The sequence below is a fragment of the Cibotium barometz genome, chromosome 9 (genome assembly GCF_041138505.1).
Source record: "Cibotium barometz isolate CiBa-2024 chromosome 9, ASM4113850v1, whole genome shotgun sequence".
Classification (NCBI taxonomy): Eukaryota; Viridiplantae; Streptophyta; class Polypodiopsida; order Cyatheales; family Cibotiaceae; genus Cibotium; species Cibotium barometz.
The window spans coordinates 3,102,312-3,174,400 of NC_141054.1; the positions used below are offsets into that span (position 1 = coordinate 3,102,312).

General features: G+C 44.6%; 1 protein-coding gene across 1 annotated transcript; it reads right to left on the reverse strand.

Annotated features, from left to right (window-relative positions):
• Positions 1 to 6,114: 6,114 nt before the first annotated feature.
• Positions 6,115 to 42,769, reverse strand: LOC147635168 (kish-A-like protein). The gene is made up of 4 exons (XM_086802354.1): positions 42,550 to 42,769; positions 25,979 to 26,085; positions 25,828 to 25,862; positions 6,115 to 6,341 (listed from the first exon to the last, which is right to left on the reverse strand). Exons 1-4 carry the CDS (start codon positions 42,550 to 42,552, stop codon positions 6,274 to 6,276), a joined length of 213 nt encoding a protein of 70 aa, XP_086658480.1. The 5' UTR covers positions 42,553 to 42,769; the 3' UTR covers positions 6,115 to 6,273.
• Between the last annotated feature and the right edge of the window lie 29,320 nt (positions 42,770 to 72,089).

Consider the following 72,089-nt stretch of genomic DNA (forward strand, 5'->3'; position numbering starts at 1 on the left):
AGAACCATCCTTCTTCTGCACTAAGAGCACAGGTGAGCAAAAGGGTGATGAGCTAGGCTGTATCAACCCTTTATTCAAAAGCTCCTGCACCTGACTCATAATCTCTTCCTGTTGGGCTGCACTAACACGGTACGGCGGTCTATTCGGTGGAGTACTACCAGGAATCAGATCTATGGCATGATCTTCTGGCCTCTCAGGAGGTAATTCTCCTGGCAATGACTCGGAAAAACAATCTTGAAACCCACTTAAGAAATCAGTCCTGTCCTTATCTAACATAGACAAATTAGACTTAGACTCATCATCCTGTGCATCCTTTACATAAATCAAGTACGCGGAAAGATGCTTTTTCATTACTGATGAAATCGCCGAAGCGGATACAATAGGAACAGATTCCCCTTTGAGTTTTACATCCAATACATGCTCTTTCCCTCTATGAGTCACAGTGATTTTCCTATTGTAAGTATCCACCACCGCATGTACTCTGTGGCACCATGGCATCCCCAACAAAACATCACAACCATCCAAAGGCATGATGAAGAACTCTTCGCTGTCCACATAACCCTGCAAATGAAGCCGAAGCTTCCCAATGATAGGAGTAACGGGTTCTGCTTACCCTGGACAAGCCATATTTGCCTCATGTAACGGCCCCATCTCCTCTGCGCGAATCCCCAATCGGCCAGCCAAATCTGGTGAAATGAAGTTGGCTCTAGCACCTGTGTCAAAGAAGATCAAAGCATTCTGATCTCTCACTTTGCCCCATGCCCTGCACAACTCTGTAGCTTCACCACCTAGCTGCTCCCCCACAAGATCAGGAACTAAGCCTGCAGAAGGCTTTGGTTTCTTTGGCTTGGGCTCTCCTTTATTGTCAGGGTCCTTTTGGGACTTTCTTTTGGGACAATTGAATGACATATACCCCTCTTCAGTACAGTAAAAACACTTTTGAGCATCTCTCAAAGCCTGTCTTTCCTCAGAAGTCCTCTTGGGCATTGGCAACTTCTTAGACTTTGTCTCTGAAGACCCTTTAGCATCACGAGAAGCATGCCCAAATTTTTCAGCTTTCTTGCTCAATTTCTTACTGCTTTAAACCCAGATGAACCACCACTGAGTAACGCATTAGCTGTCATAGCATTTTCAATCATCTGTGACATGTTCGTTACTCTTGTCTTTATACAATAATCTCATACCTCTTTGGGCAGCCCACAACAATACTTCTCTACCTGCTCAAATAATGGCACGGCACGGTAAGAAGTCACTGGGAGTAGAGCTTCCCAAAACTTCTTGTTATAATCCTCCAAACTATCACACTTTGAAGCATCCAGCTTGTGCCATGCGGTCATAACATCCACCTCAAATGTAGATGTGAGCCATACGGAAGAGAAAACCTGTTTGAATTGGACCCATGTGGTGGGTGCTATGCCTTGCAAAAGAAGAGTAGACCACCACTGCAAAGCATTGCCCTTGAGAAAAGTGGCGGCTTTCCTCACCTTAGAGGACTCTGAGTAATTCCCACCAGAAAAAGCAGCATCAAACTGCTGTAAAAAGGTAAGTGCTTTCAATTTATCTTTGGCCCCACTGAAAGTGTCAAACTTCACTGCAGCTCCCCCTTCCTTGTAATCCTTCGCCTTTCCCATAGGCGTTAGATTGTCATATGGAAGTGGTTTCGTAAGATTGCTGCCCCCAACATTCATACCCATCATTGGGTCAACATTTCCCATTCCCACACCAGGCATACCATAAATTCCAGCCATGTTTCCAAACATTCCATTATGCATACCTGGCTGCATACCACCAAACATATTGCCTTGCATCCCAGGTTGCATGCCTCCAAACATATTTCCTTGCATACCGGACTGCATACCACCATACATATTCCCTTGCATGCCAGGCTGAAAATTGGCTCCAAAAGGCCCATACATACCCATGCCTCCCTGAGGGTAACCCCCAGTCATGGATTGGAACACCGAACCACCACCAAAATAACCTGGATGCATATTCTGCTGAGGAATAGGTGGCTGTCCATAGAAGGAACTCTGAGAGTTTGCACCATAAGCATGCTGTATGTTCGGAAACTGGCCAAAAGATGGTTCCTGTGGGATGGCACCACTATGACCCTGAGGAAGATTCTTTGAACGAACCTCCTTCTTCTTTTTCTCAGGCTTTGTGCGGGGCTCTATGCGAGATCTCATAAATTCAGCAAATCTCTCACTCTGTGTGAGCTGCATAAAAGTATCCATAACACTAGCCAAGCGATCTTTGAACCGAGCATCATCATCCTCTTTACCATGCACATCTTCTGGCTGTGTTACATCCTCATAAGGCTCAACATCTGCAGCCTGTTCTCCTGCAAAAATATCCTCAGATACATCTCTCTCAGGAGAAGTCTCTTGCTCTTCTTCTTCATGATAGAAGTACTCATCCTCTGTATCAGACATGTTTGCTGAATTTTCAGCGATGGCTTTCTTCAAAGCAACCACCAGCTCACCCCCTTCAAAAAGTTGATGATTGGTCCCGGCAACGGAACCTTGAAACCGGCCTTTGATAGAAACCAGAGTGCGGTAGACTAGCAGTCACCCGTCCACTTGTAGTCTAGATGTGAAAACAAAACAGATTGGAGCTAGAGTGCCCAAATCTGAAAACAAGGCGACACCTGTTGGCCCCAAAGCTTGGCGCCCCTTGCGGTATTTCTTTATTCAATTAAAATAATATGAATGGCTGAGTACAACAAAAATCAGCCAAGAGTTTACACCTGTATGTCCAGTCTGACGGCCCACAATTCCTTCTTAGCACAGAGGATCTATGCACACAGATCTGTGTCTCCAAATAACACATTGTGCCTCCCTCTGATCAGCCAAGACCACTAAGCAGGGCAGCCATGAGCATACATCTAGCATAACTCAAGTGCATGATACATCTCAGCTCATACATACATATGCTGTCCAAACTCTGTCTCAACCCTTGTCAATCTGCCATACCCCTCCTCTCACAAGGGGCCAGATAACTCATATCTGCAACAGACATCAAGCAGTAGAAAGAGAGAGAGATGAACAGAAACGGAGCTTACCAAATTCAGCTCGTGAAACAGCACTGGAGGAAGCAACGGTACCAAACTGTACTTGCAGGCACTTGTTTCCACAACCCTGCTTCACACATGTGCATGTACTTGCCTGTACCTTCCTCCTTGTGTTCACCTCTATGCTGTCTTTGAAAGTACAGATCTGAAAAACAGCCTCGTACCCGTCTGCACTACCTCGAGATACGTGCCAAGAGTTGTACTTGCACATGCAGCCTGCTGTCCACACTTGTACTCGCTGGAACCTGCGTATTCAGTTCTGTCCAGCACCTGTCCTGCGCCGCCTGCAGCAGTACTTGCTGTACCTGACTGTCCGTACATTGTACGGCAGTCGTACAATGCTGTACTTGCTGTGTACTTGTCTGCACAGCCTGTACAGAGCCTGTGCGCAGCCTGTCCAGCAGAGGAAAGACCTGCAGCAGCTCCTGCGTGTAGCGTGGACCAAGAAAGAACCTGCAGCCTGTCCGTACAAGGCTGTACGGCTGGTTTGCACAGAGAAAACAGCAGCAAACAGTCTTCAGCAGCTGCCTTCCTCCTCCTCAGCTTTTCCCCGCTTGAGTACATGCGCATGAAGGCTCCTCCACGACTCCTTTTCCCAAAAGCTAGAGAGAGGGGGAGGAGAGAGAAGCACTCACTCCAAAAGTGGAGTGGCCTCCTCCCCATAAAAATCCTAGGGCCCCCATACTTTAAAAGTTCCCTAGGGCCACTAAGGCCTAGGGGCAACTTTGATAAACATTAAAAGTTTAATGTTCTAGTTCCCCCCTTCACACCTAGGGATGTCCACACATCATAAACTCTGTCCGGGCACCCCCCATGTGAATCATGAAATATTCTGACTCTGCAACCACCATGCCCACACTTGTGCTATTCCATTTTCACAGGGCCATGACAACCAACCTGGCGAGCGCGCTTGGTTCTGGTGGTCGTCTGGCCGCCCGGGCATGGGCTAACCGTCTGCCACTCGCCGTCGACTGAGTCACTTGAAGTCGGTGCCTGGTGCTCTGTTGCCTAAGGGCCTGCCTCTCTCTCTACACCCTGGTGAGGGTCAACACGAGAACTAGGGGAGGAACCACTAGAGGCAGTCTCCCGGACTGCCGCCGAGGGCAAACTCTAGCTAAATGACCCATTTGTCTACAAATGAAGCATTGGCCTGGAAGGCCACAATACTCCACGCATTGCTGTATGGGGTCACCTCGGAGGCTAACAATAGATATACAATGCGGTACAGACACAGACAAGGCCACACAAATGCGGAGGGATGGAATCCCGACTGCCATCCCAAGGGCCAAGGCAACGGTGGGGGGGACTCCATCACTCTCCCGATGGCACTACCAATCATTGGGAGAAGAGGAAGGTACTCCTTCCTAAGGACTGGGAAGTAAACTGTCACTGGGAAGCCGAAACGCCAGCCTATGGGTCAGACGTTGGATCAAAGCCATGCTGCCACCATGCAAAGAAGGCCTGCGCCGTACGCAATGCAAGGGGACTCAGCTACATGACTCGGTTTGACGCCAATGGTGAGTCGAACTCCACCTGATAGTATCTAAGCCCCAGAGGATGTATATCGATGATCTTTGCAGGTTCGCCGATGAGATTGGCCTGAAAAAGATCCTTGTTCTGCCCGCGCGCAAGGCGGCTACCAACAATTTTGCAGACCAAGGTGGAGGCCTCAAGTGAGGCAACAATCATGGCTAGAATCTGCAAAGCCGCTTCCGAGAAGGAAATGCAAGCAACAACGGCTTCGGTCGGGGACGACAGAGCGACTGCCATGGAGTCCTCCTTGAGGGTGAAGGCCAAAACAGGCCGAAGCTTGCCGAATAAAGCTGAAAACCCCATAAGCCAAGAATCACCAACTTGCACGGGAGGGGAGAGAAGAGAGGGGCAGAGAAACGAAGAGGACGACGGAAAGAAAAAAAAGGTGGCGGCTCCGAGAAAAAAAGGGGGGGAAGCTTGCGCACGACCAATTCTTCCATGATCCTTGCGGAATAATGGTTGGTTAATCGAAAATAGCTCATGGAAGAATCCATTTACCATTGTCCCTTACATGGTATACAAACCAAGGGTGTGAAGAGCAAAGATGCACATGTCTGGAAAGCAAGCACCCCTCACACACACACACCACTCTTTACCCACACATAACACACATTCACACAAACCTTTCTTTCAATTTCTCAAAAATGCTGCTAGGTTGGTGTGAGCATGGCTAGCTCATGTTTGTCCAAAATAGAACCTACCTCTCTTTTGGTCTTATTGTATCACCATACCACAATTTTTCAGTTAGATGTGTCAGCACAACTTCCAAATGACTACATACTTGAAAAGAAATGATTGCTTTGTTGTGTCCACGTTAGCTGTCAGGGGCCTTGAAGAAAATACCTTGAGAAGGGTGAATGCCAATCTTGGGGGGGGGAAATAGAGGAGAGGAAGGGGAGGGGGGGGTGTGGATTGGTAATGTTATGTTCCAAACTGACTTATAGAATGTGGTGCATCCTCCAAAGATAACCCTTTATTTATTTTTAGTACTGTTAGCGTGTGAAGGTTCTTTCACTCTCTACTAAGAAACCACGCTGGCAAACCTGTGTGTCAAACACATTAGCTGTATACATGAGTAGAGAGAGAGACTAATCTTGGGAACTTTCTCATGCCAGCTTGCCTCTTTAAAGTTTCTTAGAATGCTTCCTAACAGGTAAAAACATTATGTTCCTCAAAATGCTTGCACTGGGTAGCAAGGAAACTACAATCAGAAAATGGATTTGTCGAATCTATTTGAATGCTGAATAGCTTCTGCTGAAGCATGCTAAATATTTGAGTCATGTAGTTCTCCTTAATGTCCCTTGGGCTATCGATACATCACCCTTGTTGCATTCAGCTTCTTAGGGTGTGCCAGCTCCACTATTCCCTGGACCATCTACTATGGGCTCCTAGGTCATTTTGGCCTTTCGTAGATGTTAATTGGCCTTTCGTAGACGTTAATAGAACTCTCTCTCTCTCTCTCTCTCTCTCTCTCTCTCTCATACACGCACGCACAGACACACACACATCCAGAAAACATAAAGTATGAACTGCATTGCGAAGTGAATGAGCATTGTTTCCATTGGATCTAAAAATGGTATACAAAGATACAAATTCGAGTTTCAAATTTTTTGGTAGTACCCCAGATAAAAGATGAAGAGTATGGTCGTTTTTATCTCACTCTGAAGACTTCAAAAAAACATGATTTGCAATCCCATGATGAAGCAACCTAGTGCAACCCAAGGGCTCAAGCGCTCTCCTGCAATAAAGAATCTTGATAAGGACTCTCTCTCTCTCTCTCTCTCTCTCTCTCTCTCTCTCTCTCTCTCTGTGCAGTCCATTGGCTGTGGGAAGTTTTGCAAAAAGTCATGGCCAAGACCGGAGTTAAAGAGGAGCTCGTGAAGGTGGAGGACAAGCTCGGCACAATTATCAAAGAAAACAAGAAGATGGTCGACTCTTCTGTTACCGCAATCATAAACCGCCTCTCCAAACTCGAGAAGGGATTTGACAAAATCCAAGAGCTCGAAGAGAGAACATCCAAACAAGAGGCTGAGATTTCAGCCTTAAAGGAGGAACTAGTGGAGGCCGAATTGCATGCTAAAAGTCAAGCGGCTGAAATCTCAGCCCTCAAAAAGGAGTTGGAAGCCACTTCAAAAGGCAAGCTTGAGGATGGAAAATTTCAGCCCTCCTTTATTGAAGAGCTGAATACCATCAAGGAACAAATGAGGATCATTCAAGAGGAGGAGGAGCAACATAAAGAAGACATCTTCATGGGTGGAGGTGATCACAAAGACACAAAAGAAGATGGACGAGGCGGAGAAATGGATCGAGGTCGCCAAGAAAGGGAAAGGTAAAGAATTGCCACCCATCCCCACTCCCACCATCATCAACATCACCCTTGAAGAGGAGCAAAGGAGGAAGACCCGGGCCTTACATGTACGAGTGTCCGGTCTAAGAGACCATGATGATGCGGAAGGGGAAACCAAGGAGCTCTTCTCTATGATGGGCATTGAAGCCACGCACACAAAGGCATGGAGAGTGGGAAAGAAGAGAGAAGGTAGTGGCGAATCTTCTAAGAAGAGAGCACTTATCATTCGTTTCCCCTCCATGGAAGCGAAGGAGGACTTCTTGAAGAGACGTCCTACACTCAAGAAGACAGGAATATTTCTTGGAGATGACCTCACACTCTCGCAACTTGCCCACATGAAAGAAGTTATGCCCGAGATAAGGGCAGCCCGAGAGAAAGGGAAAGTGGCCTTCTATAGAGATGGTAGAAAGGTGATTATGGAGAGGCGCTCTTCATGACGGCGCGAGCCCTATGGGACTACACTCAAAGTTGCTACTTGGAATTGTAATGGATCTCTACGCCTTGATGTAGGGGCTTTTGAGGATAGTTTCACTGGGAGGGACATCATCTTCTACTGTGAGACGCATCAGGCTCCTGGACAGTCCATGCCACATGTTAGTGGATACCGATGGGAGACAGCTTGTAGACAGGAGATTCGTTCAGAGCATAGAGGACGGGGCTCAAGAGGAGTGGCAGTATTGTTTAGAGAGGAGCTACAGCCACTGATACATATAGTCCGCAGAGATGAGCAGGCTAGGTACATGTGGGTTAGACTGAGGGCAGAGACGGGCAGATATCTCTACATTGCTATATGCTATTTTGCTCCTAGTACATCAGTGTATGCATCACCTAGCGGGCAGTCTCCCTTTTCTATTTTGGATGATGACATTTGGGAGTTCTCCAGGGATGGTGACATCATTCTCCTAGGGGACTTCAATGCCAGGACCACCCATAACCAGACAGTATTTTATGATACCTCAGAGGAGATGTTGAGGGAGCTTGATGTTAGGGATATGGGCCCATCTAGACTCTCACAGGATGAGGAACATACAGTGTATGGACGGTATTTGATAGACATGGGGACTGCACATGGATTGGCCATCCTGAATGGCCTACAGAGATTCCCGACATCGGGCGGTTTCACTAGCTTTCCACATCGGCATGGTGCTTGTACAGTGGACTATGTTATGGCTCAGCCCAGTCTCATTCCCTCTTTTCAGGATTTTATGGTAGGCACTAGGCCGGTTGGAATAGCAGTGGATCATGGTATCTTGTCCTTCACTCTCACATTTCAGTTCAGCACCGCTCCATTGGGACAAGTCTCCACACACACTTGTTATACCTTTACAAGGGAGACTGACACCGTGTACACAGATGAGATATACAGACGCTTAACTATGCATATGACATACTCCAAGAGCTCACTAAAAAGCCAAGGTAGTCCCTCTAAAGGGTAGTCAATGTCTCCCATGTAGCGTCCTCCTCAACACGATCCTTCCACCTGATCTTGTATTCCGTGATAAGTGTATTACACAATCGTCTTTCACGAAATCCAAGAATCTTTTCACGTTCGCGTGGAACAAATGTCATATCCTCGACATCTATAATATCTTGAGGAGTAACTGACTGGTCTGTTCCACCCAGTACTTCCTTAAATCTACTGACATGAAAAACAGGATGAACTTTCACATGAGAAGGCAAATCCAATTCATATGCGACTGAACCAATCCGTCGTGTAATACGAAATGGTCCACAATATCTAGGGGATAATTTCGGAGATTGACCTGTCCACAAAGTCTCGGAATCTTTCGGAACTCACAAATACACCATCGTTCCTTCAGAGAACTCTCTGGATGAACGATGTCTATTAGAATAAAATATGTCTTTGTCTTAAACACTTCTAATAGATTCCTTCGCAACTTGTAATATTTCTTGCATATCTTGCAAAAATTTACGTGCTACATCATGCTAAAGTCCTGAAAATCCCACTGTATCAGGTGATCTTGGTTGAAAACCATACATAAGCATGAAAGGACTGAAACCTGTACTCGTATGCCTGGTGCAAATTCTAACATAGGAAGATAATCCTCCCATGAACTCTGTCTTTTGGAGACATATGCTCGAAGCATATCCTCCAAAATCTGATTAACTCTTTCAGTCTGGCCATTAGGTCTGAGGAACTGTGCCCAATCATTGGTTTAGAGTTAAGTTCTTTCCACCAAAGCAAAGCTTTGTCTAAGAGGAAACCTGCTGCTAACTGGATCTTTTTGCCATCGTCATATGGATGAAACTGAAAATGGACTTGCCACTTATGTAGCCAAGTGTCCACTATCTCTTTGGTACACTGCTTTTGCTCGCCCCCAAACTATTCCGAAGTAATATTGGGACCTAAAGCAGATGCCCATACCCGAAAGAGTAGATAGGGTAGTGGTCAACAAAGAGATTGAGTTCTATACAGCTTGCATCTGCACGGCGATTTGTGCTTGACGTTCCGAGGAAGAAGCTTCGAAAGCAACTTTAAACTCTTGGAAATCTGATTTTCAAACAAAATCATCGAAAAGATAGCTATCGGTGGCTTCCGTAGCCGGCAGATCTTCACGTTCGGGAATGGGCTCCAACTCAAATTCTTGGGTCGACATCTTGAAGAGGGCAAGATGAGAAAGAAAGAAAGAAAGAAAGAAAGTTATATTAACGTCCACGGGAGGCCGAATCCGACCTATGGGACAGATTAGATACATCCATTTACATTCCACTCTGGGTATCGATGCCAAAGAGGCATAAAACTGAAAAAAAAAATAACTCAAAATGAACTCTTAAGACTCTTAAGAGTTTAAATTACAATGGGTTCTATTGCATCTAGTTCGAAATTGAGGTTCAAAATAAAAATAGCTATATTTCATACATGGATGGATTTGCTCTTGAGGGGGGTGGGGTACGGAATTCTTTAATGATTGCTTGTCCTCCTTTGTATATTGCCCATTTGCCATTCTTTCTTGCTTCTTTAACTTTATTCAGCTCTGCCGATCTGTTCTTGAGTTGTAGCGGGGTGAGTTCATCAACTATCCATACCTTTGTCCCTTGGAGAGACCTTGTTTGCTTCATCACTGCTATTTTCTCATTGTTGTCCATATAGGAGACTTTTGCCTGTGTACCCTTTACTATAATAGAGATAGGGTCTCCTAAGTCCACGAAGGGGACTACTTTGCTCAGTTGTGCTGTAAGTACATCTGTATCTAATATGTAGTCTTCTCGAAGCTCTTGAGCTATGTCTGCCCTATCCCAGCCTTGAGGAAGACCACCGACTCTGATTACCTTTTTGTTACTTTCCATTCGTTCCTTTTCTTTGACTGCTGATATGACTTCGTTAACAAAATCTTGTGAGTTAACTGAATTTACCTTTGAAACATGGTTTGTCGTTTCTGTTTGTAGTGTTGTAGGTATGGGTCCTTCTCGTGCTTCCTCTTGCTTCGTCTTCATGGCTTGCACTTGCACTTTCAGTTCGTTGATTTGTTCATCTTTCTTGATAGTCTCGTGTTCCAGTGCTGCTAATTCTCCCTGAAGTTTCTTCAGTTCTTGCATGAGGTAGGCTTCCCATGGTGTCGGCTTGCTCACAGGTGGAGGAATGGGCGGTAATCGTGAAGCGGTTACTGAGACAAAAGACTTCTTACTTCCCATGTGTTGCTGCTGATGAAGGAGAGGGCTGTTGGTGGAACGAGTCTCCCCTCAAGGGTACCCTCTCCCCTTTGGGGGAGACTCAGAAAATGCGACCTACAAGATGCTCAGCTATAGGTTCAGGGGAGAGTTATGTTGTTGCCTTGGGGGCCTGAGCAAGGGTGGTTGGGGAAAGGGGCGGCGACCAGATAACGAACAAGCGGGCAGGGGCGAAAGGGGCGCAAAGACTAAGGGCGGCGACCAGATACGAACAGGCGGGCAAGGGCGAAAGGGGCGCAGAGACTAAGGGCGGCGACCAGATACGAACAGGCGGGCAGGGGCGAAAGGGGCGCAGAGACTAACGGCAGCGACCAGATACGAACAAGCGGGCAAGGGCGAAAGGGGCGCACAGAGAGAGAGAGAGAGAGAGAGAGAGAGAGAGAGAGAGAGAGAGAGAGAGAGAGAGAGAGAGAGAGAGAGAGAGAGAAGTTTTATCTTGCACAAAGAAGACTGCTAGAGAGCTTGAGAGCTTGAGAGATGTGTGGCAAGAAGCCTGATGAGGGAAATCTATAGGCTTATAATATATACATACATACATACATACATACATACATACATACATACATATATATATATATATATATATATATATATATATATATACATATGTATATGTATGTACATACATATACATATGTATATGTATACATATACATATACATATGTATATGTATACATATGTATACATATGCATATGTATACATATGCATATGTATACATATATATATATATATATATATATATATATATATTCTTTAAAAAAACAACAAAAAAGCAAAGCATACGTTTTTTAAACCCCTTTCTAAGGTGTGGGTTTATTAAAACCCTTGAGCACATGTTGAGACACCGAAAGCAGAGTGTGGCGGTTTTTTTTTTTAACAAAAGCTTTAAAAAACCCCCACCCGGCAACCTGCTTTCTGCTATTTCTTGTGCCATCTTCATGCCACCCGTCCGCCTCCCTACGTGCGCCGCCTGCAACGATGCTTTACATGTCTGCACACGACTGGTACCCGCTTGCCTGCATGTACCCGCCTACGTGCACAAACACGCTCGACTGCCTGCGTGCGCCTGCGATCACTGCCTGGCATTGCCGCCTGCACATACACTTGGCCGCCTGCGCTTACCAGCCCACGTGCGCTTGTCTACTCGCCTGCCTACGTGTACAACCTACTTTCGTACACATGCCTGCCTTCTTCGCTTACGTGGACTGTGCAGCCACTCAGGCGCCACTTCTCTCTCTACATTGCTATATGCTATTTTGCTCCTAGTACATCAGTGTATGCATCACCTAGCGGGCAGTCTCCCTTTTCTATTTTGGATGATGACATTTGGGAGTTCTCCAGGGATGGTGACATCATTCTCCTGGGGGACTTCAATGCCATGACCGCCCATAACCAAACAGTATTTTATGATACCTCAGAGGAGATGTTGAGGGAGCTTGATGTTAGGGATATGGGCCTATCTAGACTCTCACAGGATGAGGAACATACAGTGTATGGGCGGTATTTGATAGACATGGGGACTGCACATGGATTGGCCATCCTGAATGGCCTACAGAGATTCCCGACATCGGGCGGTTTCACTAGCTTTCCACATCGGCATGGTGCTAGTACAGTGGACTATGTTATGGCTCAGCCCAATCTCATTCCCTCTTTTCAGGATTTTATGGTAGGCAATAGGCCGGTTGGAATAGCAGTGGATCATGCTATCTTGTCCTTCACTCTCACATTTCAGTTCAGCACCGCTCCATTGGGACAGGCCTCCACACACACTCGTTATACCTTTACGAGGGAGACTGACACCGTGTACACGGATGAGATATACAGACGCTTATGTGCCGAGGAGCTGGGACGGCCATTAGATGAGCTCACTCAGATATTGATAGAGACGCTTCATGCTGCAGCATCAGAGGCATATCCCCATAGTCAGCCTACACGGAGAAGATCTGGGAACATGCCCCAGAACAGTTGGTATGATGAGAAGTGCAGAGAGATGAGGATCAGATTACAGAGAGAGGTGCTCATGGGTGTTACCACTCACAGACAGTCACGGATTACCTTCCGGCACCTAGTGCGACGGAAGAAGAGGGCTTATCTTGCTCAGTTAGAGAGGGAGTATCAGTTATTTATGAAACAGGACTCGGGCGAGACATGGAGACTATTCCATGAGCATTCACCATCACCAGCCATTACCTCCACAAAGATTTGGGGTGAGTATGCAGCATCCCTGTACACATCAATAGGACAACCGCCCCTGCCAAACCCATCGGCCGGAGCCATGCCCAGAGACATGTGCTTTCTTTACTACTGAGATGGTAAGGAAAGCTATTGACAGGATGAGGACTGGGAAAGCATATGATCATGATGGTTTGGTAGCAGAACACTTTATTCATGCGAGAGATATGCTTGCAGAGCTTATTGCTATGATGTTTAACCGAGCCAGAGATATGCTTGCAGAGCTTATTGCTATGATGTTTAACCGAGCCATGTGTGAGGGTTTTCTTGAGACTTGGAATATGTCCACGATTGTGCCTATCTTCAAGTCAGGGGATCCCATGCTTCCTGGGAATTATCGTACCATCATGATTGGTAACACGTTGGCTAGATTATATGCATCTATTCTTGAGCAGGAGTTGAGTAGATGGGCAGAGAGAGAGGGCATACGTGCATCAGGGCAGGCAGGGTTCAGGAGAGGTTTCTCCACTCTTGACCATATCTTCACACTCAGAGCTATTATTGAGGAGGGCAGATTATATGGCAGGAGGATTTATTGTTGCTTTGTGGATTTCCGCAAAGCTTTTGACACAGTATCGAGAGCCAGACTGATGCGCAAACTACAGGAGATGGGAGTGCCCACAGAGCTGATTTGGGGAATCATGGCTTTATACAGGACAGTTGTGGGGCAGGTACGTACTACTCACGGTATATCTGAGATGGTTCACTCCACTATTGGGGTGAAACAAGGCTGCCCCCTTTCTCCCACCTTATTTGGGATGTATGTGGATGAGGTTTCGGACTATGTAGAGCAGGAGGGTGACAGAGGAGCATAGCTAGCAGGGACATGGATTCCGTTGTTATTGTATGCTTATGATATTGTGCTGATCTCAGATTCTCCAGAGGGGATGCAGCGTCATTTGGATGCATTGCACACGTTTGCACAGGACAGTGGATGGTCTATTAACCTTGGTAAAACCAAGGTGATAGTAACACCACAGCACAATCGGTTAGGAGGTCAGTACCCACCTTTACATATGGTCAGGAGACAGTGGAGTATACAGATGCATATACTTACCTTGGTGTGGTTTTTAGTGGCCCACTATTTTCCTTGAGGAGAGCGGCGGAGACCAGATTGACCAGAGCTTATGCAGCATTGGGGAGACTAGAGAGGATGTGTTCGCAGGTTCAATTTCAGGAACCTCGAACAAAGCTCTGGCTCTTTGACACTTTGGTCCATGTTGTATGGAGTGGAGATATGGGGTCCCTCAATGGATCACCACAGCCGAGCTGGTAGCACTGATGGATGGAGATGTATGGAGAGGCCCTTGGTTTCTATGATTTCCCGTATGATTAGGGCCAAGGCCTCCGTACCACATGATATTATCTATGCAAAGATGGCTGCCCCCCCATTGGTAGTAGAGGCACTCACTCGATCAATCTCCTTTATACATAGCACTTGGGCTCTCCCTAGAGACAAATATGCTCGCTTAGCCCTGGAGTCTTCACGACAGTTGGCATCACAGGGAGACGGATCATGTTGGTATGCACAGATGACAGCTTGGTTCCAACTGCATGGCTTTAGTATGGATAGGCTACCTCCATTTCAGTACTCCCTGGATGCACCCTCCCTCTCTCTCATACGGGCAAAGATTACCAGACTTATCAGGCAGGACTTGACTCAACTGGACACTAGGAGGACATGGATACAGCCAACACATGAGCTTGGTACGAAGATGGCTTTCTATAGAGATCATCTTCTCCAGCTCACGGAGGATGGGTTTGTGATTAGACCCAGCTACATGGATACTCATCTTTCTCGTGGGGTACGGTGTGTTATTGGTCAGATGCGCACATCCTCACACCAGCTAGAGATTGAGACTGGCAGATTCAGAGGAGTACCAGCTGAGGCTAGGATTTGTCAGCTATGCCAGATGGAGCCAGAGACAGAGTTACATTACATATGTCACTGTCCAGTATATTATGAGATACGAGGCCGTTTTCACTGCCTGTTCAGAGAGGGTTTCGGACCACTTTCTAGAGTCATGAAATACCAGGATCAGAGATGCCTCGGATTATACTTGCTGGAGCTGCGTAGACATAGAAGGGTCTCTTGAGAGGGAGGGAATCAGAGAGGGAAAGACACCTACAGAGGCAGATTACAGACTTCTTTCGACCAGAGATTGAGCAGTCAGGCCAGCAGGCATTGCAGCTAGCCCCAGAGTATAGCCGCACCACAGGTACAGTGATTGATCGGGCTATAGAGCTGGGGCGGTCAAGGCGCCCCAAGATGAGAGGCCCATCTCGACACCAGCGGAGACTACAACAGAGGATCAGGACCATACTAGCACAGCATGGGAGATGTCCAGTCAGAATACTCACCATGGAGGACATTGAGGATATCCGCCATCGACCGATGAGAGACATCTTTGGATAGTGATGTATATGATGCTTACCTTTGTTACTAGAGTTTTCCTCCCAGATGTTATCCATTAGGAGCTCCTAGTACCTTACTTTTTCTCATAGTTGTTTCGGTTTTAGTTAGTTGTTTTTAGTTTTTCTTACACAGACATTGTATCAGATCCACCAATTGTTGTAGCCTTTTTGGTCTCATAGGTCATTTTGGCCTTCTAAAGACGTTAATATATCATTTCATTTCATTTCTCTCTCTCTCTCTCTCTCTCTCTCTCTCTCTCTCTCTCTCATACAACCGACATGCTTTTACCACTTCTCCCTCTGTCTCAACTATTCATACAATTAAAAAACACACAGCCCCTCTTCTTGCAAAGCAAACAACCCTTACAAGACCAAAATCCCCATCATGGGTTCTTATGATGCAAAAAAACATACTGAATCTGAAAAAACAGCAGTATGAACACAAAAACAGCAATCTTCTCGAACTCAATGTTTCTTTGACCTCTCTCTCTCTCTCTACCTACCGACTTGCTTGTTCTCGAGGCTTGCTCTAATACCACTGTCAAATCCCCATAGGATCACCTCATAGAACGCTCTTGGTACAAGACTCGAAACCTGCAAACAAACCAAGCAAACGTGAAGGGGGTGCAGGCCTAACTCACCTCCCAACCTTGACAGCCGTGGGCAAGCCCACAAGTCTTGGTTGTCCCCACCAGCCACAAGCTGAGCTAACTAGATGGACGTACTGACCAATCTCTACCTCGTGACATCCCATACCGCCACGAAGCTACCCTTGCGGGCCTCAAGCCTACTGCCAGCCTCAACTGCATAAAGCAGGTGCACGTCTTCACTAGATCCAGGCTCCTGACCATAGAGCTCTCACAAAGACACGCGAGACTATGAACTAATGACTTACCTTGGCCACCCTTTTATAGACTCTTGGCTGGTCATCGGGCGTCCACACTTCGGCGCCCGCCCGTCCATACTTGGGTGCCCGCCCGTCCATACTTGGGTGCCCGCCCGTTAGTCTATCCCTAACTCAGCTCGCCAATCAGCCTGCCTAGCTCCAAGCTTCCCCAAACCTCGAAGCTAGTCTTGTGTGCATGTAGCACACGGTAGATACACACTGTGCACATAACGACCCCCGCCCCCCTCATCCCGTTCAGATCCTCACCAAGGGGTAGAGAGAGAGGCAGGTTCTTTTTCAGCTGAGCACCAGGTCCCGGCCACAGATGACACAGTTGCCAAAGAGTGATGGACGGTTGGCCTACGCCCAGGACGTCAGCCGACCACTAGGGTTGAGCACCATCAACGTGCGCCCCAAGCTAGCAGAGAGCACAAGAGGATTCAGCTCTGTTAGAGAACTGTTATAAGCATTTATCACAGCACCCACTAGTTGGCGATGGGCCCCCTCCAATCACTGAGTGGGCCCCACCGTCCCCTCCGATTTGGCAATCGATTCCCTGTCGAGAGCCCTCCCCTGACCCTTAGCGCCCAATGAGGCTGGTAGACCCCACAGAGCCCTCGGTGAGCTTCTCCGAGCAACCTTCCTCTCCAATGGATCTTGCCCAGCAGCACCCCCCTACGGTCTCTCTGCCCCCCCTCCCCCTCCTCCTCCATCCTCACCCCCATCTTTACCCACACCAGTTTCTTCATCCTCGTCCTCTTCATGAGAGCCCGCTCTCCCCCCCCCCCCCCCCGCCTCTCCAAAGCACTCATGTCGCCCCCCAGCAACCCCCGACCTGGAGCGGAGGGAACCGGTGAGTTCCGTTTGCCGATTGATTCACCGTTTCTTTGAGCCACTTGAGATGACCATCGTTGCCTCCTTGGTGAGGGCTCTCCCGCCATAGTCCCTAGGTGGGCCCCCAAGATCTTAGGGCAGCCGGTGGATTATACTTTCTTCCATTATCTTCCGACGAAAGGGGCAGATATGTTTGAGGAGAGAGCAACCCCTCTTCGGATATGTGTGGTTTTCCGCCGCTCCAACCCCTCTACGCCAGAGAATGGCGCGATGATCTTCTCTTTCCCTTTGAGTGCAGCCCCAAGGACGGAGTGGGACTCACAGTCAATCACTACCGCCATCTAGGGTCAGGCAGTTGAGCTATCTCATCATCTTCATGATCTTCGCATCACAGACATACTCACCCATCTATGGCCATTGGCTAGGATGGAACTTGGAGGCTCAGCTCACAGAGACCAGGACGGGGAGATGGTGGCCTCCAACCTGGAGATGTTGCTCTTTGTGTTCATGCATACTTCTGTTGTAGTACCCCACCCCCCCCCTACCCCTCCCCCACTTATAGGTACCTCCATTGTGATCAATGGAGTCCGGAGTACGCATACTCTCGTGCTCGGAAAGAGTGGCGTCACTTGGAGGACAGGATCCGCACCCACTTGGCAAGCCTTCGCCTCAAGACAGATTGTGATTATTCCCCATCTAAACCCTCCCCCAAGACTCTTCAAGTGGAGAGCAATTCCGCTAGTTCCGCCTCACACAGAGATTGATATGCGAATAGTCTCGTGGAACATATAGGATTTAGGGGGGCCTCCGTGCTTTCATAGATGAGGTGTCCTCAGAGGAGAGCTTCAAAGAGCCCTAGAGGGGGACCTATTGACATTCTTTTCCTTCATGAGCATCACCTCTCAGAGGCGTACCCGCCGATGCAGGAAGCAGGAGTCATACTTTCTGGTCTCCATCCTTCGGCCCTTTACGGACGCAAGGAGGAGTTTGCATCTTTGTCAGTAAGCAACTTTTACCGACCGTGAGTCATTGTCCCAAAGGGAGCACAGTGGGTCACCATTTTGATTGGAGAGAATAGTGTTGGCTTCATCAATGTTGATGCCCCGAACGCCACTGCAAGTAGAGCCCTCTTTTGGAGCACAGCTCTGCAGGCCCTTCTCCAGGTGGACTTTTGGTGCATGGGTGGAGACTTCAACATGATAGAGGCAACACCGGACAGACTTGGAGGACGTACGGCCACAGTCTCAGGAGCAGAGTACTCTGTCTTGGAGGAGTTAATACTGGTACTTGGGGACAAGACCCTTCGCACCTCCCAAAGTTTGGGCGTAACCCTGGGAGCCTCAACTTCTCAAGATCAAATAGGAGGCAACCTCTCTAGACTTGACAGGTTTTACATTGATAAGTGGGCTCAGCCATGGGGGCATGATAAGTATCTTGGCAAGCACTTCTTTTCAGATCACGCCAGGTTATTCTATCCCTAGAGGACTCCTGGAGGCATGACAAGCATAGTAGTTAGGGGTTGTTTGAAACGGGTTTCCTAAAAGTTGCAAACGGGTTTCGTAAAATCAGCCCAAAGTTTCCTACAATATTCCTACCTACAAGTTTTTGCATGTACAAAATTTCAAATATATACTCTATAAAATATGTAAAAATAACACTAAATGCATAGAACACATGCAAACATCAATTTGAAGCCTACAATCTTTGAATCACAAATAACAAAAACCATATAATCATCCATCATGAATGTCAAATGATCATGATTCATAGACCATGGTCCACTATCCATGATCCATGATCCAATCATCCATAATTCCATGCCACAAAAAAAAAAAACATACATGACACCACATAAAAAACTTTATCAAAAGAGTTGCACATATTTCAACGTTAGATTTGGGGCAAAAAAAAAAGTCAAAAAATTCGCTTGAAAAAAATGCATTTCCATTTCGGAAACGTTTCCGAGTTTCCTTCCCTGTGACACACGAGAGAGGTGGTGCCCCCCTCTCTTAGGTCCTTTGTAGTGACTCCATTCACAAAGGAGGCGGTGATGGCACTACCTAGGGGCAAATGCTCGGGGGCGTCATGTGCAGAGTGTGTATCTACCGTGTGCTACACGCACACAAGACTAGCTTCGAGGTTTGGGGAAGCTTGGAGCTAGGCAGGCTGATTGGCGAACTGAGTTAGGGATAGGCTCTTGGCCGGTCATCGGGCGTCCACACTTGGGCGCCCGCCCGTCCATACTTGGGTGCCCGCCCGTTAGTCTATCCACGTCGCGAGGAGGAGATTGGTCGGTATGTCAACCTAGTTAGCTCAGCTCGTGGCTCGGTGGGGACAGCCAAGACTATGGGCTTGCCCACGGCTGTCATGGTTGGGAGGTGAGTCAGGCCTGCACCCCCTTGTTGTTTGTTTGTTTGTTTGCAGGATTCGAGTCTCGTACCAGGAACGATCACGAGGAGATCCGGTGGGGATTTGACAGGGCGGACGGGTTTCCGGTCACTTTCTTTCTTCGTCACTAGGACCTCATGAAAGGCGGCCTTCGAGCTGCCTTCAACGAGATTATGATCACACGTGCCATGCCAGAGAGGCTCTCAGAGGGTCTGATACACTTGATTCCTAAAGAGGGTGGTGACACATAGGAGATCCGGCAATGGAGACCCATCACTCTTCTTGGGACGGCCTATAAGATCTTGGCCAAGGCCATTAGCAAGAGACTTCAGCGCTTTCTCCCGGACTTGATTCATGACACTCAAACCAGCTTTGTTCAAGATCGGAGCATCCTGGACAACATTTTCACCTTCTAGGAGGCGACTGCTTCAACCAGGATGCGGCAGCATGACCTCATAGTGCTACTCCTAGACTTTGAGAAAGCTTATGATAGGGTGGATTGGAGTTTTCTAGAGGGCACGATGAGCCGGATGGTATTCCCCATGGAGTGGATTCGTGGAGTCTCAAGACTTTACTCAGGCTCACACAACTAGGTTCTCATACAAAGAGCCCGTGGCGACAGATTTCCCCTTTCCCGCTCAGTATGGCAATGATGTCCTTTGGCACCTTACCTCTTCCTATTCGTCGTCGAGGCCATGAGTAGTTTTCTCTCAGCCCAGGAGACCCTCATCAAAGATAGGGACAAAACGTGAGTTCTACACAGAAAATTGTTTGAGACTCACCGGGGATGTATTCTTTGAGATCCCAAGGTACATCTAGATCCACATGTTACATGCAAGCCGAGAACATCCAAAGACAGGAGCAGATATGCAAAGTATGCACCAAAGGGGAGGTAGAGGACGAGGCCCACTATATGTTCAAATGCCTAGCATATTATGAGCTACGGGGGAGATTTTGCCTCTTCCGGGAGGGGTCCGGGCCACTGGCACGGGTGATGCAATATGAGGACCAGAGATGTCTCGGGATACTTGATAGAGCTCAGACGACATAGGAACGGAGTATTGAGAGGACATGATGCGAGACAAGACCAGCCCATACAACACATTGCCTAGAGATCCATCACTGATTTCTTCACGGCACGAGCATCCATATCAGCCGCCCATGCCGACATCACTGCATAGACATCATCAGCTCATACAGCCGCACACAAGGGCCATATTTGCATCCCAGATGAGTCCAAAGTGGGCAGGCCTACTCCATCGTACGTGCCAAGCGCCCCCAACCCGCAGCTCCAAGGATCTCCACCACACATAGGCAAATCCATGAGATTCTCTGACGACATGGCATGCCCTCACCATAGCCACATCTGCCACCAGAAGGCTTATAGTTGTGTCAGTTTTCAGTTTTCACATTCTTCTTTTAGTATTTCTATGGCATTGTACACCCATCCATGGTAACTTGTACTATTGATGGTCTCATAGGCCCTTCAGGTCTTTCATAGGTGCGGAGCGACTGGCTCGCTTCAGGGCACACCCAGGCATGTTCTTCAGGGAGCTGTGGACACCCCCTTCACTGATGTATACCATTTTATCCAGTATGGTACAGGATGGAGCTAGCTAGGTTGCATATCATGATTGTATACTCCATGCATATAGCTTTGCATTCTCCTAGTAGTAGAGCTCCATCCCCTGCACGCCCAGATTCAGCTTTTTTGTTCAGTACTTTTTCATTTTGTTGGGATGACAAAGGATACCCCATACAGGTACTCCGATTTGTCTCATAGGCCGAGTTCGGTCTTTTGGAAGACGTTAATAAAATCTTTCTTTCTTTCTCTCTCTCTCCCCGAGATTTTCAGTACCACACGTACATGGCAGGCCCGCGTAGTACGTGGAACTTCCTTTCATTTCATTTTTGGTACTTTTTGTTTCCATGTTCACAGTCTACACATGGAAATTTTGTAACACATGTTGGTCTCATAGACCCATTGGGTCTTATGTACATTGTACACGACAATAAACTCTCTCTTTTTTTCGTAACAAAAGATATATTACCAAAATTACTTTACAAATGGCCACATGACCGCCATGTGATGTACTAGCTTTCCCTGACTAATTACTCCGAACCACAACTGTAGCTCGGAGTACCCTCATCCAATATATAGCTGTGCATTCTCCACCAAATGAGCTGACCGCAATGAAGAGACTTGCCACAATAGTAGCTACTAGCCCTTTTATACGACCTATGTGAGCTGTAATACCCACTTTTGCATCAAATACGACAATAAAGTCTCTCTCTCTCTCTCTCTCTCTCTCTCTCTCTCTCTCTCTCTCGGGGGCTTGCTTCGAGTTCTCCCTGCTGGTCTCGACTCCCTAACCCCCAGTTTTTTTTCCCAGCCCAAGGGGGAGATTGTTTTGTTTCAGATTTCAGCCTTGGGTAAGAACATGAAGGAAATGTCGATCACCACATCCAGCTACTATCTTCATGGCTGACCACTTTTGGAAAGAAAGTCATGATCGTCCTTGTGCAGGACATTTAGGGGTCAAGAAGACCATTGGGCATCTCACTCTGAAATATTCAAAAAAACATGATTTGCAATCTGATAATGAAGCAAAAGGAATGGGGGCTGATGACTGCTTGCTGGTCACGGCATAGTGGCCAGCCCCCACTCCACCAACAGCTCAATGAGCTGTAAGCCAGAAAAAGTAGAATGTTCCGGGGGTAAAAGCTGCTCCAGAGGTGCCCATGGAGCTCCATCACTGAAGGAGAAGCAGAGGTGGGGCCAAAGCTACTCCCCTAGGTCAGAATGCAAATGGGCCAGGGGTCGGTTCTCCAGAACCTGCAAGCACCAAGATCTAAATGATGGAGCAGCACCCACGTGCCAGCAGCCCATAAGATATAGAAGTACATGCCCAGCTGATGACCAGAGTGTAGGCCAAATCGCTCAGAGGGGCTGCCGCAGATGCTCTTCCTTGCTGTTGGGTGATCTGGAAGCATAGTTACCACGGAACGGGAACGTTCCGGGAACGTCGGATGCTGGAACAGGAGCGGGAACGGGAACGGGAGCGGATCGGGAACGTCGCGGAACGCCACGTCATATGACACGTCGGCATTTAGGACTAAAATGACAAAACATTTAAAATATCCAAGATTAAACTTTAAAGTCTTAAACATTAAAAATTTGAAGAGTCCAGACTCCAAATAGAAACTGAAAAGAAAGTACATCGCATGTGGAATCTGGATATATAGAAACTGAAAAAGAAAGTACATCGCATGACAAGTACAAAACTAGCCTCAAGGGCCAAGGTAACTGGTGAGTCAAAGACTAGTCATCAGCAAGTGGGATCTCATCCTCCTGTCCAGGCTGTCCCTCAATCTGCTCATCCTCATGCTGCTCCACATCATCCTCTCCCTCTGGCTGATCCTCACCATCATTGTCATCAAGATCAAGGCAAAATCCAATAAATGGCTCTGGAGTACACTCAGCCCTGAACTTGTTAAGCAAACGCAAGTTTGCATTAACAAATACAAGGTCATTTGCCTTCTGGACACCAAGCCTGTTCCTCTTCTTGCTTGCAATGTTTCCAAAACTGCTCCATAAGCGCTCACATGGCGAGGAGCTAGCACCCTGGCTAAGCACTCGAATGGCCAATCTTTGCAGCAATGGTGTATCTGCCCCATAATCCTCCCACCACCGTGCACTGGATATCTTGAACCTATCATTCTGTGCATCCTGCAAAGCGAAGAGGCCTCTCTTTTGTCGATAGAAGGAAAGGTCTTCACGAACCCTCCTCCTATCATCTGCACTGGGTACAAGCTTCCTCAAGATATCCTCCCAACCCTGCACAACCTCTGCATCTGTCTCTTGTCCTTTGCCTTGAAATTTTGGATCCACCACAAATGCAACAGCCTCTAATGCAGAGTGATACTCTGTCCACCTGCTTGTCGCAAGACGAGATAGCTCCTGTCTCCTACCCCCATCCAAAGTCTGTAGAGATAGGATTCTCTCAATCATCCTGTCCATCCCCTCATACACCTTGCCAATGCAAGGCTCATCTCCATCAAGAAGCCTCAACATAAGAATGATTGGCCGCACAACCTGCAACAATACCTCAACAGTGTCCCAAAAAGTGTCATCAAGCACAATGGACCTGCATCGAATACCTGCCACTGAGGTACGCTCTCGCCATGCATCCCACTCCTCACAAACTACAAGCTGCCTCAAATGATTCTTCACTTCAAAAAGACGCTTTAGCATAAGGAAATTATATGCAAAGCATGTATCTGAATACTTTAAGAGATCCTTTGGGGATCTCTGTCGATATACAGCCAAAATGTAGTGGTGGCGAGTGATAAATGAAACAATGTGATTGCCCATTTCAATAGAAGGCTCCACCCACTGCATCTTACCAATATCTTTGAGGAGATTGTTGAGCCCATGTGACATGCAAGGAGTGAAGCAAATATGTGGGTACCTATCCTCAATGATCCTCCCTGCTGCCCTGTTTGAGTTCTCTCCATCAGAAACAAACTGGATGACATTATTGGGACCCACGTACTCAATGGCTTCACTCCAAATATTTGCCAATCTCTCTGCAGTTTTGCCCGCCTCTGAATTGTCAATAGCTTTAATAAAAAAGCTACATCCTATGGAGTAGGCAATGATACCCTGAATGGAGCGGCTCCTGGTGTCACTCCAACCATCACCCATGATAGTGACGCCACATCTACGCCATACATCCTGAATGGGTCCCAAGGCATCCTCTATGGCCGTCCTCTCTGTAGCTAGAAGTGTAGTGCGCAATGCCTCGGATGAAGGTGGAGCATAGCCAGGTCCGAAAGAAGCAATCTCCTTCACCATATCTGCAAAGTATGGGTTGCGGGCCTTTACCAAAGGAACATCTGCAGCATAAAAAAACCGTGCCACTGATGCATCTACTTGTGCCCTCCTCCCAGGGTGCCATGATGCCACAAGACTAGCCTGCACTGGACCTCGTGAAGCCTGGGTCTGGGAAGCATTTGTTCCATGTGCGGGTGGCTGTGGAGCAGCCCCAAATAATGGAGTAGATGCACTCGCTGAAGATGCCACGCCTGCAGGTGTAGCTGATGATGATGTACCTCGAGGATCAAGAACAGAGGGCCGACTCCCTGCTGCATCAAGTCTATCTGCAAGTGCCTGCAATCGTATGATATCTGCTCCTGACACTGTAGGGCAAACAGAAATGCCTTTGCCTCTAACCCCCAACAAATGGGCTCGCACACGATCCGTGCCTCCAGTCTTAATGGATCCACAAAAGTGGCACTTCCACTTGCGTGACCCTCCTCCTCTTGCACTATCATATCTGGACACAAGATCCACCTCATTCCACCAAGGGGATCTGTTTTCTGCATCTATGCCACGAGGAGGTGCCATTGAAATTGATAAATGGCTGAAAATTAAAAAAACATGCAAAATGCCCTTGCATGAGACATAAACACAAAGTGGAAAAAAACGCAGCAAACTAGAATCTCCAAAATCCAATGTTCATTGCGTAAATTTTAAATCTTACCTGCTGAGTGCTCAAGACTCGAGTCACGAGTGCCACCCGAGCAAAAGAAGGGGCCAAGAGGAGGTAGGGAGAGTGACAAGTGTGCACTGTGCAGTCTGGGGCAGCCAACTTGCCAAGGCTCGGTAGGGAGAGTGTGGGGCAGCCTGCAGGCCCGGGCAGCCAAGAGGAAGGTGGAATGGAGAGTGTGCCTGTAGGCTGTGGGGCAGCCAAGGGGGGCCGGGGCAGCCAAGGTTGAAGGGGGCAGCGTGGAGTGGTATGGAGAGCAGCCAACGTTGCAGGCGCAGCCAACGAAGCAGGCGCAGCCAACGAAGCAAGCGAAAAAAGCGAAAAACCGCCGTACGCTGGGAAAAAAAGGCCGCCGGCGACTAGCGAAAAGACACTTTTTCCGGAACGCCCGGAACGTGCGTTCCGCCCTAGCGTTCCGGCGTTCCGACTCGCGTTCCGCCACGCTCCCCGGCAACTGGCCCGTTCCGGCTCCCGTTTCCACGTTCCGGGCACGCCATGCGATTCGGAGCGGCGTTCCGGCGTTCCAGGAAGGCGGAACGCCGTTCCGCGGTAACTATGTCTGGAAGAGCTAGCCACAAGTTTTTTGTGAGCTCTCAAGAGCTTGTGTTGCTTGTTGGATCTCCATCAGAACCAATACATGCAGGAAATCCTATAATAAAACTCACAATTCATTTCAGGACTGTGGAGGCTTGAAATGAAATCTAAAAGACGACCTACAGCATTGTGCTATTCAAATATCGAACACGAAGGTGAGAGTAAACTCCAGCCATATAGCTATCAAGAAATATTTAAAACTTTAAGAAAGGCTTCTAGAACTATAAAACGTAACGAGTACATGAAATTTTGCAATTAATTTAGAAAAAAGACTCAGAACAAACCTATTCGAGCAGCTTTCCAAAAGAAGCCCCGAAACCTGTAAACCCAGACACAACCCCGCAAAGAAAACTTCAGTAGGAGATGTAAAAATTCTAACCCATTTGTTAGATGACAAGAAGTACAGATCATACCCGGTTCGATGTTCAAGCATACCCGGTTCGATGTTCAAGAATGGTTGGAAAGTGCATTTTCACATACGTGCATGTACAAATCCCCAACAAGACCACCGTAAGAAACGACTGAAAATTGAAAAGTGCCGACTGCAAAAGTACAAGCCCTTGTTATTAATAAAAGCCTACCTGTATTGAAAAATTTGTAAAGGCTAGTTGAAAAGAATGAATGTCATATCGTTCCAAATCCAAATAGATTGTCAAGCAAGCACTCCATGTATGGTGTACCCTCCAGGGCTATCGAGTTCCCTTAGCTAGAGTAGAGGCAAATAGACAGACTACAGATGAAGCTGTTATTGCACCTCGTATGCAATAAACTCATTAACCCGCATCACATTACTCTACCCAGTTTGCAAGCCTCACAATGCACATGATACGTCATTTCACTTGATTACATATATTCAAACAATTCATCACACGGAAGAGACTGCTGCATACAAACAGAGGCCTGACTTGGCTACGCTAAAGTGAGAGCATTCCATGGATGATAAAACTCCAAACAAGAAAAACCACCCAAGCCTCCACAATGTCAGGAGAGACATTGTTAACTGTTGGGGTAAAGGCGTTATGCCCACCCTTATAGTGTGTACAAGCCCATAAGTTATAGTACATAGTACACTTAGTACTTTTAATGTACTAAGTGCACTATGTGTACTAGTGCAATATACATGTGTGATAGGGGAGTCACACACTCATGCTTTTCATGAGTTGACTTATCCCCACAACTCTCTCTCTCTCTCCCTTGCTTCTCTGTGTATATCTCCCATGAATGAACTCTAAACCCTAATTCTAGTTTCTCCCCATCAACTGGTATCAGAGCCCTGGAGCAGTTGTACTGTTATGCTGAATTTTGGTCGTGCTGAATTCTGATCTGAAGATTGCCTTGTCCTTTTTTTTGGTCGCCTGGTCTCTGCCCAGCTAGTAGGCGTGGGCTGGCTCAACTGCTGTCCAGCCTGCAGCGTGGGCTGCCCCAGCTGCCCAGCAGCCAAGCGAGGACAGCAGCCAGGCGTGCTGCCCAGCAGACACGAGCGAGAAGTCAGCACACGGCGCAGGCAAACGCACAGGCAAACACGAGCGAGGAGGCTAGCGCTGGATCCGACGTGATCGAAGAAGCGCACAGCAGTCGGGCGTCCATCGACGAACACGCCTACGAGCTATTGTGAAGAGCGAAAGGCAGGACACGTTCTCTGGCGAGCAACCCACAACTCGTCACCCAACGTCTTCTGCGCCCGTGGAGTCCAGTCGCCCACTTGGAGAGCTACGCGTGTCACAGCTTGTGGTCGTCTCCCTTAGCTGCTCTTCTTCGCAGCTTGGACTACTCGTTCGCAAGTCACAGCTTCGTGGTGTCCGCTGCAGTGTTGCGGAGGGACTGTGTTGAACACAACCAAGAGAGCAAAATAGCAGCAGTCCTGGTGGCGGCAGCAGCAGCACCTCCTCGTCTGAAAACGAAGAAAGCCAGCCCAAGCCCCCAACTACTAATCAGCAGCAGCATCAACACCAAAATCGACGCTCTCCTTTCCTGCAAGAAAAATCAGAATTTCATAGGTATTTGCCTTCAATTTTTTGCGAATTTCTTATCAATTAAATCAATTGAGCAAATACAGGTGCCCAATTGCTCAATTTTTGAGCAAAATTGGCAAAATTGGGTGACATTGGTCACAATCAGGATAAATTTGCAGGAAATTGGTCAAATCAGGATCAATTTGCAGGAAATTGGATGTCGAAATTTGGGGCTTTTGATGTAATTGTGCAATTAAGCACTCATACATGCTGTATGATGTGAGAAATTGCACATTTGGGCAAAATCGCAGCAAATTGCAGCAAATTGCAGTGCAAATCAAGGGGCTTTTGTGCCGATTTGGTTGATTTGCATGCAGGCAATCGCATTTGATGCTGTGGTTAATGTGCTGATGCCTTACAAGCACTCAATGTGCCTGTAAATCAAGGGGCTTTCATGTATTTGATGTATATGTGGCCAGGGGGAAGCATCGTGAACACTCTGGATGCCTTCATGTGCGCCAATGTACCATGCATGATCAGAAATTGATCTCAAATCAAGGGGCTTTTCAAGTTTGTATGCTTGTTGAGCTTGGCAAAGCAGCAGGCGAGACTTTTATGCCTTGAATCCTCAAAAATCAGCTTGCAGTCAAGGGGCTTTTGCCCAATTTCTGTTCGGGACTGTTTTATGCAGTGTTCGTGACTGTAAAAATCTGATTTTCACTCATTTGGACAGCCAGGAGAGCATTTATTGCTATTGTACCTGCTGGTACAGATTTGGCACAGCTTTGTGCATGTTTGGGCATGGCTGTACACTGTTTTGAGTGATCAAAAGGTTCAAATTCAGCTGCTGAAATTGCCGGTACAGGTTTGGTACATCATTGGAGAGCGCTTAGTACTGCTGTACAGTACTTTGGAAGGGCAAAAGAGCACATTTAAGGTGCTGTCCAAAATCTGCAGCAACCAGATTTTGGTGTTTTCATCACAAAAAGTGGGAGAAAAGTTGCATTCTTGCTTCCGCAGTGGGAGATAAAGCTTGGGAGAACATTTGTGAGCACTTTCACATCTTTTGGTGCAGTGTTTGCACATTTGCAGGGAGTCAGGCATTGACAGGTTGCATTTTGCTATGGCAACCACAGGTGAGAGCTCTTCATTGCTTCACATCAAGAAGCTTGAAGGCTCGCATAACTATGATATTTGGCAAACCCAGTGCTACAATGTGTTGCTCCAGAAAAAGCAGCACAAGCCTATCAAAGAAAGGGGTGTAATGCCCGCTTCTCTTACAGCTGAAGAGTGGGAAGATATGGATGAGCTGGCAAGATCTACTATCATGTTGTCTGTGTCAGACTCATTACTTTTCAGCATTCGTGAAGAGAAGACAGCTTGGGGAATGTGGCAGAGATTGCAGGACTTGTATGCCCAACAAAGTGCCTCAAGCAAAGTGTATTGGTTGAAGAAACTCATAGGCCTTCAGATGAAGGAAGGGGCTTCTATGACAGCCCATCTCAATGAGTTTAATGGTATTGTCAGCCAGGTTATAAATCAAAAGTTGGCAATGGACGATGAGTTCAAAGCCACTTTTTTGTTATGCACTTTGCCAGAGAGTTGGGACACATTCAGGACAGCCACTAGCAATTCGAATGCTATGCTGTCATATGCAGATGTTGAGGGTGCTCTTCTTCAAGAAGAGATGAACAGGAAGAACAACTCTGTTGGAAAGTCCAATGCAATGAATGCACGTGGGAGATCCCAGCAAAGGGGTAAAAGCCAAGAAAGGGGAAGGAGCAAGTCTCGCTCCAAAAAGGATTTGGAATGCCATTATTGTGGCAAGAAGGGACACATCAAAAAGCAATGCTACAAATGGAAAAATGATCAAAAAGAAAAGGGAAAAGGCAAAGACAAAGAGAAAGACGAAGCCAAAGATGTAAAGCCAAAGGGCAAAAGTGGAGTCAAGATCGAAGAAATCAATGTGTCACATGCAGGTGGCAGTGAGGATGAGGTCCTATTTACTTCTTCACTTGATGCCCATTCACTTCTTACAGGTGGTCATGGTATGCACTCATGGATCATTGATTCAGGTGCCTCCTTTCATGTCACAGGTTGCAGAGACTTGTTTGTCAGGTACACTGCTGGCAATGAAGGAGTGGTTTATTTGGGTGATAACCATGCATGCAAGATACTTGGCAGAGGTGATGTGAGACTTGTGTTTTCAGATGGCTCACAGCTTATGCTCCATGATGTCAGGCATGTGCCTGAGATCAAGAAGAATCTGCTTTCTACTGGACAGCTTGATGATGCTGATTATGTTACCACATTTGGTAGTGGAAAGTGGAAGATTAGTAAGGGCTCACTGGTTGTTGCCAGAGGCTCTAAGGTGGACACTCTTTATTTCATGCATGCAGGTGTTTGTCACCATGCTAATGTAAATGCAACCGAGCTGCCGGAAATTTCTATGTGGCATAGCCGGTTGGGACACATGAGTGTCAAAGGAATGGAGCAATTGTCTCGTTTGGGTTACTTGCCTTCTTTAAAGTTTTCAAGTTTTCAGTTTTGTGAGCATTGTATATATGGTAGGCAACTACAGTGCCCCCACAAGAAAGCTCTTGGACAGAAAGATGCTCAGTTAGAGCTTGTGCATACAGATGTATGTGAGATGCCTCAGCTTTCTTTGGGAGGGGCAAAATACTTTGTGTCTTTCATTGATGATGCCACACGCAAGGTGTGGGTTTATCCTCTTCGTTTGAAGAGTGATACATTCTCAGTGTTTCAGAAGTTTGTTGCTCATGTTGAGAATCAAACTGGCAAAACACTGAAGGCTTTGCGTTCCGACAATGGTGGAGAGTACATGTCCAAACAGTTTCAGGACTTTTGTGATGCTAAAGGCATCAAGAGGGAGCTCTCTACTCCTTATGATCCTCCACAAAACGGGACAGCAGAGAGGATGAACAGGACCATACAGGAGAAGGTCCGTTCTATGTTGTCACATGCTGCATTACCTCATGGTTTTTGGGCTGAAGCTGTTATGACAGCCGTTCACCTTATAAACAGGTCACCTAACACGAGGCTTGGTGGGAAAGTGCCAGAAGAAGTATGGACAGGGAAGCCTCCGTCATACAAGCACTTGAGAGTGTTTGGTTGCGTTGCGTACGTGCACATACGCAGGGAAATGCGCACCAAACTTGATCCCAAGTCTCACAAATGCATATTCCTAGGATATGGTGACAGAGGTGAAATGGGGTATAGACTTTGGGATCCCATAAATAGAAAGATCATACGCAGCAATGATGTCATTTTTGATGAAACATGCATGTATAAAGAGCCTGCAAGGCAACAGGAGCCTGGCAGAGTCATCTTTGATGATGATGGACATCATGGACAACAACAAAGGGCTGTAAATCAGCCATTACAGCAGGAAAACCAGCCCTTAAATGGTGCTGAAAATGGTCCAAATGGACAGCCAGAGATGGCAGAAGATATCCCTATGGATATACCACAGTTGGAGGATATACCGGGCATGATTTTTCAGCCTTATGGCATGGAACAGGAGCCACCAATGGGTGATATGCAGGCTGGACAGCAACCTGCAAATGATGGTCATTGGGTACGGAGGTCCACTAGACCCTCCAGAGCCCCTGACAGGTTTGTTCCAGGGGTTGACTATTTGATGCTTACTGACTGTGGGGAGCCCTCATGTTACAAAGAGGCTTTACAGAGGGCAGACAAGGCTCTATGGGAGCGTGCCATGAAGTCAGAGATGGATTCTCTGCACAAAAATGGAACTTGGAAGTTGGTGCCTTTGCCTGCAGGCAAGAAGGTTTTGCCATGCAAGTGGGTATACAGGCTCAAAGTTGCATCAGATGCTAAGCCAAGATACAAAGCCAGGTTAGTGGCTAAGGGCTTCAAGCAAGAATATGGTGTGGACTTTGATGAGATCTTCTCTCCAGTGGTCAAAATGACCACACTTAGAGCTGTGTTGGCTTTGGTTGCGCATGATGATCTGGACTTGATTCAGATGGATGTGAAGACTGCTTTTCTTCACGGTGATCTCCATGAGGAGATATATATGCAGCAGCCAGAGGGTTATGCAGTGAGTGGAAAGGAGAAGCTTGTATGCAAGCTGAAAAAGAGTCTTTATGGGCTCAAACAGGCACCAAGAGAATGGTATCATAAATTTGATACATTCATGAAATCTCAGAAATTCAGGAGAAGTGACATAGATCACTGCTTGTACACCAAGAAAGCTTTGGATGGCAGTCTCTTGATTCTCATTTTGTATGTTGATGATATGTTGATTGCCGGGAAATCTCGTAAAGAGATGGATGCATTGAAAAAGAGGCTGCATGAGACCTTTGACATGAAGGATCTGGGTGATGCAAATCACATTTTGGGTATGCGGATACTTCGGGACAGAAATCAGCATGTGTTGTATTTGTCTCAGAAGGAATACATTGGCAAAGTCTTGCAGAGGTTCAATGTGGACGGGGGGAAGAAGGCTAGTACTCCTTTGCCTCCATATGTGAAACTCAGTGCTATGGACAGCCCACAGTCAGATAGAGACAGGGCTGATATGGCCAAGATTCCGTATGCTTCAGCTTGTGGCAGTCTCATGTATGCCATGGTTGCTACTAGGCCTGACATTGCATTTGCAGTGGGAGTGGTTTCTAGATACATGGCCAACCCTGGCAAGAAGCATTGGGAAGCAGTGAAAGGTGTCATGAGATACCTGAAGGGCACACAGGATTTGTGCATTTGCTTTGGCAAACAGGATGCATTAGTGCATGGTTACACGGATTCGGATTATGCCGGTCATCCAGATAACCGGAAGTCTACTACTGGTTATGTCTTTACATTCACAGGAGGTGCTGTGTCATGGATATCCAGGATGCAGAAGTGCACAGCCTTATCTACTACAGAGGCCGAGTATATTGCAGCCACAGAGGCTTGCAAGGAGGCATTATGGCTATCTCGGTTAGTGGTTGATTTGGGTTATACAGGGGATATTCCATTGTTGCATTGTGACAGTCAGAGTGCCATCCAGTTGGCAAAGAACCCTGTCTTTCATGCAAAGACGAAGCATGTGGATGTGAAGTATCACTTCATCAGAGAGGTGATAGAGAACAAGCAAATTCAGCTTGTTAAGATTCACACGGATGACAACCCGGCTGATCTGTTGACGAAGAGTTTGCCTTCGGAGCGGTTTGCTCATTGCAGACACTTGATGGGCATTGGATGAGGCCATTTTCAGCCTTGATATGGCCTTGTATATTATCATGTACATGCTGATTTTTCTTTTCCTTTACTTAAGGGCACTTTGCCTTTAAGTGGGAGGTTGTTGGGGTAAAGGCGTTATGCCCACCCTTATAGTGTGTACAAGCCCATAAGTTATAGTACATAGTACACTTAGTACTTTTAATGTACTAAGTGCACTATGTGTACTAGTGCAATATACATGTGTGATAGGGGAGTCACACACTCATGCTTTTCATGAGTTGACTTATCCCCACAACTCTCTCTCTCTCTCCCTTGCTTCTCTGTGTATATCTCCCATGAATGAACTCTAAACCCTAATTTCAGGTTCCTTCTCCCATCATTAACAAGCTATAAGGAAGATATTGAAGAAGAGATCTACAGGGAAGACAACTCCTACAGAAACGCTTCTGCAAAGCAATGAAGACTTCATCGGATTGCTCTTGGAGCAAAAGGTAACAAATTGAGGCCAAAGAAGAAGAAGCGGCCAAAGAAAAAAAAGCTAAAGAAGAGGCTGAAAAAGCCAAAGCAGTAGCTGAAAAAGCCAAAGAAGAAGCAAAAAAGCCAAAAGAGCTCTTAGAATTGAAAAAATTATTCCTTCTCATGAAGCAGCAACGGCACAAAGAAGACGCCAAAAAAGTGGACGAACGACGGGCCAGAGAAGCTCGACATGAGGATGAACGAAGGGCCGAGGACGCTAAACGCAAGGCTGAAGAAGACCAAAGATGGGCAAACCAAGCTACCCGAGAAAAGCTTGAACGTGAGGCTATGCAACACCAAAACCAGCAGTTGATAACCGCTATGCAAACAAATGTGTTGTCTCTTCTCCCTACCCTGGCGCCCCAAGGAGCGAGTTCCTCCACTACCCCAATCACCACCGTCGTACAAGCTCAACCGAACTTCAATAAGTATGATGGTAATGTTGGGTAGGAGGACAGCTAGCTTGCACGCGCGCACACACACACACACACACACACAAGCTCAAGCACAGAGAAACGTGAGTGCTGAAAAAGATGTACTCGATAATGATAATGAAAGTACAACACATGAGTACTAAAGTACTCTAGGGCAAAGTGCCCACACACAAAAGTGTATTCCCACATGAAAAAACCCTTGTCCAGTCAAGGTAAAAAGTGCCCGGGGATAGAGAGGGTTCACACCATAAACGGCCGAGCAAGCATTGACTAACATGACCAACAAACCCCGCTCAAGTGAGCAGTGTAAACGGATAAAAGGTGCGTAAGCTGTGAAAGCAGCCCTGTACTGTGCTCCACAATAAGAGTGATCAAGAGAGATCACGATGGCAAAGATGAACTGGAGTGCCAATGGGAAAAGCAAGCACTATATGATGGGGAAGATGAGAAAACCCAATGTCATAGTGGTAAAGCTAGAGCACAGAGGTGTACATAAACACATCACCTGAAATGCATGTCAAAGATCATGTGGACATCAACTACATCAAATCAAGAGGCATCACATAATACTCCCCTGAAGGCAAGCATCCAAATGCCAAACTGAACTGCATGTAATCCACATCAATGATAACAAGAGAGCAAAGCATAGCTCTGTAACTGCACCAATGATAAGCATAAGAAGATGTAGTAGTATACGCATGTGTAAAGGTAACAAGATCTAGAAGTCATGCCTGTGAGACATGCAATGTAAGCTGCAAGAAAGAAACTCATCAATGGAGGGTCCGATGAGGAAAAATCAGCAATGGTAGGGCTGATAAAAATAAAAATTCAGCAATGGGGAAAGCTGAAAACCAGGAGAAAAAGTGGGGGCTCGGGGCGAACATCAACCAATGCTATGATAGAATGGGTAAACTCTCAACGATGCCATGATCAGTGGCATGTATGGCAAGTGTAAAGATGCATAATCCCACAATGAATAATATACATGTGACATGTCAAAACCATGAGGGCAAGCCAACACTGGCCAAGTGTGTAGAAGGCACTCCCAGTAAACATCACATGTGAGAAAGTGACTATGTCAACACTGTAGAAACAATCCCGCTGCAAGGGAAAGCAGCATAAAAGGCATCTCCAGTAGACATCACATAAGAGAAAGCGTCTAGCATAGACAAGCATAAGGGTCAACAAGCATAAGTGACCATGAGGCATCACCAACTGCATGTGGGCAAGTAAAATCCCCCCCTGAAATGCATCTACCAAACAATGCAGACCAAGAAGTACTGACTATAGAACATAGTCATCAAAAGCAACGACATCAGAAGACATCTCTGGCAGTGATGAAGATGTCAGCTTCTCCTTTTTTTCACTCTCAATGTGCCCTGTTTTCCTGCAATAATTACAACTCTTTTTCTTTTCACGCTTGTCCTACGTCTTGGGAGGATCCGATGGGCTAGGTTTAGGCCCAGGTCGACTCCCACGAAAGGGAGCAGTCATTGTTGACTCAACAAACATCATGTTATTCCTGTTGAAACGGGATTCATCTTCACTAAGCAAGAGAGTCACAAGGTTGTCAAAAGTGACCGCATTAGGTGCATTGCCTGCTAACAACCGCAAAGTGGTGCCAAATGTCTGATAAGAGTCGAGTAAATTATGCAACACGGTTTGAACAAGATAGCCATATGTCAAGACCTCATCAATGTTAATGAGATGCTCTCGAAGGTCTTTCACATGCGTAAGGTACTAATCGATAGAGTCACCTTCAAGCATGCGATCAGTCTCAAGCTTGCCCCAAAGGTAAGCTACACGAGCCTCGTTGCGACCTGAATACAACTCCACCAAGGTATCCCAGGCACCCTTAGCGATGGTGCAAGAATGAACATCCGAAATGATGTGCCTGCGACACGAGAGAGCAATCAACGCATGGGCATGAGCATCCCTAGCATCCCAAGTATGCTGTTGCTGGGTAGGAGGAGGACGAGAAGGTTGACCTACAGAAGGGAGAGCAAGAATCACTTCACCTTCCGTTGGAGGATGTGTGAGAGGACACTCCTCAGTGCCATCTACATATAGCCATACATTCTTGGCAACCAATACATGATGCATCATATAAGCCCACATAGGGTAGTTATCCCCATTGAGCTTATCCTCTTGAGACAGCATGCCAAAGAGGTCATTGTTACTGTTGGCCATGACAACACAACAAATCTGTCACAGGTCACCACAAGAGTAGGCAATGCCTAGCAAAATTGTAAGAATGCAAGAAATAAATAGCAGGATAATTAATGGACTGAAAGGGAACTCCTTCACCACAAGAAATAGATATACATGTCCCAAATCTACAAGTGTATTGCAGGATAATGCAAATCTGTCAAAGTGTCCACAATGGCATACATATACTGTAGCAAACCACAAATGTATACATGTGCCGTTGAAAACACGATCAGCTCACACCTGTAAGAGCTGCAAGTGTGCAAATCTCGGTAAAATCAAAGGTAAAATGGGTCGAATGCTGCAACAATGGGCTCAATGTAGAAAAGCCCCAATTTTTAGGCAGCCAATTAGACCAAATCTGAACCGACACCTGTAAATATGCTAAAGTGACCAAATGTGCTATTGTCACCTGCACCAATGCTGTAATGCCCCAACGCCAAGTGAATGTGCCTGTAACACCCAAAATGCCTGCAAATGTCTATAATAGACTCGCAAAATAGTGTCAATTTTTGCAAAATCCCCAAATTTCTAGTGCAATTACGCACCAAATCTACTGAAATTACGCACCAAATCTACTGAAATCAATGCCAATGTGTGCCAATGTTGCAATTGCAGGCTCAATGATGAAAAGCCCCAAATTTTAACAAACAAAATATGCAATTTCAGACCAAAATCTGTAAATCCCACAAACCTGTAAACTGTAAGGGCTGAAATTTTTGAAAATTTTAAAATGCCCCAAATTTTGCAGATCTATACTCCGTCAGCTTCGTGGATGCAGGTTCAATCCGTCCGTGCAACTACAGTTGCAGGGCTACAAAGAGCAAAGCAGCGCGGCAGAAGTGGTGGGCAACAGCTTGAGGTCAGCATAGGGCGACAGCTGCAGGGCAACACAGGTCAGCAACTTCAAGGGAGGTGGCACACAGCAATGGTTGGGCAGAACAGGTCGGCAGCGCATAACAAGGACAGTTGGCGGGCAGATCCGCCAAGGGCAGTACGGGTCGGGCAGATTCGCCAAGGGCAGTACGGGTCGTTGGCGGCGCTTACGAGCTGAAATGAATGTGCTTGCGTACGATAGGCTATAGCAAAAAAACTGAAGAACAACAGTTGAAACCCTAACCCTAACCGACAGGCTCTGATGCCAATGTTGGGTAAGAGAGCAACTAGCCTGCACAAACACACACACACACACACACACACACACACACAACCTCAAGCACAGAGAAATGTGAGTGCCGAAAAAGATGTACTCGATAATGATAATGAAAGTACAATACATGAGTACTAAAGTACTCTAGGGCAAAGTGCCCACACACAAAAGTGCGTTCCCACGGGAAAAAAACCCTTATCTAGTCAGGGTAAAAAGTGCCCAAGGATAGAGAGGATTCACACCATAAACGGTCGGGCGGGCATGGACTAACATGACCAACAGGTAAGTGTGATCATGCTGCAGTATTACAATTCATTCATCAATTTGTAGCATATTTTCCATTGGCTAAGCTTTCAAATCCACAAGATCGAGTCCACCTGGCGGCACCTCACCTTTCCCAGCGAAGCGGTCACTTGGTGGCAGCATTGGTTGAGTCTACATGTAGACCCATTCATAGGGGCTCCACAGTATGTATGGGACACCTTTGTGTCTGACCTAAAGAAAAGGTTTCTCCCTCCACACTACATGACCAACCTTGAGGATGAGTTTTACAGGCTCTCCCAAAATGGGTCACCCGTGCTAACATACTCTAATAAAGTAAATTATGTCCGCATAGCAGTTAAGTATATCCGAGGAGGATAAATCAAAACAATTTATTAGAGGTCTAGATACTAACATTAGGTTTAATGTACGTAGTTTTGAGCCAGAGTCTTATGATATGGCTCTCACTCTTGCTTAAAATCAAGAAATGGTGTTGAACAGAGATAAGCCCAAGCAACCCCAGACTAGCTCCAAACCTCCATGGAGAGACAATGTTTCCAAGCACATTTCCCACCCGCCCTTGCTCAAGCCCCTAAGGCAGCAACTAGGGGAAATAACACAATGAAGCTACAGGAGCTGGAGGCATACATCAAGACACTGGAGGACAACACCAAGAAATTACTGGGCGAGCAAAAGAAGGTGCTAGACAGGGTCCTGAACCAACATGAAAAACAGTTGGAACGCCTCCGCAAGGAGATACAAGGAAAGAACAACAGGATTGAAGAACTGACAGCCCAAGTGAACCACCAGGAAGAGGTGATTCAGATGTTGAAAGAGACCCAACTGCAACAAACAAGAATGCCAGAAGCTGCCCCAATGACAGGGGAACTCCGGGCAGAAATGGAAGCCCTAAAGGCTACGGTCAAGGACCACACAGTGGAGGAAGGGGAACTGAATATTCAGGAGGGTTTAAGGACTGACTTGGAGCAGTTGAAAGCTGCAAGTGATAAGCTGCGGGAGGAACTGCAAACCACGAAGAAAGATTGGGTGGAGGTGGTGAAGAAGCACAAACCCCTGCAGAGCATCATACATGAGACTCTCGAGGAGGAGAAACGCAGGAAGGATAGGGCCCTCCATGTGCGAGTACGGGGACTACAGGCGGGGGCTTCCCCAAAGGAGGATGCCATGACACTTTGCCAGATGCTAGGAGTGAAGGGGATCGCCCCCCCCTTTGCAGACACATGGAGGGCAGGAAAAGATATGACACGAGAACGACCCCTCATCATTAGATTCTCTGATGCCACCAGCAGATAGGCCTTCTTAGACAGGCGGGCTGCCCTCAAGGGCGCACAGGCACACAGGTGTACATGGGAGATGATCTCACTCCAGCACAGGTGGCACACCGGCGTGAGGCGATGGTGATTGTTCATGAGGCCCGCAGAGCAGGCAAGTGGGCTATCTACAGGGATGGTAGACATCAACCACCATCATTCGCAGTCAACCAAACTAGCATTTGTGTGACAGGATCTTCCAATACAAAGACTTCCACTGCATATCACACACAGGAGGATAGGTTGAAGGTTGGGGCTGCTTTGTGTTGGGAAGACTATGATTCAGATGGGCCTGGGCTGCGACACTTGGCTATCCGCATTCTCAGCCAAGCTGTAAGCTCCTCTTGTTTGGAGCAGCTTTGGAGTTCTTACAACCATATTGCATCAAAGAAGAGGAACCGCCTTGGTGTAGAAAAGGCCAATGATCTTGTCTTTGTAAGCGCAAACTTGCAAATGCTTTGCAAGGGTGCGACTGCAAAGGCAAATCCCTTAACTCAGTGGGAGATGGAGCAGGAGGAGGGAAATGTGCAGATGGAGACACAACAGAGCCCAGAGGATGATGCCACTACCTTTCAGACTGGTCATGTAGGCAGCCATGATCATGACGCCAATACTTCTCACGCTCTAGCCTCCGATTGAGCATTGCAGGCTCTATGATTTATCATTTAGCTATGTTTCATTGTTTTTACTTTTGAGTTTTGACTCAGCACTTTATGTGCATTGTAGACACTAGTCTTTTGTTATTTAATAGTGATCATCATTCCATGCTTATATATTGGTTTGAACTTTGTCGGTGTATTTAAGTCTTATTAGCACCTGTTCGGTGTTTGCGCCACGTATTGCACATTTAAAGTGATGCCTTGAATGTTCAAAGTGTAAAAACATAAATGTTATTTTATTTAGGTCTTTGTAGTCAATAAATTGCATATTCCATATGCCGTCCCCGTCCCATGTTACTATGCTTCCAATCTATCTCTACATCATGTTTATGAAACCACTCTTTGACTATAATAACATCTACTCTATCCAATCTAGTAGCTCTATATAGTTATATGCAACTTGAACATCCGCCAATCCCAAAACTATGTGCCCAACGGCATGTCAACGTGATACTGGTAGTAATCACTTGGCTAAGTCTACAACTTTTAGGCGTTCATGAAGTTGTGAGTACTCCTAGGGCCAAAAAGAATGTATACACTTTTTCCGCGACTGACCATACATCCGTATTAGGTCCGTAGGACTAAAAACTTTCATATGAAAGCTACAATCCTTGCAAGAACTCTAATCTCAAACAATAGTATGTATGAAAGTAATCTTACCTTTAGCCTCGGTCACATGGGCTCCCTTAGACTTTGACTTGCCTGTTGACTACGGGTAGTTCGTCCTCATGTGCCATTGTTGACCACAAGTGAAGCACCGACCCTCCTTAATTAACTGAAGAGTCTCCTTTGCTTTCTTTGATTTCTTCGAACTGGGGTCACCCATAGTCTATGGACTAACTCTAGGTCTCTAGAGGAGTCTATGAAGTCTTCCCATGCTTCAACTAGGATCATACCTGGTCTATTACTGAGGGTTGTCGAGGTTTCTTTGATTGTTTTTTCGCTACGGTCTCATCAAAAATCTTGCCATATCGGATAGCTTCATCCAATGTTTTGCTTTGATTATTTCTGATCTGGAGCTGATATCCATCAAGCAATCCATTCACAAAGAATTCCAAAATAGCAATGGGGTCCATGTGAGTTGCCTGAGCCTGCAACTTTCTAAACTTCTCTAAATATGTGTCGAAAGGCATATTCTTCATTTCCAAGTTTTTAAACTTGGACCATCTTCCCATTGAATTTTGAGGCTTTAAGAGCTTCAATAATTCGTTCCTCGCGAGGCATGAAAGAAGAACTTCACAAAGCGGTAGTACCCCGACATCGAACTGATGAAAGCGAGCAAGAACTCTCCAAAGAATCTGGTGGAGAGAAACTCTATGAAGGAGACCATTGGTGATGCAGACGGCATCTCTCCCACCGACTACTAGTAAACTCAAAATGAAAACTGTCGAACACCGGGAGCAAAACTTCTCCAGTGCATTGTATTCTACCTCTAAAGAAGTGACAAACCCACCCTCGGGAGGCATGGCACTTCGTCCTCGAAATCATCTAACCCTTACTAAGAAGCATCAGCGATGGTAGATACCAAATCCAGAACACTGCAGCAAGTCAATGAGTTGTGAATCCATGACGAGCAGCCCTAAACCAATGGGAAGAGAACCCAAATCGTGACTTTTTCCAACCCGGAGTTGTGCACTCCTAGAAGCTATGGCCTCTACCCTATCCTTGCAACCAACACACACAGGTGATGAAAAGAAAAAATTTGGGCTCGGGTACCAACTGTAGAGCACTTGTGCCTATGTGCTAGGGTTTGAGAGTAGAGAGAGAAGAAATAGCAGAGGAAACAAACACACAGCACACACGATAGCCCTAAACTATTGATTTGTATTATTTATAAGAAACAAGTGTTACAACTTAATTTCAAGTAGAAGAGATGGCTGAGAATGTAGACGACAGTTTGCAGCCCAATGCTCTGCTGAAGACCTCCCTTGGCCAGCCTGCACTGTAGAGAAATGCTCTGTAGGCTCCAATCACTGAGAGAATACAGATGAAAATGATGAAATTCCAACATGCGTATATATAGCACCTACTGGTGCTGGTCTGCTGCAGATGTGCTGTCGGCCTGCTCAGAGGACTGCCCAGCTCCTGCTAACTGATGCCAAGCTGCCCTATGCTGAAGAGATGTGCCTCCTAGGTGTGTCACAAAATCTCACTCAACAAACACAGCCAGTACAGTTCATTAAAGGGCTCAATAACACTAGATGATTGCCTATTCCAGACAACAAAGCTGTGGGATAAGGTTAATCAGTATTTTTAGCAGTCATTGGGTAGATTAAGACCCCAGCTATAACTCCAAAAACCTTAGCTGAGGTATGGAGGACAAACACAGACATGAGACCCACCATTGCCTTTACGGTAAATGCTGAAGGGCATACAATCAACAAATTTGCCCCTCGAATTGTATATGTACTGAAGTAGCATTATAGGGACTACATACTTCTAGAGAAAAATCTCCCACGCTATGATAGATTGGGTACTGATATAGCATTATAGGGGCTACATACTTCTAGACAAAAATCTCCCACGCTATGATAGGATGGATACTGAAAAACTTGCTTAAATGTCATATAGTGATTACTCAAAGACAAATCGTAGATTTCTAAAAGACAAACGTTGAGCCTTCTAGACTCTAGTACTCAATATGGTCTCCTAGAGAGCATCTTCGAGTTTTATGGATAGATTCAAATCAAGGGTATTGAGGGTTTCTGTGGAAATTATAGGCGTTTTCTTGCATCCTGAAGCCCATCGTAGCGTGATACGCAGAGGCAAGGGTACAAAGACACATCTGATCTTTGATTGACCCGTCTTACATGTGGTTTTGTGGCCTTCAGCTTGTGATTGTTGTGCTTGCTATTGTTGCCCCCTCAAAGGTTGAAGCCATGCCTTGCCCCCTTTGACTGAATCCGTTGGTGGGTCCCGAGGTAGCAAAGACATGGTCTTGCATGTCGTAGTCAACTAGTCCAGGATCGTCAGAAGATCCTTTAGCAGCCACCGCTGAGCTGATCCTTTCTTAATTATCAGTGCATGTGATTGGCTATGAACCTGATCTTTCAGTTTCTCTCTCATCACAGTCCGGGCTCACCATTTCTCTCAGCCCTTCGTATTCTGCAAAATCTTCAGCAGATCTTTCTGCATCCTTGTGAGACTAGGCAGACAGGCTGTCTTGCGCTGCTAGGCATTCAAACAACCATTATCCGATGCCTGGCCGCTTCAGCTTCCTTCCTTGGTTCCAGTTTATTCTTTTCTTCATTAAAGGGAAAACCGGAGGAAAGAAAGTAAAAGCGCACCATTTTCTGAAGCAATCACACCGCAGGGATCCCCCAGACGGACACGATCTGTGAAAGCTGCTGTTGCAGGAGAAGAAGAACCGCGTATGCCGCCCAGCACAGAGCTTATCGTTTTGAGCAGGTTTCAAATCGGAGCCATTCGTTTAGTCTTGTCCTGAACCCATGAAGTTTTTGCTTTTACATGTGTATGCAAGTGTGAGACTACTAAGTGCGTGTGTATGCAAGTGTGAGACATCATGTGAGTGTACGTACGTGTATGTGTGTGTTTATACGTATGTGTGCATGCTAGTGTCGCGACCCATCTCCAACGGAAAGGAAGCATTTTGCATTTCCAAGGAAGTATGTTCCATGTAGTTACAGGCAAAAGAAATATGTGTAAAATCACCTTTCCTTTCCTTTTAAAAGCTAGGCACATCGAGTTACACAAACACGCATAAAGATGTATGTATGTATGTACATATACGTATGTGTACGTGTACGTGTAATCCATTGAAACCATACATGCTACAATTGGAAGATATGTGTGTGTGTGTGTGTGTGTGTGTGCCTATGAATGCATGTGTGCATGTCATATACACACATGTAAATATGTGTGTGTGTATACGCACGTACCCATAATATCCATAGATATTGTTGCCAACCTTATATATAAACACATCATGATTGCCATATATATCTATATAGAAGCTTCTAAAGCACCAAACTTGGCATATAAATATACATCTAGCATTACAAACCCATAAAATGATGACAATCTGAACACACCTGAACACGGCTTCAAAACGATCTTCGGATAACTGGATTATCTCTCCTTGGTAGCCTATGCCTCCATCTGGCAAAATGTATGCCAAAAAAAAACATTAACATTGAAGATATAATTCTTGTTGAAAAAAAGTAAGATAAGGATAAAAGCTTACAAAACTCATGTGGTGGATCAATATTTGAGGCGGATGGCATTTGAATAAACTTGTAAACAGCAAATCAAAAAATTTTGTATTGTCCAATGCCTATGCACCAAAAATCTAACTTATCAAGCTTTTCATAAACCACAAACATTACACGTACATGAAGTTGATCTAAAACCTTCCGTAATCGTAGATTCTGTACATGAAGTTGATCTACAACCTTCCGTAATCGTAGATTGTAAATTCCAAGGAGCCCAAAGCTCTCATTCATAAGTGTCTCGACCATACAAACCTAACAATAATCTAGGTTCTAAAAAGTAAAGATATTCCCTGTTGCAAAAAGAATGTTTCAATAAAAACATAAATTAATTAAACAAAACACAAAAGCTACATAAAAAGGAAGTCCTATATATACCGTAAAACACCAATGCTCTCTAACAGTTCGATAATTAAAGATGCTATTGCTTGTCCTTCCCAAAATGGTAGGTCTACAATTCAGCCATGAATATTAAATAGATCTTGGAAAATGATAATACCTATATTATAACAAACGTCTAAAAAATTTACCTTCAACTGATATCAAATATAACTCTCTCTCTCTCTCTCTCTCTCTCTCTCTCTCTCTCTCTCTCTCTATATATATATATATACACACACACACACACACACACACACACACACATATGGCTGTGTGTGTGTGCGCGCACTCAGTAGCTTGAGCCAAGCAACAAATAATATAATGGCACTGTATATAAAAGCAATCCAAAAGCAAACAAAGACTGCACTTGCACATCTTCGAAAACATTCTCCGTTCAAATGCTTACTTCATTGTACAAAGACATGTATAAATGTAGTCTCTAACATTTGCAAGCTGCCATTTGCATTTACATTCTTCGGCATACCATTTGTAAAACCTCCTTGAAGACAACATTGGTTGTGAAGACTTCATTTGAACCTCTTGTGCCGCTTTCATATTCCACAATATGCTTTACACACACTTTCAGTGCATCATATGATCTAACACGTGACATAGCAATGTACAAATGTCCATGTATGAATACTTGTGTGGCCAAATAAAGGCCCAATACACTTAATGTTTATCCTTGGGACTTATTTATTGACATACCAAAAGCTAACCTGACAGGAAATTGCCTCCTTCTCGTGTCAAAAGGCAATTGAAGCATAGTAGGCATAAATGTTATCCTAGGAATAAAGACTATGTCTCTAATATTTGTACATGTAATGATTTCTGCTTCTATCGCCTTTGAGTTAAATTACTTGCATATCAATCTGGTACCATTACAAAGTCCCCGTCGAGGGTCCAAATTGCGGAGCAGAATGAAAGGGCCATTAATCTTTAGAAGTAAGTGGTGAGGAGAGTAACCACCACCTAAGTTCAAACTGTTTAAGTACTCAATTGGATACAGTATTGTGTCATTCTCGCAAGAAACAACAAAATCTACATTGAGGTATTCTCTTTCAAGATCAGGCAACGAACTCAAGGCTAGTTCATTGATCTCATCAACCTCTAAATTTCGTGGTGCAAGAATAGCACGATCTTTAAAGAAGCATGCATAATCCTCAACTCTCTGAAGATCTTTGTATACCCATTCTACCAAACTCAAAACAGAGTTGCCATGGGTGGAATTACCACTCTACCTTTATTGTTTGGTTGACATATAGTGGCATCCCCAATTTGTAATGTCCATTTGACAAATTCATGTTCTATAGCATTATAAGCACTTTGTCTAACCCGCATGTTTTGGGTGAGCTTTAAAATACTCACATATCTCCAAGTATGTGACTGGCATAACGTTGCATCAACAATGTTCTCGCGTGATCCCTTTGGCACAACTGGTAAGATTTGCCTCCTGAAGTCACTACCAAAGAGCATAACTTTTCCACCAAACACTGTATCACTTTGCATAATGTCCTGTATCCAGTGCTTCATATGCGTACCTATGCATCATTGGAGCCTCGTTCCCAAATGATTAAGCTTGCAAGCTTCAACACCTTGGCCAATGGGCTATTAGCTTTGATTCCACATGTACTAGAAGCATTGAGTACCAATGGGATTTTGAAACGTGAGTGAGCTGTACAACCATTTGAGAGTAATAATGCGGCTATTCCAGACGATGCACATGCTAAGGCAATGTGTTTCTCTCCACGCAACCGAGATAGCAAGACATTGTAAAGATAAGTTTTGCCTGATCCACCTAGTCCATGAAGGAAAAAAACACCACCCTGGTTCAAAGAAACAGCTTTAAGGATAGTATCAAGTGCTCTTGATTGACAACTATTAAGACTCCTTTCCATGGAAACAGACAAATCAACCTGCTGAACACAATCAAACATCATCTCTTCCATCAGCAAACCATTGTTGAACAGTGGCAACACTTGATCTATCTGGAATAGGCAACCCTTCAGCTAACCGCTTTCCATACTGGTGTAAGAGATCTTGCATGTGCAACAAAGCTTGATTCTTTGCTATAGAATGACAAACACCAACATCGACACACCCTCTCTGGTGTAATGAATGGAAAAAATCTTCTGAAAGTTCAGCGCTGGAGAATTTGTCCCAAAGCTGCCCAGGGTATATAGGCTCACAAAAAACCATTATAATGACAAACAATTGACGCAACTGGAATCTTGTATTCTGAATTGTAGCTTCATGGAGACACATGTACCACTCCTCATCACTCTCCAGCATCCCTCTGGCTTCACATGTAGCCTTAAAACATGGATACAAATGTCCATTCACTGTTCGCAAATCCTCAAAGATTTGCATCCTTTGCACACTGTGAGGGGCATTCGTAAAAGTAAATGCAGGTACTGTGCAGGGCCTCGGACAAGGGCATGTCAGTGGACTTTACCCCATGGATTTTCTCGTCCTCCAGCATTATGAGGGGTGTCCTCAGGCTGCCCATCGTCTTCTTAGATCGGGGGTCAAACCCTCTTCTCTTCCATGAGAATCGCCTCATGGAATGTTCAGGGCCTTGGAGGGCTTTCCACCCATGGTAGCAAGTGCCTTCTGAAGGACCTGCTTCACCCTGCTGTTACAGGGGGGTCTATGGATGTACTTTTATTGCAGGAACACAAATTGGATAGATCTCAATGTGGCAAAACTGGTAAGATGCTTTTTGGCCACACCTTCTGGTCCTCGGCAGTTGGGACTAGAGGGGGTGTTTGCATTTCAATGGCAGCATCTGTTATGGCTCATGTTATTGGGTACGGTGTTATCATCCCTGCAAGAACACAAATTGGATAGATCTCAATGTGGCAAAACTGGTAAGATGCTTTTTGGCCACACCTTCTGGTCCTCGGCAGTTGGGACTAGAGGGGGTGTTTGCATTTCAATGGCAGCATCTGTTATGGCTCATGTTATTGGGTACGGTGTTATCATCCCTGCTAGAGCGCAGTGGATCTTGATCATGCATAAGGGTCAAAAATTGGGAATCTTGAATATCTATGCACCTAACGTGAGAGGTGGAAGGGCGGCCTTTTGGGACACCATTACAAATGTCATTCCCCAGGTTGATCATTGGATAGTGGGAGGAGATTTTAATATGGTTAAGCAACCTTTTAACAAGAAGGGTGGACGCGAAGGGGGTTTACACCCTTTGGAGAAAACCTCATGGGAGAGGTTCACGCTTTCCTATTTTGGCAGGGATTGCTGGACTGAGGATGACTTGTAGAGAAGGCCAAATTCCTTATCTTTCTCTTGGCATAACCGCAGGAGCGGGGATGAGAGCATCTTTGCACGTCTGGACATGTTTTATGTGGATGATTGGTCCTTGGACAGAGGAGGCACCATTGCTATTATGCCTAGCACCACCAAATCCGATCATTGCCCCATTGTTTTGTGTCTCACGGAGCCTGGGGCTCGCTCGGCCTCTCCCTGTGTCCGTATCCCTGACTCTCTTTATCTAGATGCTGACATCTCCCTTGAGATCAGAGAGATATAGAGATCTTGTGACGGTCCTAATCCTCATCATAATATTGCACTAGCTCTTGAGAGGACCAGCCATCATTATCATAGCATTGCCTTGTCCAAGAAGAAGGAGGCTCTCGACAAGGAGAGAGCTATTAGAAGGCGTAGGATTGCTGCTCTTCAGAGGGAACAGGAAAAGCATCCACATGCGTCTTGGATTACAAACCTCTTTGACCACAGTTAGAGCAAAGCTACAGTTGGCCACGGACAGGAGGGCTGAGTTTGCCTTTCATGCGAACGAGGCTTTTTGGACTCAGATGGGTGGTAGATGCAACAAAGAGTTTTTTTCAGCACACATGCCTTCCCATAGCAAGGATTCTGTGAGGTACTTGCAGGATTCACAGGGTGAGGTTCAGATTGAGCCTGATAAGGTGAGGGGTATTGCTTCAGATTTTTATTGGTCTTTGTTGACTGCAGAGGTGCCCTCTTCTTAGAGAGATGTGGCATGGCAGAAAGTTTGGGAGTGCATGGCTTGGTTTATCGCTTTGTGCTGGATTTTTCATAAGGGCTGCATTGGCCAGCTTCGTCGCCTTATTTAAAACTTTCTTTGGTCAGGGCTTGATGGAAATGCACACACCAGGGCTAGAGTTACTTGGGAAACCATTATCAAGCCTAAGCAGCAGGAAGGGGGATTGAATATCATTGACCCTGAGGTGCAATGTAAGGCATTGCTTTGTAAGCTTGTTGTTAGGGGCTTTCTTCCAGGCACTGAGCCGTGGAAGGACTTTCTCATGCAGCAGATCACGAAGTGTGTCCCTGTTCGCGGAGGTGATTGGACTCTCAGCTCACGCTTTATTTTTTCGGATGCAGTTCACCGCTCCCCTTCATCCCCCTTGGTTAGGTCCTTCCTACGGGCTTGGGATTGCCTGAGGAGTTTTTTGGTACACATCCCCCCGCGTTCAGCCAAGGAAGTTAACCGGTAGCCCATTTTGTGGAATGATTTGATCTTAGATGTGCATGCTAGGCCTCTTGGGGTAGCTATGCATATTCTTTGGGTTGGCTAGGAGACCCTATGCCCCACAGTGCTGGCTTGGAAGAGGCTTTAGAGCCTCATCAAGGTACAGAGATTGGATTTCACGCAGCATTTGAGAGGCTCTAGCCAGAGGATTGCACATATTGATGCAACCATTCCCAACAACCACTGGAATACTGGATCTTTCTTGGAAGGTTGCCATCATTCTTGGTTTGGGGTTTTTTTTGTGACAGGTGTTCCTCTTCAGGTTATGGGTCTCCCCTTGCCTAGGGAGGATGATGTACCGATCTTTTTTTCTATATAGGATGGATGGCTGTTGGAGAAATGTGACGTGCAGGACCTTATTGAGGGCCCCCAGATTTGTCCAGTCAGAGTTGTTGGCAGGCTAGGGAAGTACGTCTTTGTTGACCCCCCCAGGGATGATCACAGAGAGTGTTAGCCTTTGGTTGTATGGTGGCTGCCCTATTAGACATTTGCATTGGGACCCTAGTGAGTGGGAGTGGAAGGATGCTTGTAACCCTTTGAAAAGCATGCCTTTTTTTTAGTTATACGATGCGGAATGCCAGACATCTTATCTTGGGACACATTCAGAGTGTCCCTACTCTTAGACCCCATTGGGAATCTTACGGCATTTCGACTGACATTCAAAGGGTATTTTGGCAGAGATTATGGCATTCTCATAGGAAGCCACATATTTCCTCCTTTATCTGGGTTTCTCTTCATGGTGGTCTGGCCACCAATCATCAATGGAGGTCTGTTTTACTGGTGCTTGCCCAGTATGCCTTAGATGTGCAGGAGTTTCGAAGTCAGTTTACCATTGTTTATGGGAATGCAGGGAAGCATAGAGGGTTTGGTTTGCGTTTGCACACCTCTTTGGTAGGATTAAGAGGGATGCTATCATTTCTTTTGGTTCTATCATTTGGTTGACACAGTTTGGGCCTCAGTTGAGAGGGGACTAACAGGAGCTTGGCCATTATGGTTAGGCAAGGAGTTGCTCGGCAGTGTTGTCTTTAGGATTTGCCACTTTCACACTTTGTCCCTTCGGCACACAGAGGTTAGACAGCTCTTGGGAGATTATTGCTAGCATCTCAGCTTGGAATATTTGGAAGGCTAAATGTATCGAGGCCATTGAGGGTACTCCTGTTCTTGTTTCTCAGTGTCTTTGTAGGATTTGGAGTAATATTATTCACACCATTATGGCTACATGGGCCAGAATCTAGGGATCTTCAAGGGCTGCGGAGAGGAAGCGCGGCCAGTTTATGAGAGAGTGGGACATTGGTATCTTTTTCACATCCTCTCATTCGGGACCCTATTGGCAGGAGAAGGCTCCTGATTGGTTGAGATCTCCACCTTGCTTGGTGTGAAATCTCCACCTTGTAAATTTTTTTCATATTAATAGAAGTCTCCTTTTTGGAAAAAAAACCACCCACACCCACAAAATCCACTCTCTCTCTCTCTCTCTCTCTCTCTCTCTCTCTCACATACACACACACACACACACACACACTCTCTCTCTCTCTCTCTCTCTCTCTCACACATACACACACACACACACACACTCTCTCTCTCTCTCTCTCTCTCTCTCTCTCTCACCCACACACCCACACACACATACACACCACATAATTAAACAACTTGAATAGCAATTTAAAAAACTCTCAAACACACACAGCACACACACACACACACACACTCAAATTAGTAAAACATTTTAACATTTTAAAAAAACTAAAAACAATTAAAAACCCACCCACACACCCACAAAATACACACTCTGTCTGTGGGTGTGTGTATGTGGGTGTGTGCATATATATGCACGTGTGCTTGTGTATGTACACATGTGCATGTCACGTGTGGGTGTGTGTTTTTGTGTGTGTGAGTACATGCATGCGCTCTTATGAAGTGTAGATAAGGGGAAGGAACTGGGCACAACTAAAGGATGATCAATTATATGAAATGATATTACTATACACAAACCCTATGCTTATGAGGGTTATGATTTGTCAAAATTACTATACACAAACCCTATGCTTATGAGGGTTATGATTTGTCAAAATTACTATACACAAACCCTATGCTTATGAGGGTTATGATTTGTCAAAATTACTCTAGTAAGGATAATTACTCTTTGAGTGGTGATATTGTTTATTAAATACTTTATTTTAAAGGATGAACACTTAAAAAAAAAACAACTCTCAACTTATATAAAAACTTTACACTCACAAACCCCCATGAAATACACTCTCCTCTCTCTCTCTCTCTCTCTCTCTCTCTCTCTCACCCACACACACACACACACTTGCTATTCAAATTAATAAAAAATTTAAGAACTTTCAACATATTTAAAAAACTATCTAAATCTGCACACCCACACACGCACACACCACACAATTAAAAAACTTGAATAGCAATTAAAAAAACTCGCACAAACACACACGGCACACACACACACACACACACACAAATTAGTTAAACATTTTAAAAAATTTAACTTTTTTAAAAAGCTAAAAACAATTAAAAACCCACCCACATACCCACAAAATACTCTCTCTCTCTCTCTCTTCACACCCACACACGCACACACCACACAATTAAAAAACTTTCAACTACAATTAAAAAAACTCTCAAAGACATATGGCATACACACACACTCAAAATAGTAAAACATTTTAAAATTTGAACATTTTAAAAAAACTAAAAACAATAAAAAACCCACCCACACACCCACAAAATACACTCTCTCTCTCTCTCTCTCTCTCTCTCTCTCTCTTCACACGCAAACACACACACACACACACACACTATTCACAAACTTTTAAAATTAATAAAACTTTCAAATTACATACTCTCTCTCTCTCTCTCTCTCTCTCTCTCTCTCTCTCTCTCTCTCACACACACACACACACACACACACACACACACATGCTTTTTCAAATCTCTCAACCATAACACACACTATTTAAAAAAACTCAACATTTCAAAATAGTCTCATCCCCCCACCCACACATACAAAACCACTCTCTCTCTCTCTCTCTCTCTCTCTCTCTCTCTCTCACACACACACACACACACACACACACACACACACACACAACCACATGCTATTTCTAATTAGTAAAACATTATAATAAACTTCTAACATTTAACCAACACACTCTCAACCAACACACTTAATAAAACATTTTCAAAAAACTCAACATTTAAAAACAAAATCTCACACTCCCACCCCCACACACACAACCACACACTCTCTCTCTCTCACTTTCTCTCTCTCACACGCGCGCTATTTCTAAGTGTGTATGTGTATCAATAAAACATTTAAAAAAAAGACTCAACTCTCTCTCTCTCTCTCTCTCTCTCTCTCTCTCTCTCACACACACACACACACACACACACACACAGACAACCACGTGCTATTTCAAATTAAAAACATTATAATAAACTTCTAACATTTTCAAAAAACTTCTAACATTTTCAGAAAGACGGACATACAGTCCTTGAGATAGAAAGATGGACACAGTGAACAAAGAGGGTCAACCAGGCAACTTATTTCCGAGAAGCTGCCCGCCTTTTGCTTGCAAACAACCTGCCAAAACACACAAAAAGGTGAGACTGTAAAAAAAAGGGATTAATATTAAACTCTCTCTCTCTCTCTCTCTCTCTCTCTCTCTCTCTCTCTCTCTCTCTCTCTCTCTCTCTCGCCCATGGCATGCTACCCCCCTCTCTCTCACTCTCTGTAAAAAAAGAAGAAGAAATGAAACTCTCTCTCTCTCCCCCCCTCCTTTCCCATGGCGTTTACGTGCATCCAAAACGACCACTGCAAGCAACCCCCCTCTAGCAACTTATTTCCGAGAAGCTGCCCGCCTTTTGCTTGCAAACAACCTGCCAAAACACACAAAAAGGTGAGACTGTAAAAAAAAGGGATTAATATTAAAACCTCTCTCTCTCTCTCTCTCTCTCTCTCTCTCTCTCTCTCTCTCTCTCTCTCTCTCTCTCTCTCTCTCTCCCACGGCATGCTACCCCCCTCTCTCTCACTCTCTGTAAAAAAAGAAGAAGAAACTCTCTCTCTCTCTCTCCCCCCCTCCTTTCCCATGGCGTTTACGTGCATCCAAAACGACCACTGCAAGCAACCCCCCTCTCTCTCGGGAACAATGTATTCTACCCCACTCTCTCTCTCTCTCTCTCTCTCTCTCGCCCACTGCATGCTACCCCCTCTCTCTCACTCTGAAGCCAAATGTGCAGCTAAACGGTCGGCCTGCAAGCAACCCCCCCCTTTTCTTCTCTCTCGGGAACAATGCATCCTCCTAACCCTCTCTCTCTCTCTCTCTCTCTCTCTCTCTCTCTCTCTCTCTCGCCTGCTGCATGCTACCACCCCCTCTCTCACTCTCTCCCTCTCCCTCTCCCTCTCCCTCCCTCTCTCTCTCTCTCTCTCCCTCTCTCTCTCTCTCTCTCTCTCTCTCTCTCTCTCTCACCTGCTGTATGCTACCACCCCCTCTCTCACTCTCTCTCCCTCCTTTCCCATCGCTAAGGATGGCCAGCATGCAACCCCCCCTCTCTCACTTTGAAGCCAAACACGCAACCAAACGGTCGCCTGCAAGCACCCCCCCTCTCTTCTCTCTCGGGAACAATGCATCCTACCCCACTCTCTCTCACCCGCTGCATGCTACCACCCCCTCTCTCACTCTCTCTCCCTCCTTTCCCATCACTAATAAGCACGGCCAGCATGCAACCCCACCTCTCTCTCTGGAATGCTACATGCTACCCCCCCTCCCTCTCTCGCTCGCTACATGCTACCCCCTCCTCTCTCTCACTCTCTCTCCCTCCTTTCCCATCGCTAAGCATGCCCCCCCTCTCTTGCTCACTGCATGCTCCCCCCCCCCTCTCTCTCTCGCCCACTACATGCTACCCCCTCCTCTCTTTCACTCTCTCTCCCTCCTTTCCCATCGCTAAGCATGGCCAGAAGCATAGTATGGGGAGGGCCTACAGTAGAAAAGGGCAAGGAGGAGCACGTCCACCACTAGAGCATGTCGAGCCGGTCGGGAGAGCGAACCAACACAGTAAAAAAGTGCAAGAAGGAGCACGTCGTCTTGTTGCCAATAGAGGCTCACCACCCAAGGAGCTGGCGCATTTGCAAACACGACGGCGCGATGGCATTCATCATATTCGGAGGTGGAGGCGACCGCCGACCTGTAGCTTGCAACCTGGGACCTGCAAGAGAGGCGGCCCATTCATTGCATTAACCACGGCGACTCATGTAGAGCTCTCCCCACGATGGAGCTTGCAACCTGGGACCTGCAAAGAGAGGCATTAACCAACGGTGGTTCATGCAGAGCTATCCACGACGGCTTATTTCAAAGGCCAAAAAATTGTTACACGTGGCGGACAGAGATTAAGGCATGTAAAAGATATATAGATGTCTTTGTCACGTGCATGTACACAACCCTCCCTTACACACATACATGTGCACATGCATTCTCTCTCCTCACACTCGTCTCGCATACACACTCTCACACACACATAGAAACTCTCTCTCTCTCTCTCTCTCTCTCTTTCTCTCTCACACACACACGTGTGACTGTGTGTATGCATACATATGTGTGTGAATGTGTTTATATATAATAGTATTAATATAATATTATTCTATATTTGCTATATGTATATTCATTTATAAATCATTATTCTATTATATAATTATATATTTACTATATATTTTTATTTATTAATTATATATTTTTACTAAATTATCATATATATATAGAATACATAAGTAAAAATATAAAAATTAAAGAATATATATAAATAATAAATATATAATAATATGTTAATACATATATATACATGTTTTTAAAAATATAAATAAATTTACATATACGCACATATAATTTTAATTAATTAAATTTTAATTTAGATTAAAATTACTAAGTGGGGATACACGATGACGTGTGCTCACTCTCACTCTTACGTGTAATGTCTTTTGTCTTTTCTTTACAATGACAGAGAGAAAGAGGCACACACCTACACGTTGAAGTTTTCATCATGAAGCTCACCTTTTAAAAGAGAGAACCCAATTTTTACTCTCAAGGAAATCATAGGTAAGAAGGGATAGATTTAATTTCAAAAATTTCAGCCAAACTTTTAAAAAATAAATAAATAACAAAAATGGAGATAAGATGAGAAATTTTAAAATTGAGAAAGGGGCAACGTGAATCGCTTCCCTTTCTCCGTTGGCCCTCTACCTCCTCTCCTTTTGGTCACGTGGAAGGGGAAATCGCTTGTGTTTGACAAGAGTATAGATGGTTTTGTAGTTTATAAGTATAGCAATAATTTAAGAAGCTTGAGTTGAATGTGAGAATGGAAGTTTTAGAACCTTGATTTGTAGAAAAAGAATTAACGTAATAGCTAACCATTTCTCTGTTTTATGGCAACCATGGGTGAGTAGAAGAATATGTTATCAGCAATATTGTATCAAATATTTTGCCAATCAAAGCAAGATGGATACTTGAATGTGCACACTTTATGGCTCCTTTATTTAAAAGCAAATTCTCTATAAGGACTAGACCTTAGAATTTGAATGCTGTGAAATCCTTCCAGGGGTAGAAAAAATTACCCTTCAAAGGAAAGGCATGGTTTTTGAAACCAATAGGGTCTCTATTAAGATCTTTCTTTGGGACCAATTAATTAATGTTGTTTTTTAAGAAAAGTGCCAATTCTCTTAAGGTTTGTAAGGTATATAGACCTTAATTGAAGGCCTTAACTGTATCTTCACAATATAGCATAAAATTGACTCATGTTAATTTAGGATTGTGTAACATATATGTGTTAGCTCAACCTTGTTTAGCATTTTTGACCTAGGGGCACTCACACATCTCTCTCTCTCTCTCTCTCTCTCTCTCTCTCTCTCTCTCTCTCTCTCTCTCTCTCTCTCTCAGCCTCAACTAATTTCGCAAAGTTAAAGTTAATGTTTGTCTCCCTACCCCCTCTCATTATCTATGCTAGGCTAAAATACAAGGATAGACGGTGGAGAATTGAAGCCAAAGGAGAAGGTGGAAGAGGCATTGCCCAATGAGGGAGGATGATGATGATGAGAGAGCTAGCAAAAAATTTGGTCATTTATTTCATTTCTCCTAGCTTCACAAATGAAAACGTATCTTTCTACTTTTATTAGGGAGCTATGTTAAGCTAATTTTTGACCTTTGATTCATTACTCAAGGCTATCGCCATCAAATATATAAATGTAAGCTTTCGGGTGAATATGTAGCTAGTATTCCCTCCTAATCTCTTCACAAAGAAATGGAAATTTGGGGTTGCCCTTCAAATTTAAGGGTTATATGGACTCACAAAAGGCTCATGCTTTAGAAGCTTCACGACGAACTTTACCTAATTATGTTCCTTCTTCTACTACTACCCATAGTTTTGTGGCCTTTAAGGTTTTTTACTACTTCAAGATGCCAATGTTGTCAATTCTTGTGTTGTACGTGATAATTTTATGGCTTTTAAGCTTAAGTACATGTGGCATGTTCTATTGAATTGTTGATGTTGCTATATTTCAGATACGCTTTTCTGATTCATAGTAGTCATCTTTGTGACACTCCTTATGCAACCCTCCCGCTCACATATAAAGAGCCACCATCTCCATGTGTCTACCTTCCTTAACTACAGTTGCACAATTGTCTTTTATAGATCTCCCTTGAGCTTGGTGACTCATGTCTTTACATGCACAATTGTTTCTTGCCTTGAGCATGGTGACAATCACTATAGTAAGAGGCTCGATTTCCACTTGGCTTGATAATTAGTATTGCTAAGCAATCATTCAGATCATGGAGCTCCTTAGCTATTAGATTTGCTCTAATAAGTAGGTTGTCCACTCATTTTAATAAGTGGCCTCTTGGTCCAAAGCACATGCAAATGAGAGTTTCTTTGGCATGTGTTAACCACTTTTGGTTAACAAGGGTCTTCATTGATGATGTCCACACGCACTTGTAAGCATCTTTAATAATATTATAATTTTATCAGTTGACATTGTAAAACACTCGTAAGATACTCTCAAGTTTTGTACGTCCCCAAGGTCACAACTTGAGGACTAGCTTGATTTGTAAAAGCCTTATAATTGGTCATAGGCACCTCGTGTCACTTACTCTTAGGTGACCAACTAAGAAAAGTCTTATGAAGTATAAAGGCCAACTTCTCATATTTTGAACAATCAATCCTAGTCATATAACAATAAAGCTGGTGTTCTCTTTTCTCTCTTGTAACTCTAATCTAGCATGTGTGCATGCGACTAGGATTAAGGTTTGGGCATGCTTTGCTCTCATCAGTTGTCTTCTCCTCTATTCCTTCTTTCTCTTGAACAATTAGGCATAGCATAATGATCAACTCTCAACTTCTCATATTTTGAACAATCAATCCTAGTCATATAACAATCAATCCTAGTCATATAACAATAAAGCTAGTGTTCTCTTTTCTCTCTTGTAACTCTAATCTAGCATGTGTGCATGCGACTAGGATTAAGGTTTGGGCATGCTTTGCTCTCATCAGTTGTCTTCTCCTCTATTCCTTCTTTCTCTTGAACAATTAGGCATAGCATAATGATCAACTCTCACACATGGATTGCCACTTCAAAATTTGTGAAGTAGTTGCACCACCCATTTGTGGAATTATAAGCACCGATAGAAGCACTACATCGAGCTGCTCCTCACATGTGAGGGTGAGATCTTAAGCTTGGTGATTTAGTAAGTTCCCCACGACCTTGAGAAAACAAAATATATAAGGGAATATATTAGAGGAAAAGGAGAAGTTCTTCCCTCTGTAGGTTTACACTCTAAAAGAAAAATTTTAAAAATGTTTACTCACCTTTTTATCTTGCTAAAAAAGTATTGGTGCATTTATAGACCTTCTCCTTGTTGGCCCATGCAAGGAAAGTGAAGGTTTTCACTTTTTTCTTCAAAATCCAAAGAAGCCCAGCCCCCTTTACATTAGCTACATCACACGAGTTCCTCATAATCTTCAAAATTCAAGGCCCTTAATGTATGATGCATGACCCATTCGAGAGCTTATTCCTCGTAATCTCCAAAATTCAAGGCCCTTAATGTATTATAAGAATGTGGTGCATGGCTCATTAGATAGCTGGTTGTCTCAATTTCCTCTTCACCATCACACTTGGTTTTTTCAACCCAAATCTTTTTTTCAAAAATACTCATCTCTCCATAGAGCATGCACCATCATATGGACCCAGCACAAGGCAATGCTCTACATATCATCATCTCACACTCTTTATGGTGAATATGCTCGATGAGCTCCAATGCTTTCTCACTTTCCCAAGAGAATGACTATGCCACACACAACCTGATTACCAATGCATTTCCCTTGTTTTGTGAACTTCCATTAGAGCCCAGTGAAAATATGCACATAACTTTATGTTGGTTCTCAAGTGTAATAAGATACTTGGTTGTATCCTGAGCATCCATCCAAAAATTTGCAGGCTTCTACGCCTACTTTCTAGCAAGGTCTAGCAAGTGCTAGTGCTAACTAGTTGGAAAACTAGGCATACATAAGGTTTAGTCTAGTTTTCCACCTTCTGCCATAGCTCTTGACACCATTCTTAAGAGATCAGTTAAACTCACCAGCCCCCACCAAAAGTTTAACTACATGTAATGAATATGCTCTGGTAGATTAAAGGAGGCTTGGAGATACATTGGCAACACTGTCCAAAGGTCGATTGTGGAAAAGTTATCGATGTTATGATACATATTACATTCTCCATAATATGATGATGATTGATTTTGACCCTAACATTATCAACATCCCCCATAGCATTGAGATGACGTACCAGTAAACAACCCTCTAATAAATAGTAGGAGAACTTGTTGCACACGAGGACACTCTTGAGGGTAGGTAGCTCCATGATTAGATTATTCAATACCTTCAAAGCCAAGACTTACTATAATCCTACATTTCTCATCTTTTAGAAATCCCTTAATTAATTATTTCATGTATATTGCTCCTTGTGTCAAAACATGTATACAATATTGAAGTGAAGTTACATGCCATGTAGATCCATAACTTGGTCCATAAAGACAAGATGAGCCCTCTTCATATAGTCCAACATGATCAAGCTTCACCTATAGCTAAGCTGGTAGTAGCCATGAACATGAAAGTGGTCAGTGTATCTAATGTGTCCACCACCGTAAAACAAACACGAGTTCATTCATTACACAACAAGCACTAAGTGTACCAACAATCATGTAAGTTGTCCCACCTCACCACACTACCACAATCATAAACATTTAAGTGGTCCCTATATCTAAGGTGTCCACCACTATAACATGAGTTCATTCATTACACAACTTAGTGCATCAAAATCATGCAAGTTGTCCCACCTCACCACACTACCACAGTCAAAGAATTGCATCTATGTGAAGGGCCATTATACATAATGACTAAAACAAAGTGCATCACCCCCCAAGAAAGAAGAAGTACATCACCGCATTAATTTTGACTAGTTTCCTTTTGATGATATTGTCCCATCATCCTTGGCATGTAGAGAACATCATGTAGTAAGAAAAATGCCTCAAAATAGATCATAAGTTACAAGCTACTTGATCAATCAACACTAAGAACATGTAGCAAAAAAATGGCTCAAAATACTGGATCTTGTATGCTACTAGTGGTAAGAAAAATGGATGAAACAGATGAGATTCTACATGCTACTTGATCAATCAATAGGAAGAAGAACAACTTGCAGGGATAGTAGTTGTCTCCCTAAGATACATTAGAAGGCCCATTCATTGATACATTTATATAATCTATGGACGTGACAACTTTGATTAGCATAGTGTTACCATGTGTAGAATACCCATTCAGTATAAGTATTGTTGCCATCAAGGAAGCACCTCTACTATTGTGTCTATATAAAGTAGCATAAGCAAGAGGATTCCACTTGGATAAAGCTCAAACAGGGCCAATCCTCATATATGTGATGAACTATAGCAATGATGAGCATCTCAAGTGAGGGAGTCGTGGGCTAAAGGGGAGACTCCAAAGAGACACATTAGATCTCAACATTTTGACGTACAACTTGCTTTCTGTGTGGTGGATGGTCATACTTTCAACATGTGGAGATCTACACATGCCTAACCCTTAGGCGTTCTCAACCAAATGTATGATTTGCTAAGGTGATGGGTTTCTTATATGATTTGATAAGGTGGTGGGTTTCTTACACCAAATATTTCTATGTATATTACATGTAAAAGCTTGGTGTATAACTTACTACATCCAACCACATTTTGTTAATATTTATCATAGGTACCATTCTACCGCTTTCCAAACCTCAGTAGTAGGGTCAATGCATTCCACATTATCTAGTATATTTGCATACTTGCTTAAGCCGTCTCCTTTCTATGGTGTCCTTGGTTTTCTAACATTAGGCCAAAGGGATATTATGGAATCACTTAACATGTTGCAAGACTTGAGCAAGTGACTTGAGCATGTAAGAAGGGCTGAATGGGACCACTTGATCTGTAAGATCCCTCATGCCCATGCAAAAAGAAATTATTAAATAAAATAATTTTAGCTTAAAAATGATAAAAATATGTACTTTTTTGAAGAAAGGTAAATGTGTAAATAGAGTGAACACATGGGAAAATTGCTCTAAGATGGGTTAAAGTCTTGAAAAACTAATATTTGGTGGGAACATTGATTTTTACCCTAAATGCTAAGGTTCACATGCCTTGAGAAATTATAGATGGAATATGGGAGCACTTGTGCACATGTGTGTGTGTGTGTACCCATGTGTGAAGGCACCTATTTCCCAAGAGAATTTGAAAAATATGAGTTCATATTTAAATTTAGAGTGTGGGGTTTACCCTAGGGTTATGTAGAAATTAAGAGGTTAGCACTATAGAAAAATTAATTGGATAAAAAGGATTAATTGGATAAAAAGGATTAATGTGTATGCACCATAAAATTAAATGAATAGTCTAAGGTTAAATGGGCTAGGGTCCAAAAAAAGCCATGCTTTATTTAAAATAAGTGGATTTAGACCATGGGTTTTGCTAGTGGTTTTGGGCAAAATGGAATGTTGCTTTAGTTTAACTTGAGAGGATTTAGTTCAAATTAGATAAAGGCACCATAACCTAAAGCATGCATGAGTCTAGCCCACAACTAACTTGAGTATGTGTGAGTTAACCTGCGTCCCTAGGGTGGCTATACTATATGGGGCCATCTACATACATGTGAAAGGATCAACAACTATATAAGAGGGGTCCCATTCTCATTTTTCTTCCACTCCTAGTAAAATCTATCCTTTTTCTATTTATTTTATCCCCTTTACGCCTTTACAATACTTATATGCCACCCCTACATCATTTAGTACCACCTAGACTAGCTATATAGGCCATCTATGTCACACTTGGGAGTGTGTGGGCACTGAAAACAAGGCTAGAAAGAGGCATGGATTTTTTAAGGGCTTGGAGGGTCTTCATCACACATTCCAACATCTACTTCTCCCCATTTAGCTTTCAAATATTTAAATTGGATCAAGTATAAGTACCTTTTATTGTTTTTTTCCCTTGCTTTTCAATTTAATACTTTTCTAGCTTTTTGTTATTTTGACAATAAATAAAAATTATCTTTATTACCTTAGGCTTCTACCATGTGCCCTTAGATGCCATTAGATATAGGACAATTTAAAGTAAATGAACCTTATTGTAGCCTTTAAATAGTCACTCATAGGATAAGCCCTTAGATGCCATTAGATATAGGACAATTTAAAGTAAATGAACCTTATTGTAGCCTTTAAATAGTCACTCATAGGATAAGCCCTTTGACAAAACCTTTGCATATGAATTTCTCATCATTTATAAATTACTTACTACTGTGAACCTTAGGATCTATAGATTATGTTTTGACAATTTAACTAGGAGGAATTAGAAGCATACTTGTAAATGGACCTACTTTTCACCAAAATTAATGTAAGGTTTAGATATTATCAGTAAGGAACAAGATAGACCATATTCAATACTAGATATAAATACTATGCATTTACAGTTATTTCTTTTGGGCTGACTAATGCACTTGCAACTTTCAATTAGCTAATGCAAAATCTTCAAAGATCATGTTCACCTAAATGAGCATACTCCTTGCATGAGAGGAAGAAGAGAAGAGAAGAGAGACAATGCAAGGGTCGGTTCGGGAACATGCACTTAGCTAACCCTAAGAGGGTTAACTCCTCGATGTGAAGCTGCTAGGGGCTTTCTCCACCACCACTTGTGTCACCCAAGTGGAGCTTTCATTGAGCTAGGTGGGGAGCAATGAGAGAAGGAGCTATTGAGAGCTCAACTACTATCTCAATGCCTTGGTGTGTGCAAGAGAGAGAGAGAGAGAGAGAGAGAGAGAGAGAGCAAGAAGAAGGAGAAGAGGTAAAAGGGAGCATCACCTATAAGCACACACATACAATCAAGAAAGCAAGCATGCATCAGCACCCAAGCTCACCATGACAGCCACAAGAGAGCAAGAGGGAGAGAGAAGAAGACTCAATTGTGATAATGGGATTGTATATCTTTTTCATATTTTATAAGTCAATTATATACATGAGCTCTCTTTTTACAATGACCGGCTGCCCATTTAACAATTAGGGGCCCAAAATTGGTTCTCTAGCTAGCTCTATGTACACCTAGGCTTTGTTGCTCATGGTGGCCAGTGTTACACATGTCGTAAGCTCAGCCATCCCATATCTTTTTACATGAAGCGCTTAGCGCATGTTGCATAAAAATGAACTACATGAAGCGTAACCACACTTAGAATAATGTTAACCAACATACCCCCTCCCTAATTCAGGTCCATCCTTGGAATTGGCAAGAAGGCTTAGAAGAGGGAGTATGTGTGGACAAAGTCGTATGCGATTTGGGATACTAGGGGGATTGATGGAAAGCTTTGTAGCTGGTCCAGAAGGTGGTCTTCATCATATCTTCGAAGGTTTGGAGACACCAAGTGGGCATCCACTAGTCCCAAAAGGTGGTCTCCATCATATCTTCAGAGGTTTGGAGATGCTAGGTGGGCATCCACTGGTAATAGACAAAGAAGTGTGGGGCCTTTATTAATATCAAAGGTGAGGCCTTGGGCTCCTTTGTGGTAGTGGTGTCACGTGGGAAACTCTGCCACCCAAGAGAGTGGTGAGATGAGGTTAAAAAAGTGAATGGTGGTGATGATGGCTGAGGTCAGGTACCTGGTCATACTTGGCTATGAAGGCATGCATTTGGGCCATCATGCTTTCTTATGTACATGGGCTTCAAGACGTAGGAGGGCTAAACCATGGAAAGTTGAATTGTAGCCTTGGGGTCTGCTTCTTTTTGGTCAGCCAAGTTGACGATGCAGAGATGGTGGGGTGCTTTGTAGTACTCAGCTTAGATCTTTGGTTTGAGGAGGAAGAGACGCTGCCAAACCAGTGCTCACCCATAAGATCAAACATGAGGGGCTAAGCGTTGGAGTGGGGTCGGGAGGTCGGATATAGCCACTGCGTTGTCAATGCAGGTGCTATCGCTCTGAGCAATCCTGCTTGGCATATCGAGCTAGAGCCGAAGGACATGAATGCCCATGTGGTCTGCGATCTTTGGTAATGGCACCTATTGGAGCTGTGTGGGTGGCTTGCTCGAACTCGATGCAGGTCAGAGGATTGCGCTAGTTGAGGGGGGATCCACCTCATCTTGCTCTCCTAGGGGGGTTGTGGAGGAATTTTGCCTTCTTCCAAGGGTGGGTGAACGTAGGTCGGAGGGTTGGGGTTGTTGAGGTGGAGGAGTTTTATAGGTAGAGGGGGTGGCACTGAACAAGGCATCAAGAAGTGGATGTGGGCGTGCTAATGTAGAAGGGAGGTCCTGGGAGAGCAGTGTGACAGGCCCAATCCGAGATGGAGGGAGGAAGGGGGTGGCGAGGGAACACGAGGAGAAGTTGTATAAGGTGAGGGAAACAGGGGGAGAGTGGTGGGGGAAGAGGTTGGAGAGGGGAAACTGGTGCCCAAGAGGAGTTTGGCGGTGGAGGGTGGGGGGTTTAAGGGAACATTGGTAAGGGAACATTGGGGGGCACTAGTGGGGGGTGGGTGGGGTGGTGGTTGAGACATGTGGGGGGTCGTTGCCTTCATTGTCATCACTGTCATCGTCGTCTGCGAGTTTTCCTAGAGAGGCATTGGCCGGGCATTTAGAGAAGAAGAAGGCCTTTGTTGCACATGCCTCATCGAGGGTGAAGTCTTGGGGAAAGGAGATGTGGGAATCATCAAACTGGACGATGGTGGTTTGTAAGCTACGTAGATGGTTGTCTAGGCGTGCTGATCCAGGAAGGAGAGGGTGGAAATGGATTTGTATGAGGCATAGGGGTACGGACAAAGGCCAATGGGTATGGATAGTTCAACGGTAGCATCTGTGTCTATGACGTGTCTATATCGTAGTAGGTTTACCCAATTGGAGAGGTTGGCGGGTGAGAGGATGAATGGGAAGGGTGAAGAGGATGGTGGGGTTGTTGAAGGAAAGTTAGGTTTGGAAGAAGAGGCTGACAAGGAGATTAATGGAGGAGGGGGGGATTTTGGTGATGAGGTAGGAGAGGGTGGAGGCAGTGAGGAGGTCATCGAGGAAGAGGTTATGCTGGAGGATGTTGAGTTGGAGGGCATGGAAGTGGATCTCCAAGAACTGGGGGTGGGGTTTTGGGGTAAGAGGGAGAGGGCGGGTAGCTCGGTGGCAACATCCATCAAAGTATCTACTTTGCGTTCGGTGGTGCTAGATGTCTGCCCTGGAGCTATGTGCTACAGGCTGAGTTTGCACATTCCTCGACCACCCATAATTGCACATCCTTTTGCTGTAGGGTTTGCTTGGTGATGGGCTTGTATGATTCGAAGGAGGCGTAGATTTGGTTGCAGCCATTCTGGGCGGTTTGGGCTAAGCGGCACATTTCCTTTGCTTCCCTCTAGGCTAGGGAGCGGGTGTTGTGGGTTGTTTGGGCATCCTCCTGGGCTGCATGGAGTTGCTCCTAGAGTTGGGTGACTGCTTGGAGGGCCTTGGCAAGGGTACGCTCCCATTCCTCCAAGGAGGCTTGCAATTGGGTGCAGCAACATCTACAGTGTCTTCAACAACATCGACCATCATACTTTCGCTAGTAACACTCTATTCTCTACTTTGTGTTATTTTTCATACACTTTGCAAGTGATTCAATCAATTGCATTCAGTGAATATTGAGTACTTGCAGTGTGTTGAAAGATTTTGCATTTGGTAGAAAGTCATGGTGGCTAGCAGTAGTGATGTATTTAACATGTTGATTGCTAAGGACAAACTTGATGGGACTAACTACTCATTGTGGTCCTATATGATGAGACATGTATTGGTTGCTAAAGGCCTTTGGAATGTGGTCAATGGTAGTGAAACTCGTCCTATTTCACAAGTACTAGTGCAACCAAGTGCTGCAGGTACATCTGAAGTAGAATCTAATATAGATGTGGCTCCTCCACATGTACCACCAGTACCTCCCACTGTAGCTCAAATGAGATGGGATAGAAGAGATGCACAGGCACATACATTGTTTGCACTTTTTGTGAAACGAAGCATTATTCCTCATATTCGATCATGTAAGACTTCAAAATAGACATGGGATATACTTGCTACATTATACCAGGTGCGCAATGAAGCATGTGTTGCATATCTATGTAAACAGTTGGAGTCTGAGCACATGAATGAGGGAGACTCGATAGATAACTTCTCAAATAAGATCAAAGATTTTAACAAGCAGCTTGCCAGTGTGGATGAGATATATCCTGATAGTACATTAGTGCCCACAGTTCTCAATGCATTGCCAGATTCTTACAGAGTTTTACCTCTACCCTTACACTCATAATGAAAGAAAATCCAAATGCCCTTACATTTGATAAGCTGGTTCCAATACTCTTGCAAGAAGATCAGTCTAGGCAAAAGAGATCTATTATGCGAGTTGGTGACCAAGCTTTTGTTTTGCCAATCAGAAAGGCAAAGGTAAAGCTTCTTTGCATGGTGGCTAGCCAAAATCAGAATCCTCAGGTAAGGATGCAGAGAAAGAAGGTGATGAGCCTAAAAAGAAGGGCAAGTGTCACTATTTGCAGGAAACCAGGGCACTACATAAATGAGTGTAATAAAAGGCTAGAGAAGGAGAAAAAGAAAGAATCGGGCATGGTTGTGGCTGATGCATCTGCACCAAGTGCAAAGAAGAAGGAATCTACAAGTTTTGCACTCAAGATGATTGGGCATGGACTGTACATTATAGTTATGACCCTTCTGTTCATGATGTATGCATGTCAATGGTAGAATCGGATGCTTCGTACTTTGACAATGGTGCTAGTAAGCACATTACTTCACAAAAAATTGATTCTCATCTCTAGAATCTGTCCCAAGTGCAGGAACTGTCACATGTGCAAATGGTTCCTCATATCCTGTCAAAGGAGTTGGTAGAGTTGTGCTCACTGCTGCTGCTGCAAATGGGGCCGCATTTACTCTTTCTAAAGTTTTATATGTTCCAGGCATTAAGAAGAACTTGCTGTCAGTTTCAACCTTAGCCTGTCAGGCTTGACAGTGAAATTTGTGGATGATAGATGTATAGTTCAGGATAGAAATGATGGCTATTCTATCATTGCCTCAGGTACCTTGTTTCATGGCCTATATAAGATGGATGTATTTGAGAAGTTGCAGCATGATGCTTGCTCAGTCTCTATGACTCATGCTATGAGTGATGTAGAATTATGGCATGCATGATTTGGCCATCTGAATTATGGCAGTTTGTTATGCCTTCAAAGGCATGATATGGTGTCTGAGTTGCCAACTTTTGAGACCCCTACTAGACATGTATGTGAGGGGTGTATTCTTGGTAAAATGCATTGGGCATCATTTCCAAAAAGGATGGATCCATGAGAGTTGTTAACAAACTACAACTTATACATAGTGTTGTATGTAGCCCTATGAGGCCACCATCTATTGGGGGATATCTCTACTTTATCACTTTTATTGATAATTACTCCAGACATAGCTGGGTGTATCCATTACAGCAAAAGTCAGAGGTTTTTATGTGCTTTAGGCATTTCGTATCCATGGCTGAAAATGCATGTGAATGTAAAGTTGGCACACTTCGTTCAGATCGAGGGGGGGAGTATATGTCCAAGGAATTTCATGCATATATGGCTAAAAAAGGCATAAGGCATCAATGTACAGTGCCATACACACCTCAGAAAAATGGTGTGATTGAGAGGAAGAACATGTCTCTCATGGAGATGGCACAATGTATGGTGAAAGCCCAAGATTTACCTCATGGTTTTTGTTAGAGGCAATTATGTGCGCAAACTATGTGTTGAACAAATGCCCTACCAAGGCCTTACTACAGTCTAAAACTCCTTATGAAGCTTGGCATGGCAGGAAGCTTTCTGTGGCTCATTTGCATGTTTTTGGTTGTCCTGATTATGCTCTTGTGCCTGAGCAACAACGCAGTAAGCTTGATGATAAGGCAGTTAAATGCATATTTATGGGATACAGTTCAGAATGCAAGGATATAGACTCTACCATCCGGCCTTAAAGCGGATTTTGGTTAGAGATGTTGTTTTTGTCAAAAAGTTAGTTCATCCCATGCTTTCATGCAAAAAACAACAGAATGTATGCTCACAGGACGTTTGATTCGCTCCTACCTTTGTTTAATGGAGGGCATATGTACAGCAATTTAATGCTCAACCAAGTGCTCAAAGTTAGCTTTTGGAGGTGCAAAATCAGCCTGCAAATCAAAATTTTGATGAGGCAATTATTGAGGATGTAGTGGATGAGGAGAGAGCAGCCATAGAAGAATCTAGGCATATGCCAAAATGGCTTGTGCAGACATTGAGGGGGGATAGTAAGTTGGCAGCTCCTTTACCTAGCAGAACTCGTGTAGGTTCTCATCATGCACATTATTCTCACGTGGATCATGTTCTCATTTCTACTTTATGTAATGAGGAGGAACCTATTTCCTTTGAGAAGGCATAGGATGATGATCATTGGATGCATGCTATGCAGGATGAGTATAACTCTATACTCAAGAATGACACCTCGTATTTGACAGATCTACCTCATGGAAAGAAGGCCATTGGTACTAAGTGGGTTTACAAGTTAAAACACAAAGCAGATGGTAGCATTGATTGCTACAAGGCCAGACTTGTTTGTAAAGGGGTATGCCCAACAAAAGGGCATTGATCATGATGAGACCTTTGCACCCACATCTCGTATGATCTTTGCAGCCACATCTCGTATGACTACAATTAAGTGTTTCATTGCTTTGGCAGTACATCATGGGTGGAATGTACATCAGTTGGACATTAAGACTAAATTCTTGAATGGTGATTTACATGAGGAGGTGTATGTATCGTAGACTCTTGTTTTGTTGTCAAAGGAGAAGAGTCTAAAGTATGCAGGTTGAAAACGGCTTTTTATGGTCTTAAGCAGGCTCCTAGAGCATGGTACGAGAAGATTCATACATACTTGGTTGCAAATGATTTTTGGAAAAGTCCAACAGAGAGTACCCTCTATGTGAAGAGAGGAGTAAGGACACATTTTTAGAGTTTGTACCTTCCTAAGATGTCCATGACTTTTCGAACATCCTTTTTATAATCAACAGCATCCTTGGAGTAGACCAAGATATCATCAGTGAATTCTAAAATAAAATCATCCATATGCTATGTTAACCGCAATGGTTAACATTATTCTAAGCATGGTTATGCTTCATATAATTCATTTTTATGTAAACCGCCGCTAAGTGCTTCATGTAAAACGATATGGGATGATCGAGCTTATAACATGTGTAATGTTGGCCCCATGAGTAACAAAGCCTAGGTGTACATAGAGCTAGAGAACCAAGTTTGGGCCCCCAATTGTTAAATGGGTGGCCGGCCATTGTAAAAAGAGAGCCCATGTATATAAGTGACTTATGAAATATGAAAAGGATATACAATCCCATTATCACAATTGAGTCTTATTCTGTCTCCCTCTTGATCTCTTCTCTCTTGTGGCTATGGTGGTGAGATTATGTGTTAATGCATGCTTACTTTCTTGATTGTATGTGTGTGCTTGTAAGTGATGCTCCCTTTCTTGCCTCTTCTCCTTCTTCTTGCTCTTTCTCTCTCTCTCTTTCACTCTTGAACACACCAAGTCATTGAGATAGGAGTAAGATCTCCATAGCTCCTTATCTCATTGCTCCCTACCTAGCTCAAGGAAAGCTCCACTTGGATGACACAAGTGGTGGTGGAGTGAGCCCCTAACAGCTTCACATCGAGGTGTTAACCCTCTTAGGGTTGGATAAGTGCATGTTCCCAAACCAACTTTTGCAATGTCTCTCTTCTCTTCTCTTCTTCCTCTCTCATGCAATGAGTATGCTCATCTAGGTAAACATCTTTGGCACCATTGCCAGGGATAGCACTTAGCTTAGGGTCCTCCATGGTAGAAATCAAGGAAAGACCAAGAAAATACTGGGTGTAGTTCAATCTCAGGTTGCATCTCTAAGAAGTGAACGGTCGTTCACTTCTCAGAGGTACAGTCATACCTCTGAGAATTGAATGGCCGTTCACTTGATAGAGGTACAGTCATACCTCCGAGAAGTGAATGGTTGTTCACTTCACAGAGGTACAGTCGTACCTCTCTTAGCCATGCCCATTCACTTCATGTTGGAGAATCTCTCCAAATCTATCACATAAATAAGAGTAATGTGCATTCAAGAGAGCATAAATGTGCATTAAAAGGGAATAAATGTGGTACAGCTAAACTGTCAGGAGAATATTTGAAGGCGTCTCTCAAAACATATGTTGTTTTCGACATAGTTAAGACACCCACCTATCAATCTGTGAGCATACGTCTGTACCTTCACAAACATGTGTACATTCCTTCACAAGTGAATGGTTGTACCTTTAGGAGGGAACGCCCGTTTCTCCCCATTGGCAAAAGTCTTTTTGCTAACGCAAGACACGACTATACCTTTTTGTAAATTGAATGATCATTCCTCTATCTATCCACAGTCATACCTTGGTAACACACGAATGCCCGTTCCCCTGAAAATGAACGCCCATTCCTATTTTTTATCCATGAATGGTCATAGCTTCAAATAAGCCACACCCATACCAACATTAAATGAATGCACGTTCCTCCTCTGTGAACGAATGGCCATTCCTAAGCTCCTAGAGGTTAAAACTTTCCATGTCCAGAGCATGACTTTGCATTGTCACTCGACACATTCATGCACCTAGGCTCAAGGAAATTGGTACAAAACAACCTCGTATTTGATGACGTTGAACCATCTTATGCACAACCACTTACTAGATTTGACCCTTTTGGTTAACACAGCGTGGAGTCAAATGATGTTGATCCATGATAGCACTAGTGAAAGCAAAGAACATCCAGGCACAAGACAAACCACCCTCCTCGACTTAGAGTTAGGAGGATTGGCTGCCCAGTGCATGGACAGACGATTGACTCAAGAGCAAGCCCCAAGATTCCCTGCACATTCAAAGAGGAGTCTTGCTTCGAGACTGAAAAACTTTATCCTAGGAAACACACAATCAGAAGAGCCTCATCCTAGCAGGGACACGAGCATGGATCATCAACCATAGAGAACTGTCACACCCCCGCTAGATTCAAGACCAGAGGTGGGGCAGGGCCTAGATAACCTAGCTCAAACTGATCCAATGGTGTGGGGAGCCATGCCGACTTCCATGGCGGTGACAAGTTCATTCCAGGGCCGTAGGCCTGCACCAGGCTTAAGAACCAGCTCCCCAAGGTCTAGAGACCTCTTATCAAAGGGAAAGAGCCCACTCAAAACTTTCCAACCAGCACACGGCACACATGTACAGCAACTACCCGCCTCCTGGGGTGTAGCTTGGATACTATACAGATCCTTACAAAGTGCACACCGGTCCACTACTGAGGCACTATTCATAGATGGGATACTATTCTCTAGGCCTAGCTCCCCCACCACCTATCGTACCCCAATCGACACCAACCTCGGCTATGGTAAGATTGACACTGGAAATGTTGAGGATATACATGGAAATATGGAGGGGACAGCTTCAAGAATTGTACCACCAACACTTGCACAATCGATGTAAGGGCCAAGACCAGAAAGGAATAAACCGGCCCACATCTCCAAACTTATCACTAAGTTTGATGGGGCTGCATACCCCATACTTCATCTGGAGATGTTTAACAAGATTTGTGAGGCATTTGGCCACGTGGAAGATTAGGTTAAGGTGAGTGCCTTTGGCCTCACCCCCCTCAATGGAAAAGCTGGACAATGGTTTCGCTGAAAGTAGAAGATATGGCTACCTTTTATGCCCTGAAGAAAGAGGCTTTCAAAGTAGGATATTCAAGACAAGGAACTCGATGGAGTCCGATTGAAAAGTTGCATAATGTAAAATAGGAAGAGGGAAAATCCATCCGGGACTATATCAACCGAGTTCTCTAACAAAAGATTGATCGATCGATTCCTAGAGGGATTTGAAGATGTAGCCCTTCATAACTCCCTATATTCTCTAGGAAATACCTCCTTTGAGCAATGGTGTAGAAGCGCCATGGATTTTGAAGACAATTTCAAGGGAAATCGTTCCTGAGAATTGCATGAGGGCACTTCTAAAGCTTCCTTTTAAAACCACAAGCACAAAATTGGAAGGAAAGGAAAAAGAATCCTCTTCAGGACAACAGGTGAAGTAGTTAACATTAATGTAGCAAATGACCCAATAATGGAGAGTGGGCCAAAGCCATGACCAAGTTGGGCAACCTCATCTTTACCCCAAGAGAGAACTAGTATGGTGCCCAATTTGTTAAGCAAACCACACTAGTTATGGAATGTCCACATCTAGTACGGAATGCCCACATCTTAGACCCAGACCCACTCTCTGCTGTGCTTAAAGATGGGACAATCATGAAACCTCAAATTGCTACCACCAAAGAGCTACTCAAACGAGGCCTCTACCACCACTAACAGCATGCCTTGCTGCCTAACCCAAGGGCAACCGCGCTGGCCTTGCGCCACCCCAACACAACACAATGCACCTCAACCTGGCTATGAAGTGGCTTGAGAGGAATCATTAGGGTAACTTAAGTACCCTTGCCACCCTTAGTCCTCCCACAATGCACCTCAACCTGGCTATGAAGTGGCTTGAGAGGAATCATTAGGGTAACTTAAGTACCCTTGCCACCCTTAGTCCTCCCACACAACCACCCCATTACCTTGAGTGATCCCTATTCACCAATTGGCCCTTATTGAAATCTTTGAAGAAGATGAGGAGGGAGAAGATATTACTAACACCATCTTCAAACCCCCTGAGTCATTACATGATGGAGGGTGAGCACATATACCACCTATACCTAGCAGTCGTGTTGAGCATGGGGGGGCGAGACCTGAACAACATATCTAAATGACCACCTATGCAATGCTATCTCTGCAGCACTGGACCTCATCGAATAGTTGAATGTCTAGTCAAGAAAGGGATGGATAGTAGTCCTATGAGTACTTCCACCACCTTAACTCCCTTATGCACACGTTGTGGGATAAACCATATGCACAAGGATTTACCATTAAGAACGGGAGCAATGGGGAAGAGAAACGAAGCTAAACCAAGTACCAATATTAACTTGCTGAGTATACAGGATGGCTTCATCCAACAGAGTGC

Bases quoted from the DNA above. Each gene is read 5' to 3' on its own strand.
- LOC147635168 (XM_086802354.1), bottom strand. The intron at 25,863-25,978 runs GTATGCTTGAAC...CTGGGTTTACAG, and splicing joins ATTCTTGAACATCGAACCGG to GTTTCGGGGCTTCTTTTGGA. The intron at 6,342-25,827 runs GTTTGTTCTGAG...TCTTTATTGCAG, and splicing joins TTGGAAAGCTGCTCGAATAG to GAGAGCGCTTGAGCCCTTGG.